At 40.0% G+C, this 72089-nt stretch overlaps 2 protein-coding genes across 2 annotated transcripts; one reads left to right on the top strand and one right to left on the bottom strand.

Annotated features, from left to right (window-relative positions):
- The first annotated feature begins 10398 nt into the window (after window positions 1-10398).
- Window positions 10399-10923, top strand: LOC125381587. The gene has a single exon (XM_048398650.1). It carries the CDS (start codon window positions 10399-10401, stop codon window positions 10921-10923), a length of 525 nt encoding a protein of 174 aa, XP_048254607.1.
- Window positions 10924-25980: 15057 nt separating this feature from the next.
- LOC124120413 (mucin-21-like) lies at window positions 25981-60121 on the bottom strand. Its single transcript, XM_048398649.1, has 7 exons — window positions 60016-60121; window positions 57463-57789; window positions 29919-30179; window positions 29175-29489; window positions 28202-28306; window positions 27926-27941; window positions 25981-27310 (listed from the first exon to the last, which is right to left on the bottom strand). Exons 1-7 carry the CDS (start codon window positions 60119-60121, stop codon window positions 25981-25983), a joined length of 2460 nt encoding a protein of 819 aa, XP_048254606.1.
- Window positions 60122-72089: the final 11968 nt, after the last annotated feature.

Below are 72089 nucleotides of genomic sequence, written 5' to 3'. Positions count from 1 at the left end.
ACCATGATATATTTATTGATGGCGTTGTTAAGCCAGACCCACTCACACTCATACACCCCTACATACTACCACATGCAATCCTTCTATACCTATACAACACCCCTGTACTATACCCCATGGTCTCCCACTATACTAAACCAATATACAATATCAAATGTAGTACCACTATACCTGACCTCTATACAATACCACACACCAATACAGCGCAACATATCGTCCAACTATACCACTACCCTGTACCATATCACATCACCCCACCATACCGCACCCCAATACAATATCACATGTCATCCCACTATAACCCCCCCCCCCCCCCCCCCCCGCATAATACTGCTTTTTAGCCCACTGTACCCCACCCCTATATAATACTCCATATCATTCCACGTTACTACACCACTATACAATACCACATGACATCCCACTATACAACACCCTCACACAATATAGTATATCATCCCACTATGCCACATCCCTGTACAATACCACATGCCATCCCGCTATACCATACCGTTATACAATATTACCAGTCATCCCACTATACCACACCCCTACCAAATATGGTCTATCTTCCCACTATACCACACCCTATACGATACTACATATCATCCCACTATACTACACCCCTATACAATAACACATGCCATCCCACAATACCACACCCCTATACAATGTCACATCTCATCCCACTATAACAACCCCTACACAATACTACATGTCATCCAACTAAACTACATCCCTATACAATACTAGATACCATCCCATCATACCGCACCCTGAACAATACCACATGTTACCCCACTATACCACACCACTACACAATATCACATGTCATCCCACTATACCACACCACTATACAATATCACATGTCATACTCCTATAACGCACCTTACAGCATACCACATGCCATCCACTATTCCACAATCATATACAATACCACAGGCCATCCCACAATACGACGCTCATATACATACCACATGCCATCCAACTATATCAGACTCATATACAATACCACATGCCATTCCACTATAACACACCTCTATACAATACCACATGCCGCCCAACTATACCACACTCATATCCAATACCACATGTCATCCAACTACACCACACCCCTATTGGTACTACATACCATCCCACTATACCACACCCCTATACAATATCACACGTCATCCCACATCACCGCTTCCTACACAATACAGTATATCATCCCACTATTCAAACACAATACCAGATATCATCCAACCATATCACATCTCTATACAATATCACATGACATCCCACTACATCGAACTCATATACAATACCACATGCCATCCCACTATACCACACCTCTATACAATACCGCATGCCATCCTACTATACCACACTCATATTCAATACCACATGGCATCCCACTATATCATACCTCTACAATACTACATGCATTCCTACTATACCACACCTCTATACAATACCACATGCCATTCCACTACATCATACTCATATACCATACCACATGCCATCCCACTATAACACATTCATATACAATACCACATGCCATTCCACTATACCACACCTCCATACAATACCGCATGTCATCCCACTATACCACACCTCTATAGAGTACCATCTGTTATCCAACTAAAACACACTGATATACAATACCCCACATGCCATCCCACTATACCACACTCATATACAATACCACATGTCATCCCACTATACCACGCCCCCCCCCCCCCACACACCCCCCGAGTACCAGCTGTCATCCTACTATAACACACTGATATACTATACAACATGCCATCCCACTATACCACACCCATATATCATACCACATGCCATCCCACTATACCACACCCCTATAGATTACCAGCTGCTATCCCATTATAACACACTGATATACAAATCCACATGCCATCAAACTATACCACACTCATATACAATACCACGTGTCATCCTACTATAACACACTGATATACAATACCACATGCCATCAAACTATACCACACTCATATACAATACCACGTGTCATCCTACTATAACACACTGATATACAATACCACATGCCATCCTACTGTACCACACTCGTATATAATACCACATGCCATCAAGCTATACCACAACCATATACAATACCAGATGTCACCCCACTATACCAAAGTCATATACAATACCACATGTCATCCCACCGTACCGCACCCGTATAGAGTACCAGCTGCCATCCCACTAAATCACACTGATATACAATACCACATGTCATCAAACTATACCACACCCATATACAATACCACATGTCACCCCACTATACCACAGTCATATACAATACCACATGTCATCCCACTGTACCGCACCCGTATAGAGTACCAGCTGTCATCCCACTACCACATTCATATACAGTAACATATGTCATCCCACCGTACCACACCCTAATAGAGTACCAGATGTCATCCCGCTCTACTACATGTACAGCCGTATACAATACTCCATACCTCCCATATGTACTACCCCGCTCTGCTTTACCGTATGTCAGCCCATCAAACCTTACCTCCACGCCTTTTAAAACTCACGGTATGTTAACTCCATGCCTCGCTCAATGCGTCACAACGATCGATTATTTGTATGTAGAACCATGTGACGTAAAAACGCAATGATATTTGCTAAACAACTTGGCCTTGAATAGCTGGTTCCATTCTTATTAGGGTGCCTTGCTGCACCAGTGGCTATTACGAGTTATGTCCCTTATGTATCCCTCCAAGTGACCAATCAGATTCCACCGCTCATATAACTTGCATTGTGACTGGCGGCGCCTGTCAAGACGATGAGATCGATGATCCAGATCTATATTGTAATAAAACGGGTCTCACTTCGCGAAATGCATGAAGTCACGTAAGTACTTTGATTAGAAATATGTACGATTTGGAAAATATCTGTTGACGCCGAGTTGGCGGGACACACGCTTTACAAATCCATCAGTCGACAGACATTTTCACAGCAGTTAACGAACCGGATGTTCATTTCATTACGCGACTTTGATGGGACTATGCATTGACACGTTAGTCCAACCAACATAATAACTCTATAAGGGTGGAAACTGCCCTTTTATAGCCATTTGACTTCCTTGCCTCGGGAAGATCTGCTGCTCACTCTTAACTAACACACAGCTGCAAATTTAAAGCAATGCGCGCACTGTCACACTCCATCCAATACTAGTAATGTATAATACAAGCTTCAATGACTTGATGTAATGTATCTCATTGAAATCTGTCTCGAAGTTGGTTGGCACCATCTTTTACGGGACATTCAGTGTCATGGTAGAATGGGGATAAACCTGGTATGTTTTCACACTATCGCGTTCGTTTTGGAATATTTTTTGACAGGATTTCGAATCTAAGTTTAAAACCTTTACATTGACAATACAACAGGGTTGTCTCTTAAATAATCACCAATCATAGCAGTGCAGTCATAACATAGCCTAAGCAGGGTTGGTTTTTGAGAGTTACACATATATATGATTCCCTGCTTCAAACCAAGCTAATGTCAACGTGACAACTCAAGCAATAGATTTATACGAGGAAATACTCAAGGGAAAACTCTAATATATGCAAAATATACAATTTTGTATATTTGGTATTTCCAAAAATATACAATTTTTGTATATTTGGTATATCCAAAAATATACAGTTTCGTATATGTGGTATATCCAAAGGATGTCCAAGGTTCGTATATATGGATAGATTTTACCTCTGCTGTATTCAGTGTCTTTTTACTTTAGAAAGGGGAGGGGGTACGGGAGACCAAGTTTCTAAGGCGCCGCGATTCGCTGTGCAGACTTGCGTCCCTTGGGCACGCCAGAAACCTTTGATTGTGGATTCGAATCCCGGTTCACCCCGATTATGTTTCTAGTTTTGTCAGCACCATACCCGTGTTCGTGGGTTTCACCGAAGTGGTAAATGTCTGAGACCTGCATCACTTCGGGCTTTCCTCAAACATTAAGCTGACACGCCGTGATATGACTGGAATACTGTTCAAAGCGGCGTGAGTCCCAACTCATTCACTCACTCTCTCACTTTAGTAAGGGATCCTTTTCTGTCACACAGTATGCGGTTGATATTGAAAATATCACTAATGATTATGTACCGGACAGTATTCTTGTGCATGTCACAATAATATTTAATACTTTTTTCATTATGATAACTATATTTGGAGGGTTATTAAATAATTGGTATTGTCAACGTGATAGCTGATGTATGCAAAATAATTAGGCGAGGAAATATGTTCTCAGATGTTGGATCACAGTATCCATACTGATGACCTACATAGTTAAAGTGCGTCAGGTTGTTTCAGGATGTGTATCGAGGGTCTACATGCCCAACGTCATCCGGCGTCTAATTTTGCATGAATTTTGTATTGAGGGTCTACAAAACTAACGTCAACGTGGGTTTAATATACACGAATACATATATCGAGGGTTTTGTGATCTAAAGGCAACCAGCGACTATTTGCATTTAAATAAGTAGCAAAGGTATACCGGTCTAACATATATATACTTACCGCCAAAAGAAACGCAAACCACAAATATATAGAGAAGTATGGACGTTAGGAAGAGATGTTTCCAATGTGAAACAACTAATGACAAAACTAGCAACCAGTCACGTGTTACCACAGAGTGTCTTTATTCTTATCACGATCTGCTGCACGTTATTTCCAAACTTCACACGTCAATCCTGCACGAGACAAATGGTGCATCTCCGGACATGGATCTTTGACGTCACAAGCGATCCGTACAAGAGTGTCAATTCACACAACATACCAGTATGTTCTATTGTGCATCAAACCAATCTAATATATCTTGAATATGAGTAATTCTTCATATATTAACCAGCATATATAGTATTCGCGTTCCTTTTGTTGAAGAGTATAACTAGCTGGTAAGAACAGGTCTTATGTCAACCTGCGTCTAAGTGTTCATGTACATGTATTTACTTGTATAACTAGCGAGTGTGAACAAGACTTTAGTGTTTATTTAAGAATTGGCTTTCATTTTGTGTGAGCTAATTGGAGTATGAACATGCATACAGTGAGGGCCTCCATTTATTCGTGCTAGGGAATTCCCAGGGATTTCCCCTGGAATGTGAAAGTAGTTCGTCAATGTTTACTGTCAGTGTGTACTGAAATGAAACCATATGAACGTCAAAATGTGTCGGTCGTACAAATATGAATTTCCGTTTCGCGGTCATGTTACCGACGTCTCGACGTATGGAAAAGCTGCATATCGTGTTAACTTCACATTAAAAATATATATACATGTATCTGTGACTAGCAAGTGTGAATAAAGCTGGGGACGTGAAACGGGGTTTAACGTCGCGTTCTCCACCTATATAGCGACGAGCATGCACGTGTGTGTTTGGCTGATTGTACTTGTCCGGACTTATGCCGGTTTTTCAGTCATTGCCCTCTGAGACAGTATGCCGCCGATTTACATGGATACTCCGCTTATTTACAGCATACAGACTCAGTCCATGGCCCACCAGCCCTTGTTTTTTAAGAAGGGCAAGTGAAAAATCAAGTTGTTTTTGTTATTGATCATCCAAGACTCCCTTTTATAGCAAACTATGTCATATACGTCACTCACTTGAAATACAACTTGCACCTACATGTAGTAAAGTTAAGGTTGGGAAGAAATCCAGATCTAGACCAAGCTGAAGCTGAAAATGGATTGATATCAACGTTTTGTGAACTTTGGGTGTGTGTTTGGGTCATACTGCGGCTGCAAATGACGGGGATTATCGCTTGAGGCGGCGCGGTTGGATTTCCCGAAGCAATACACAACATCGTGGAGCTCAGTGATTTCTTTAGGTAAGTCGAGCATTCTCTGTTACAGGTTCGAATGGACGCTTCATGTCGGTGATTCAACATTATACATGCTCTATCTGGCTTCAAAGCCTGCATCATTCATAGCCTGAATCGATGTCGCTCCCAGTTTTCCCAAATGATTTTTAATGTTATTTTTTAGACATTGAGGAAACCTCCTAAAGTAGTTCTGTATGTTTCCGCTCGATTGACAACGTAATCAGGTGACACACTGACGTTCATCGGGAAATGAACGAAAGTCATCTTGGCAGTGTTCACCTAGGCGATGTCACCAACTACAGTCAATATTACACAACCATTATGTGGGCACATACACAAATAACCTGTATTCCCGTCTTCATCAATGCACTGTAACCTTCAGGTATACCAACATACACCAAAAACCTGTACTCCCGTCTCAATGAATACACTGTAACCGTCATGTCGGCGCCCATGTTTACCCACATACACCAATAACCACTACTCCCTTCTCCATCAATACACCGTAACTTTCATGTCAGCACCCATGTATACCGACACACACCAATAACCTGGACTCCCATCTCGGTCAATACACTGTAGCCATTATGTTGGCACCCATGCATATCCACATACACACCTAACCTGTACTCCCGTCTCTATCAATACACTGCAACCATCATGTCTGCACCCATGTATACCCACATCCCGTCTTCATCAATACACCGTAACTATTACACCCATGTTTACCCACATACACCACAAACCTGCACTCCCGTCTTCATCAGTGCACTGTAACCGTCAGGTATACCAACATACACAAAAAAAACTGTACTCCTGTTTCAATCATTGCACTGTAACCGTCATGTCGGCTCCCATGTTCAACCACACACACAAATAACCTCAACTCCCGTCTCCATCAATGCACTGTAACCGTCATGTCGGCATCAATGTATACACACATACAGCAATAACCTGTACTCCCGTCTCAACCAATACACTGTCTCCATCATGTCGGCACCCATGTATACCCACATACAGCAATAACCTGTACTCCCGTCTCAACCAATACACTGTCCCCATCATGTCGGCACCCATGTATACCCACATACACACATAGAACAATAACCTGTACTCCCGTCTCAACCAATACACTGTCTCCATCAAGTCGGCACCCATGTATACACACATACAGCAATAACCTGTACTCCCGTCTCAACCAATACACTGTCCCCATCATGTCGGCACCCATGTATACACACATGGACAAATAAACTGTACTCCCGTCTCAATCAATAATATATAACTCTCATGTCGGCATACCATGTATACCCACACAAACCACTTACATCCACTCCCATCTCAATCAATACAATGTAACCATTATGTCGGCACCCATATATACCCACATACACCAATAACCTGTAGTCCTGTCTCCACCAATACTCTGTTACCATCTTGTTGGAATCAATGTATACCCATATACAGCAATAACTTCAACTCCCGTCCCAATCAATGCACATGAACCGTCATGTCGTCAGCCATGTATACCCACTAGACCGATAACCTGTACTCCCATCTCGATCAATGCACTGTAACCGTCATGTCAGCACCCATGTTCACCTACACACACCAATAACCTCAACTCCCGTCTCCATCAATGCACTGTGTATCCGTCATGACGACACCCATGTATGCCCACATACACCAATAACCTCAACTCCCATCCCCATCAATACACTGTAACCATCAAGTCGGCACCCGTGTATACCCACAGACACCAATAACCTGTTCTCCCATCCCAACCATATTTATTTGTACCATATGTTCTCATCTTTTCTTAGGTGAGCAATTGCCTCGCCTATGAATGTGTTTGTGATGGGTGCCACGGCTGGGGCAGGCTACGCGCACCTGTTCCAGAACGCCTGGTATCGTCACTGTTTGACAGTGATTCATAAAAACAATATGCTTATACTGGAGTCGCAATTGACTCTCTGCTTTCAGCAACATTTCTTATGATTAGGGGAAGGTTTTTTTGCCTTTCTTAGCCAAGACATGAAATGCCTCTACAGCGACTTCAGCGTGAGTACTAGCCAGAATCTTGGCTTTGGAAGCACCCAACTCGTCGTTGAATAAGAACAGTGCGGATCAAGGCGTTCAAGCTTCGCAGTGACGAATGATCCGGTTCAGAAAAGCGCATGAGAAGCATTCATAAGTCGTTGTCAATGGTCATGAGGTGTTCTCGTCAATCATGAGTTTGTCAGAAGTGGACTGCATTTGTGAGTGTCAAGTTCCAAGGTCGATGAAGGGTAGGCCAAGATGCGATCACTTGAAGCAGATATAGCTGGTTTGACTAAGGTACCCTTTCAAGAGAAAGACCGAATGTCATTGTGTAAGGAGTATCTAGTTGTTGTAGAACGGGAAGACATGTCGACTGGTGCAAAGCAGTTCAGGACGTCAATGTGCTTTGGGGCCTCTTGGCTCTCATAGGTACTGTAGCTTTGAAGTGGAGGAAAAGCTGGAGCTTGCGTCGTGTAGACATCGGTAGTAGTTATGATGATAATAAGTAATTATTATAATACTCCTTCAAGCAAGGATTACCAACATAACTGAGTCCGATTTTTAAGGAGATCTAAGATCGCAAAACGTCACAACGATAAGGAGGAAAGGGGTTGAATCAGGGACGGCAACTCTGGTCGGCGAGTGTCATAGGATCAAGATGAAGAAGAAAAATGCATGCTGTTGCATGGGGTTTAGAAATAATTGATAAAAGTTCATCATTTGCATACAAAGTTTCATGAAGATATGTTGAATTTTGTTAAATTGTGCACTGGAAATGAATTGTGCTAGATGGACATACCCCGGACATATCAAGGAATTCAACCGATATATTTTGTGTCACTCTGATTATGTATTCTCCTGAAAGGGTAATTTGAATTTTTAATGTAAAACCATGGTGACACGATGCAATGGTAATAGATTAACACAGCATTTGTGTACAATTATAATATAATATTAAATCACCAAAATATATTACAATATACGCATATATAATGAAACCATACAGATTATATTTTGATTAAACGATGTAACAATTTTTAAAAGAACATATATACATGTATAAAAAAAGCCTGAATCATTTTGAAAATGAAAACAAAATCAACCAAGCAGACAATGCCATACACATCCCCCGCTCTTTTAGATATGTTACTTTGTTTATTAGCGTTGCACTAATCAATATCCCAAATGTATTGTCGTGGCCGTTTTATTTTGAAAATAATCTAGTCCGTTGCTTGATATTATGAACAACATCCAACAGTGTCAGGGTATAACGTCAAACGATCCACGGAGTCTGACCACCGAATACATGTAGTCATCTCTTAAAATAAGCATAGGTTGCTGGAAGGTCACACAGGGTTTTACGATATAGGATATCTGATGTGTATACAAGATTTCACCAAGGGATATTGAATTAACGATTTATAAATGACCTTTGGAAATGGACTGTACGCACATGGTAACTTAATTACAACTTGTCTTGAAAATGAAAAGAAATAGATTTCATAAATTAAAAGGCAAACGTTCAGTGATTACTTGATGTGCATTTGTGAAGAAATATTGAACAGTTAATGTGTTATGCTCAAGAAACGAGGCATGATGGACGGACGAAGCCCGTTTCTATTTCCCCCGCGAAATATTTTGTTTGTTTGGACATGATAAAAACGAATTGATCCAATTCGAAAATGTGGTATTTGGATATAATCTCTCATTGAATATCATGATAATGTCAGCCTTTACATAATGTCCATGCCCACTACATGCTTTTACAGAGTCAATGTATGTTATGTCCTTGTGTGTACCATATGTCAGTGACAGAATGTTGAAACGGTTGTCGGATAGCGAGCAATATCATACACAATGACACAAGGAAATTAAATAAAACAGTGCCCTGGCACTGTAGCTCACCTACATACAACAGTTTAACATGTCCACAAAGACATTCACTAAACAAAAGTTGCTGTCATCGTTGCTGTGCAGTTATTTTTTGCCTAAATACCAAATAATTTCTGCCAACGAATATGAAAAGTAATTTCCACAATGTTTCTTAGTCTGAAAGAATGAAAGTATTATGGTTTAACAATGTTGCAATACACAACAGTTAAATCCATTTTACACAACGTTTCAACTTTGTGTCTTCTGTTGGGCATTTTTTTCTGAGGTTCTGAGGGAATTCCCAAGTAACGTGAGGGACTTCCCAAGTAACATGAGGGACTTCACTAGTAACATGAGGGACTTCCCTAGTAACATGAGGGACTTCCCAAGTAACATGAGGGACTTCCCAAGTAACATGAGGGACTTCACTAGTAACATGAGGGACTTCCCTAGTAACATGAGGGACTTCCCAAATAACATGAGGGACTTCCCAAGTAACATGAGCGACTTCCCAAGTAACATGAGGGACTTCACTAGTAACATGAAGGACTTCCCAAGTAACATGAAGGACCCCCCTAGTAACATGAGGGACTTCCCAAGTAACATGAGGGTCTTCCATAGTAACATGAAGGACCCCCCCTCCCCCCTAGTAACATGAGGGACTTCCCAAGTAACATGAGGGTCTTCCCTAGTAACATGAGCGACTTCCCAAGTACCACGAGGGACTTCCCTAGTAACATGAGGGACTTCCCTAGTAACATGAGGGACTTCCATAGTAACATAAGGGACTTCCCTAGTAACATAAGGGACTTCCCTGGTAACATGAGGGACTTCCCAAGTAACATGAGGGACTTCCCTAGTAACAGGAGGGACTTCCCAAGTAACATGAGGGACTTCCCAAATAACATGAGCGACTTCCCTAGTAACATGAGCGACTTCCCAAGTAACATGAGCGACTTCCCTAGTAACATAAGGGACTTCCCAATATACACGAGGGACTTCCCTTGTGAGTCAAGGGACTTCCCAAGTAACATGAGGGACTTTCCAAGTAACATGAGGGACTTCACCAGTAACATGAGAGACTTCCCCGGTAACGGGAGGGACTTCCATGAGGGACTTGCCAAGCACCCGCAGGGACACTACATGTGCCAGCAGGACATCAAGATTAACAATCCATAAAGTGCTAGAAACAACTTCATCCAATATAGAAGGATTACAGTAAGGTTCTTCTTATGCTTTGCTGTTTATCTAATGACAATTGCCACATTTCAATGATATTATATGATTGTGCATTGTAACAGTAACAGGAATGGAAATTGAAAATCTAAAAATACACGCACAAAAATACATGTTTGCCAATTTTATGGTTTTAAAGAAAGATTGCCAGTATTCTTTTTCCTTGACGCCGTTATGACTTGTGTAGTTTTATTTCAGAGTTGTATGAATAGAGGTAATTTGGAAGGGTCGCTTTTTGACTTATTGAAAGACTTTTTTGTCTGGCATTACTTATTTCAGTGCTCCACCAAGGAACTGTGTTATGTGTATGATTATTTTTGCTGGTGGGTATGCAATGTTATGGCTATGTCTTGTAGTTTGTCTGTAGGCTTGGTGTTAGATGTGTCTACATCTGTGTTATGTATTTGTAATTTATCAGCTTGGTTGAATAGCTTTGTGAATAGCTGCCAGTTTGCCCTTTTTTAACTGAAATGTATTTACTGGGTGGTCCCTGAAATTTGGTCTTTAGTTGGGGTAGATTTGGTACACATATTTCATGAAAACTTTATTGGGTGGTGGTCACTGCCCCAAATGTCATTATGAACTTGCCAGCTTGTTTTTCTAAACATATGTCCAATGATGTCCACTGCTGTTGGGTTTTGAAGATGGAGGGTTGGCCATGGTAACGGGTTGGTTGATTGTCGTAAAGTGTTATGAAATCGTTGCTATCAAGCCATTCTACCAGTAATCTGAAATATTTATCAGTATAGTTTTCTGTGCCCCATAATGGGTGGTGGACGTTGAGGTCTCCGGGGAATATGGGTTTTGGGTTGATATAATTTGGTAATATATCTAAATGTTCTTAATAAAGGGTTTGGTTTCAGAATTGTATAAGTTAATTATAGTAATTTTGGTTCTTTCAGTGCCAGGATTTCAAGGTTTGGGGTTGGGGCGTCAATGATGTTATAGTCCAGTGAGTTTTATTAATGAATATACCTAGCCGCAAGTGTTGACGTATTTGTAGTTTATATTGGATTTTTAGGCAAAGTGCTAATTTATTTGTAGACAAGGTTTCATTTAGTAGAGTGGTAGATGTAATTGAGAAGGCTAGCAGGATGAGTTTATGGTTTGCAGATTTATGGGGAGTTTCTTTGGAGCATGCCTTTTGGGTGTTTTGTTGTAGGTCAGGTGGTGATATGTAGGATGTTTTGCCGTTTCTGACCGGTCTGTTTTGTGTGTTTAGGGTGTTTGCTGGTGAGTGAGTGTGGTGTTGGTTTATGGGCTAGGATGGAGTTAAAAGTTTCAGGTCGAGGCCGAAATTAGGGGGGATGAGGTTTATGTTTTGTGTAGGGGGAGGGGGAGGTCACATGTACCAGTATGCACAAAGATAAGAAACCAGTGAAGCAAAACTGGGGAGGGAAAATAAAGCTTGAGATGAAAGGCCAATATGACGGAGAGGAGGGTGGGGGAGGGGGTTGGGGTGGGGGGGGGGGGGGGGGGGGAGGGGGTTGGGGGGGTCGTGTCTGTGAGCGAATAATGGCGACTGTCGTCAGGCTGTAGGCGAGGGATCGGGCTAAGCCGTGGTATAAGGGAAACATTAGAGTAGGTTGATTTGGCGTGGAGGTAGGCTGTTGTTGTTGATGATGATGATGAAGATGATGATGACTTTTGAGACGCTCACAGAAGTAGATGATATGGCGGATGTCGGGAACTCGAAAAAGTAACGGTGGCTGAATTATGTCAGATTTAGAACCTGATTGAAGAACAGAGTGAACTGTGTTATCATTGATAATTGATGGAGACAGTTCGTATTTATCATTGATATGATTGATAAACACAGTTAATAGTTATGGAAGCGATTGATATAATAGAGTGAAGGGTGAACTGAACTCACTGTCAGCCACCCCTAAAAGTGGAATCCTTCTATTGTTCTACGCCCGGTTGAACATGTTGTTTTAAAAAGAAATTCGGAAGTGAGGGTACATTGGCTAAACACGGCGACTGAAAAATCTATCAGCGTGAAAGAATTACCCACAGAGGAAGAACGGATTAAAAATCCTAAAACCTTCCCATCCATATAGTATTAAGGAGTCACTTCCAATTTCCTCTAATTATAAACTGTTACATTTGGCATCCGCAAGCACACATTATCTGTATGCTAATTGGGCAATCACAAAATCACAAACCCTAGAATGAGACCCTGTCTTCATGGTCACACCCGGTGATGAGTAAGAACACGAATCCTATATTCAGTCAGTTTATTTATTTACGGTTTGTGGTAAAGGCATCCTTAGTACCCCCAACAAAACGTCATCTGATTCATTGCCAGCCAAACAAAACGTGAGGGTGGTGAGAAATGTTCAACTTTGGGTGGGAACTTGTCCTGTAGGGAAATGTCCATGGGGAAATGTCTGTACCCCGCTTGTGAAATAGAATTTACTGATGGGAGATGTGACATAACGTCGTCGGTTTTCCGGTCACTTGAGACTGAAGATACAAATAGTTGCCATATGCTCTTTGTTCAAGAAGGAATATTCAGGAAAAATTAATGTAAAAATTCTATGTCTATTTAAGTGTCTGGTTGTTATCAGTCATCTTGATATGTACAACATATATGTGTACATGTAACATCCAGGTAAATATCGACGCATTTAGCCACTATTATCTGTACCGGGTATCTGTGATGTCATTGATTGGTGTCCTTCAATAGTAATCCTTTGATCGAGGTAAAAATCTAAAAAGCTATAACCTGTATGACTCTGCATAGATTATTTAATTATAACAGCCAATCCTTATAAAATGGTTGAGTAACAATCATACTTCAAGATATTAGAAATAGTTATCGAAATGCGCAGAAAATTCTTCTTATGACTTCATAATTTCTATCAATCAAGCTGTCAATAACCTGCCAATTAACTCTATCAGAAACAACGCATATAATTTAGAGTTAGCAAGTTTTACTCATTACTATATCTTTCTACAACTTGGAAGTATTTTAGAGATAGATTTTTCAGAGGAAAAGGCAACAAAACAAGCATTATATCACTTCAGTGTGTGTGATAGTACTGATGCTTGGTTCCTCAGTTCTCATAGTGCACAGACAAGATGTTTAGTGCAATCATTCCTTTTTAAGATATATTTAAATTTCTTCGACCAATTCCTCTATATCTTCATGTATGCATTATTATTTTACCTTATCTCATGACCACATTGCTCATGTAAGTGACCAACCGCAACCGAATGCTTTGGTGTAACCAGCTAGTGTCCCTGAATCTCGTTATGCAAAGCACTTTCTTTAACGTTTCGCCTTTCTAATTTAACATTACGACATGTCAGGGCATATGCTGCTGAGATTTATTTCGGCTCTATTGTTAGTACGGTCTTTGATTATGCGTAAAGAGAAAGTTATATGAATGGACCATTGAAAATCAGTCATGACAACAGGTGTTCGCGAAGAGGTTAAGCGTGTCCTGTCCTGCCGGTAGCACCCGACATTCAAACGATCAAAAGTAAACAGTAAGAAACTACTTCCGACAAGATTTTCGAAGGAACTTATCACAGAAAGTGTTAAGTTTATATTAAATAACAATATGTTTAATTGTGATGGGGAACATTACAGACAAATAAGGGTTCAGCAATGGGCCCTAAAAAGCATCAACTTACGCTACGTTAGTTTTGGGATACTTGGAACGAACTCTGGAAATCAAATTCAACTCATGTATGAAGTCTGCAGAATTCAGTGTTTCAAAATGTAAACGGGGAAATTGTGGAACTTGTGATTATGTAGTTGAAAATCATGAAGAATACATTGGACAAACGGAGTGCAGAAGGGACAGAATGCGCGTCCATAAACAAAGGCATCCACCTAAGTGCTCACATCGACACATGCGCAGCACTCATTCAGAGGGTCTGCTCATGTTCTTTTCGATTACCATATTTACCACAAGAATAAAGAAGGTCACCTGCACTGGACCTGCATTATGAGGGCGTAGAGGTCGACACACAACTATCGGTGGCTTTCTGAAGAATGTAAGACATGAGAACAATCAACCAGAAGCTCCTCATTGGTGGTGATTTGTCAGCGCAATTCATCACACATGTACGCTTCTTACGAATATGTTACAACTGTCGCATGAAAACATTATTGAAAAAAACGCTCCGCCATTTAATGTAACGTGTTGCATTTGCTCTGTGCATATTACACCAGATGTTCGCTATGATCGATCACAATCATCGATCATTACTAAATGAACAAAACGGTACCAAACATGACAGCTTACAGTTAGAGTCTTTATTAAGTATGGATGTAGGTTATAGGCCCAGGATTCAAATAACTGGCACAGCAGCCAGCAGCAACACAGTCATAGTATATATTTGTATCCATCGACAGTTATATTGTTGCTACTAAACAAACACTTTGTTGTCAATAACACGTTGTTGGATGTGCTGCCATTCATGCTGAAGTGCATCAAGAAGCACCGGAAGTGTTTGGGGCGGTGGATTCCTTCTGCGAACGCGTCGATCCAACTCGTCCCACAGATGCTCAATCGGGGACAAATCTGGTGACCGAGCTGGCCAAGGTAATGTCTGGATGTTGTTGTGCTGTAAGAAGTCCTGACAAACACGTGCAATATGCGGTCGAGCGTTGTCCTGCTGGAACTGTCCGCCATGAACGTTGACGTGAGGAAGAACGTAAAGCTGTAGGATCCAGTCTCTGTAACTCACACCTGTCAATGCACCTGCCACATGCACGAGAGGCGTCCTACCACCGTGATGAATTCCGGCCAATACCATGACACTCCCGCCGCCAAATGGGACAACCTGCTGCACACAGTTGGGGGCGTAACGTTCACCCCGACGTCTGTAGACACGTGCGCGCCCATCAGCACGTGTGAGTAGGAAACGGGACTCGTCGGTAAACAGTACATTTTTCCACCTTGCACGTGCCAATCTGACCCTCTGTTGGCACCAAAGCAGACGGTCCGCCAGATGACGTGGGATCAATACATGACGTCGAACAGGTCTTTGTGCAAAAAGCCCAGCCTCCCTCAATCTGTTGCGTACCGTTTGATCTGATATTCTGCGTACCCCAGGGATCTGTGTGGTTGTAGACGTGGCTCTGGTAGTGCGGTCTCGGAGGTGTCGTAGCCGGATGTATCGATCTACATGCAGATAGTCTAATGATTAGAGTACCGTGTTACTCAGAAGACTGAACTAGCCATAATGTGCATCATCTGATTGTTGGTGTTGTCTAAAGTTATATTGAAGCAAGGCTCTTTCAATGTCTAATTTAAATATCTTTAATAAACTCCTTTCTAATGAAACGAGCAAAAGGTGTTTGCGGTAATTGGAGTGGTGATAAGCTAGTCGATAGTCAAAAGTTATTATAATCTATATTGTCAGTGAGTTGGGCATCGTTTTATAATTATTAAGGTGAGATGGATGTAGCTAGTGTGTTCCAGTGAAACATACGTTGGAATTGATTGCAACCATATTCGTTCGAACTATATTTAAAGATATTTAACTATATCATGTTGAATAAATGTAGTTACAAATCAATTTCATATGATACTTGGTTCTCTGAAACTCTGAAAACTATACGAGTATGGTTACAATTCTCGCTTCGAAATCGTTAGGTGTTTCTTATTGTGGAACATTATATCTATCTATCTATCTATCTATCTATCTATCTATCTATCTATCTATATATATATATATATATATACATGTATATATATATATATTGCAACAACGTCCTGCATTGGTTGTTTTGTCGCCCAAAACAACCATTGGTTGTATTTTGGGTCACGCACATATTTACGTTGTAACAACGTTACATCACAGCGTTGTAGCAACGAAAGGTCAACGTTGTGACAAGAACTGTTTGCTGGGGAGGTATATTTTTAGGCTTTGATCCCATCTAGTAATTCAAAAAATGAATCAAGTCTACCCCCTCACAGGTTAAACATCGATTTAGTTCAACCTGGATCAGTTCTACAGAGCCACTGTGTAGGACATTCACAGGTTACACATTGATATAGTTCAACCTGGAACAGTTCTACAGAGCCACTGTGTAGGACATTCACAGGTTACACTTTGATATAGTTCAACCTGGAACAGTTCTACAGAGCCACTGTGTAGGACTTTCACAGGTTATACATCGATTTAGTTCAACCTGGAACAGTTCTACAGAGCCACTGTGTAGGACTTTCACAGGTTATACATCGATTTAGTTCAACCTGGAACAGTTCTACAGAGCCACTGTGTAGGGCATTCACAGGTTATACATTGATATAGTTCAACCTGGAACAGTTCTACATATCCATTGTGTAGGACATTCACAGGTTATACATTGATTTAGTTCAACCTGGAACATTTCTACAGAACCACTGTGAAGGGCTTTCAGAGGGGTTATACAATGATTTATTTCAACCTAGAACAGTTCTACAGAGCCACTGTGTAGGACTTTCACAGGTTATACATCGATTTATTTCAACCTAGAACAGTTCTACAGAGCCACTGTGTAGAACTTTCACAGGTTATACATCGATATAGTTCTAACTGGAACAGTTCTACATATCCACTGTGTAGGCCATTCACAGGTTATACAGTGCTTTAGTTCAACCTGGAACAGTTCTACAGAGCCACTGTGTAGGACTTTCACAGGTTATACATCGATTTGGTTCTACCTTGCACAGTTCTACAGAGCCACTGTGTAGGACTTTCACAGGTTATACATCGGAATAGTCAAACCTTGAACAGTTCTACAGAGCCACTGTGTAGGACTTTCACAGGTTATATATCGATTTAGTTCTACCTGACACAGTTCTACACAGCCAATGTGTTGGACTTTCACAGGTTAAACATCGATATAGTTCAATCTGGAACAGTTCTACATATCCACTGTGTAGGACTTTCACAGGTTATACACTGATTTAGTTCAACCTGGAACAGTTCTACAGAGCCACTGTTAGGACTTTCACAGGTTATACATTGATTTGGTTCTACCTGGCACAGTTCTACAGAGCCACTGTGTAGGACTTTCACAGGTTATATGTCGATTTAGTTCAACCTGGAACAGTTCTACAGAGCCACTGTGAGAGACTTTCAGAGGGGTTATACATTTATTTATTTCAACCTGGAACAGTTCTACAGAGCCACTGTTAGGACTTGCACAGGTTATACATTGATTTGGTTCTACCTGGCACAGTTCTACAGAGCCACTGTGTAGGACTTTCACAGGTTATATGTCGATTTAGTTCAACCTGGAACAGTTCTACAGAGCCACTGTGAGATACTTTCAGAGGGGTTATACATTTATTTATTTCAACCTGGCACAGTTCTACAGAGCCACTGTGTAGGACTTTCACAGGTTATATGTCGATTTAGTTCAACCTGGAACAGTTCTACAGAGCCACTATGAGAGACTTTCAGGGGGGTTATACATTTATTTATTTCAACCTGGAACAGTTCTACAGAGCCACTGTGTAGGACTTTCACAGGTTATACATTGTTTTAGTTCAACCTGGAACAGTTCTACAGAGCCACTGTTTAGGACATTCACAGGTTATACATCGATTTAGTTCAACCTGGAACAGTTCTACAGAGCCACTGTATAGGACATTCACAGGTTTCACATCGATTTAGTTCAACCTGGAACAGTTCTACAGAGCCACTGTGTAGGACTTTAAGAGATCATACATTGAAATAGTTCAACCTTGAACAGTTCTACAGAGCCATTGTGTAGGGCTTTCACGGGTTATACATTGAAATAGTTCAACCTGGAACAGTTCTACAGATCCACTGTGTTACAGTTACATTTGCCTTTGAGAATATTGATTATATAAGGTAGGCTAGGTCTGAGTCAGTCCTTGAATGAATGAGTATAAAGTATATCAATCTTTCTATGAATGAACGCCCGTCAGACTCTATCACTGGGTTGCCTGGTCAAGACTCCATTGTTTACCGGCCGCCGTTGCATGGCACGGTTACTACTGCGTCTGGCCAACTTTCTTTTTCATGCAGATTGTGTGAGTGGCGGGCACTTCCGGTAGAGCAGGAATCCTTTTTGTGAAAACTTTGTGTCGGCTTTGATGTTCAGCGATCCATTTAGATACATGTCATCACTATTTTGCCGTTTACGACCAATGGGATTCTCTGGCGTTGACGTTTAATATTTACATTGAGACAACTGCAGGGTTTTGGTTGTGACTGGAACTGAGCTCCAGTGTGTGGAGCAATGTCTGCAAATCAGCAAGTGGCAAGAATCAGCCCTTTTACTACACTTCTTTCACCAAATAAGAGCACACAAAACATATTTAGTTACCTTATGTGAGGCTCTTCTGGATCTGTAACTAACATATATGATGTCGAGTGAGTGACTGAGTGAGATAGTGGCTTGGCAGGTTGGTGAGTTGGTGGGCCTAGGATCTAAGTGGGTGCCTGTGCGAGTGAGTGAAGACTAAACACCTTTAGTCTATGTCAGTTGTGTTTCAGCTTTATATGGGAATCATGTCTAAATGACTGATATCCCAGCCGTAACCACTGTTTTGAAACCGTACATACTGACGTAGACCGTAAGAAATGTTATATTTGGGATAACGCGTTCTTAGTAAAGTACAGATTCTTGTACTTTTTGGGGTTGAGTCCCGTCCCGTCCGTCTGACGTAGACCAACTACAAAACAAATATTTTCTCGTTGGAATCCTGGTCTTGACATTAAGAGAACGTAATCCACCCTGGTCCACGCTATCGATCCGTGTCTTAGAACGATAAACAATACGACGATCTTCAGGGCGTTTCAATTGAGTCTTGTATTATATGGATTTTTCAACACCAACCTGGCCGACCTAATATGTGTGTTTAAAACACATGTGTCTGTAAACTGTAAACTGTCTAGTTTTTATACATCTATAATATGGTATGAAATATTGACAATTGGTAACATGGAATTAATGGTAATATCGGACCAATGTCGGCCTGTGTATATCCCGTTGTCTTCTGCTACATTGCAACCTTCATGTCGGCCATATGTATCCACTTCATAAACCTCAAACAGATCCCCATGTACACCATATACACCCGTTACCTGTACACCCGCGTCTATCTGGACACTGTAACCTTCACGATGGCACCCGTGTATTGCCCAAGAGACAAATAACCTGTACTCCCGTCTCCATGTTGGCAATGACGGCGGTATACATAACATCATATCCCTGAAATGTCCAAAATCAAAGTGCAGCTCTGGTGCTGAAACTCAGGCAAAAGTTTGAAGACTTCTCATTTACATGCAGCTGCGTAATGAAGCTGGAATGAATTTCCTGAAGTTAGGGTTTACATTTGTGTATTTGGCCATATTTCATTTTGATTGTTATTTGATACTTGCATTTGTAATATGTCCCTAAATTTTCCCACTTTGCTTTCAGGGCCCCATTAATATCCTCGTCTCTATACCTGCTTTCCTGATGAATTAGGCAGACATGTTTCGTGTAATGATACCATCGTATACATTGTTTTGAGTTTCGTGTTGCATTAAACGAGAAAAATTAAGTTTGCACACTACGTTTTGATATACACTATTTCCAATATTCGACCACTGAAGAGTTAGATACTCGATTTGACGAAAAACCAACAACATTTTATACCATACACATTTTATTCAATTATAAAAGCAAATGCAAGCAATATATTTTAGGACGTACACATGTAGAGGCAATTTTACATTTTCTTGCTCATGAATATCGTCTTATATTTGCCTAAGTTTATGTCTAGATTAAACATGAATACAATTATTTATCTGCATATAGACTTCTTTTGACTTTGACTCACTGAATGACACAATTGAAAATAACATCATTCCGCATGTCAAGTGAATATTAAGTACAAGGACACCAAAGTTGCCGATATCATCCAACCCTTTTAAATACTTAATGTAAATCAATCCAATCTATGTGTGCATGGTTAGTCTAATGCTTGGGTTTGTTGTTAAAAGCCGCATTCAACAATATTCCAGCTATATGATGGCAGTCTGAAAATAATCGAGACCAGACAATACAGTGATTGACATCATGAGAATCGATCCACGCAATTGGGATACGGTGACATGCATCAACCAAGTCAGCTAGCCTGACATGATCCCGTTAATCGCCTCATTTGAAGGTTGCTGAAGAACTATTCTAACCCAGATCTTTATGGGTCGTGAAGCTTGTGAGTACAGCTGACATCATACGAACCATGGCAGAAGCTATTCTTCATGCTCAAGCACATGATTGTATACAATGTATGATGCTTGGAGGACTGGAACAAAATAAGATACTATTAATAATCCCCCAGAACATATTGTTATGACACCAAGTGTTGCAAGTGAAATGTGTTTCAAAACACATGTTCATATCGCAATGACGGAATAGTCAGCTCCTGTGCGAGGACCAGTACTGATCCGAATTTGTGAATTCCTTGAATCTTCCATTGACTTGTTCTTAGATAGTAATTTGCTAAGTACTACTATCTGCTCTCCAGGAACATCACGCCACTTGACCACGGCACTCGCGGAACAGTTGCAATGTTGTGCCCTGGTGGAAACCAGTTTTGGGATCTCAAGTGTATACACTCAGGCATGCCTGTAGGCCTGCAGGATTGTTGCTCTCAATCATAACGACATGGTGTTCTTGCAGACCCCTGTCTAGCTGTTATGCGCCAATGGAAGAAACAATCGTTGCCTTGTGACTTTAAGGTAGCATATAAAGCCTGGATTGGAATGTTACAAGCCAATTGTGTCCTCATGTCAAAGGTAAGGTGATGAGATAAATTTCCAATGGTGGATGCTCTATGAAGAGATCTCCTGAGTGTCGTTTTAGTTGATGAAACCAAAGCTATCTTGGCCAGGATGGGGCGACCAACAGAGATTGATTGCTTGTGTCTCCCTAATCTCTTACCTGGGTAACAGTCCTGGATATGAGAGGACTTAAGCAAGAAGGCCTAACCACGAGATTGCCAGTATGTTGTGCTCCCACGCCAGTTGCGCAGGGATTTGCGACACAAATACTGGACGCTGGTGATTGAATATAGTGGAAAAGAGATCGTAGTTGCGTCTGTCCAGATTTTGCCACTTCAGTTGGAACAGACAGGTATAAGTTTCCATTCTATTGGCGTTGAATGTCACGTTGGTGGCATTTGGGAGATGACTTCTGGCCTCCAGTGGCATCTTGACTCGAGTGTGTTGATGCTATCTTGTTAAGGTAGTGATCCCATGTGGAGTTGTTCATGGAGACAGGAACCTTGGTGTTGACCTGGTCGATCTTCCATGATGTGAATGCAAGTATGACTGCCGGAAATTCCAGGATTTTGATTGAAGTTATTTAAGTTGTGCTTCATGTGCATCTTGTTGGAAGTGAGGTGAGGTGAGGTGAGGGGAGGTGAGGTAAGATGAGGTGAGGTTTAACGTGGTTTGAGTATTGCACTTACATAGATACATGCACGCATGTGTGTGCGTGTGTGTGCTTATATGTGTGCTTCTGTATGGGGACTTGTACTAGCCCTGACTAATACCTGTTTTATAGTGCAAGCCCACAGAGATACCATGCTGCAGTTTAACTGGGGTACCCCACTCAGACAGTTCATGCCGAGCGTTAGCCTGGGTAACACGTTTCACATTTTTGCATCTTTCTTGGTTTGATACAGCCGGGCGATCGAACCACCAACCTCACACTCTCCAGGCAGATTCCCTAACCACTAGACCATGGAGGCGGCCTGCATATTGTTGGATGACCTTTTGGCAACGTATTCTTTTTGTGAGAACAACTTGTCTTGAAAATGGCAAAAAAATATAAATTTCATAAATTCATCAATTGCAAAATCCAACAGTTCAATAATTGCGCATTTTGTGAAGAAATATTAAACCGTTTATGTGTTATGCTCCAGAAATGAAACGTGATGGCCAGACGAAACCCGTTTCTATATCCCCGCTAAATATTTTGTTTGTTTAGACAGGGCATCCTAAAAACGAATCGATTCAATTCGAAAATGTGGAAGTTGGACATTGTATGTACTTACATATCAGGATAATTTCCACCTCTATGTACTGTCCATGACAACCATAGGCCTTTACAGAGACCTTTTCCTTTATGTCCTTCAGTTTACCATATGTCAGAAAACAGAATGTTGAAATGGTTGTCGCAGTGCGAGCAATAGCATATACAGTCAAGGAAACAAACAAGTAGTATTATATGGTATGGTATCCAAATATACAGAAGAAGACTGACTTTTTCGAAAGATTTGAAGCTAAAACATCATCCAATGCAGAAAAACAAAAATGTAAATAACACAAGAAAAAAATATAAACAGCGCCACGGCACTGTAGCTCACCTAGGGGCCTTTCGAAGTACCATGAGGGACTTCCCAAGCAACATGAGATACTTCCCAAGCAACATGAGGGACTTCCCAAGTAACATGTGTCTTCCTTAGTAACATGAGGGACTACCCAAGTAACATGAGGGACTTACCAAGTAGCATGTGTCTTCCCTAGATAATGAGAGACTACCCTAGTAACATCAGGGACTTCCCTAGTAACATGAGTGACTTCCCAAGTAACATCAGGGACATCCCTAGTAACATCAGGGACTTCCCTAGTAACATGAGTGACTTCCCAAGTAACATCAGGGATATCCCTAGTAACATGAGGGACTTCCCTGGTACTATGAGGGGATGCTGTGGGTCTTCCCTAGTAACACGAGGGACTTCCCTTGTACTATGAGGGGACTTCCGATGTAACATCAGGGACGTCCCAAGCAACATGAGGGACTTCCCAAGCAACACGAGGGACTTCCCAAGCAACATGAGGGACTTTCCAAGTAACACGAGGGACTTCCCTAGTAACTTGAGGGACTTCCCTTGTACTATGAGGGGACTTCCAAAGTAACATCAGGGACTCCCCTAGTCATATCAGGGACTTACCAAGTAAAATGAGGGGCTTCCAAGGTAACATGAGGGACTTACCAAGTTGCCTGTGGGTCTTTCATAGTTACATGAGGGACTTTCCTATTACCACGAGGGTCTTCCTTATTAACACGAGGGACTTCCCTGGTAACCTGAGGGACTTTCCCAGTAACAAGTTAGGTGAGCTAACAAACTGATTAGTTTGAGTACCAATATGTCATATACATAAAATCAAATATATACATCTAAGCAAATTAAAAAAAAAAAAATACAAACAAATATACAATCAATTATACATGGGCTTCAATGCATCTGCAAGGGGCAATCTGTATGATTTAGGATGCTGCAGTGAGCTTTACAGTACTAGTTATATCCTTGACAGTCTGTATCATGTTATATGTAGGGTAATGGCCAGACATCGGTTGTTTAAAACACCATCGCAATACTATACATTTTAAAAAAAACGAGATAAAAAACTATACATCAGAGTGGTCCTGTCAATGTCTGTTTTAAGCTGTGTGTTTACTAATTGTCAACTGGTACGTCTGTCATTTTTTTGTGAATACCATCCTGGAAATTACTGTCAGATGTTGAGTTTCATTGTGGAATGAATGAGGAATGACAGCGGGTGCTAAATCCTATTGGTTTACAAATGTTGCTAATGGGATTGAATACTGGAATATTTAGGGACTTTTCACAGTATATGAATACGTTTCTCGATAAATACATTTTTCTTTGAAATACAAATAAAACAAAAATCAGTAAACGATAACAATAACCTCAGGTTGAAATATACCATTTAAACTGAAGCTTACATAATGCTCTCTAGAATGTTCAAAATATGTTTGGCAGTTCATTTTGGACAAAATGAAACACATGATCGTATTACAAAGTTTAGGGACACCAAACAGCCCACTTTACTACACCTCTTGTCTTCACTAACACCAAAGATGTTACATCATGTTGTCATGCTAGAATATATCTAATATTCTGTTTTGAAATGCCTATATGAATACATAGCTCTGCATTGAAAGCACAGTATATTTACCACCAAAATATTGTTTCAAGCAACAAACTGACTCACTCTAGAGGTGTCTTATATTTTCTTGTTTTGTATCAAAGTCTGTATTCAGAAAGCCTGCAGTGTACAACACAGTGGAAACATATACAGCAATGAGATGAACATAACATGAAACCAGGTGTTGACATCACTTGATCCCAGTTGTATTGAACCCAATATTAGAATCAAACCCCCCATAAGATGTATTAAAATGTACATAAGAAAGAAAGCATGACATGAAATGTACATAAAAAATACTAGCTTCAACTCCAAGAATGAGTGAGTATGGTTTGGCACCATTTCAGCAATATTACAGTACTATCACGACAGGGGACACCAGGAATTAGTTTCCCATATTGTACCCATGTGGGGAATTGAACCTGGTCCCTGGCGTGACAATCTGTTACAACCACTAGCCTGCCCCACTAACCTTAAGGGTGAAAGTCCATATTTACATTTAAAATAGAACCAACTACGTGTAGTCAAAATATATTTCTTTTGATGGAGTCTAAACTTAAATGTACTCAAATATAGGCATCTGTGGTTTCTGACCAATATAGTTCTGACCATTTTTTTCTAAATAGTCTTAACGTCTAATACAATAAACTTAAAACAAACATATTAAAATTATACAAATTGTTTTAAAATAACTGATATTTCTGGAATTGTCGTCTTAAAGATTTCATGTTATTTCAATCATTTGAATGGAACTTATCATTCAATTGAGTCAGGCTTGTCAGAAGATGCGGGTTGAGGACAGGATTCATCTACTGCATCAGCCAGATGGCGTGCTGTTGTTGACGTTGCACTTGCAGTTTCTGGCTTCTCAGTAGACGATGGTTTGGGACTGGATTCGTCTTTTGCCTCATTAAGGTGGCGTGATGTTTCTGACGTTTCATTCGAAGTATCTGGCTTCTGAGTAAACGATGTTTGACGACTGGATTTGTCTTCTGTAGCAGTCAAGTAGTATGGTGTTGCTGACGTTCCACTCGCAGTATCTGACTTTTCAGTAGATGAGGGTCGATGACTCTATTCGTCTTCTGTATCAGTCAGGTAGTATGGTCCTGCTGACGTTCCCGTCGGAGTATCTGGCTTCTCATAAGAGGATGGATGGGGACTGGATTCGTCTCCTGCATCAGCCAGGTAGTGTGGCGTTGACGATGCCGTCGGAGTATCTGGCTCCTCGGCAAGTGATGGTTGGGGACTGCATTCATCTCCTGTATCAGTAAGGTGATGTCGTGTTGTTGAAGTTGCACTCGCAGTATATGGCTTCTCACTAGATGATGTAGCAGTCAAATAGTATGGTGTTGCTGACGCTGCACTCGCACTATCTGGGGTCTTGCTAGATGAGTTTTGAGGACTTGTTTTGTCTTCTGTAGTTGTCAGGTAGTATGGTGTTGCTGATGTTGCACTCGCAGTATCTGGCGTCATGCTAGATGAGAGTTGAGGACTGGTTTTGTCTTCTGTAGCAGTCAGGTAGTATGGTGTTGCTGATGTTGCACCCGGAGTATCTGGCTTCTTGCTAGATGAGGGTTGAGGACTGGTTTTGGCTTCTGTAGCGGTCAGGTAGTATGGTGTTGCTGATGTTGCACTCGCACTATCTGGGGTCTGGCTAGATGAGTTTTGAGGACTTGTTTTGTCTCCTGTAGCGGTCAGGTAGTATGGTGTTGCTGATGTTGCACCCGGAGTATCTGGCTTCTTGCTAGATGAGGGTTGAGGACTGGTTTCGGCTTCTGTAGCAGTCAGGTAGTATGGTGTCGCTGATGTTGCACCCGGAGTATCTGGCGTCTTGCTAGATGAGGGTTGAAGACTGGTTTTGGCTTCTGTAGCAGTCAGGTAGTATGGTGTTGCTGATGTTGCACCCGGAGTATCTGGCGTCATGCTAGATGAGAGTTGAGAACTTGTTTTGTCTTCTGTAGCAGTCAGGTAGTATGGTGTTGCTGATGTTGCACCCGGAGTATCTGGCTTCTTGCTAGATGAGGGTTGAGGACTGGTTTTGTCTTCTGTAGCAGTCAGGTAGTATGGTGTTGTTGATGTTGCACCCGGAGTATCTGGCTTCTTGCTAGATGAGGGTTGAGGACTGGTTTTGTCCTCTGTAGCAGTCAGGTAGTGTGGTGTTGCCGATGTCACACTTGCTGGTTGTTGGTTCCCTGGTTGGGGATGAAGGGCAATGATGGCTTGGCCCACCTCTTCATAATCATCATCAGAACTACTGGAATTGGAAGCTCGTCTTGGACCAGGAAGGTTGCCTTGTACCTCAGAGTCATCTATATCCGCGTAGACATGGTAACCGTCATACCATACTTTTCCTGCTGACGCTAATGCATCTCGTATAGGGGAGAGGTAGGAGGAGACAGCCCTGATGACAAAGAGGCATTTTGATGTTCATGCTACACGTATGTTAATAACAAAATAGAAGTAGTTATCGTTTGCATAAATGTGACCTGAGGAATGTTGATGCATTGGATATGAAACAAAAAAGTCAAATGCTACAACTTTTGATGTTGCATGTTAGCCATCTTCAACGTGTATAGCTCAGTTGCAGTAGTAAGGAGACTCACTGTGTTATTTGACAAAGTTACATCTTGATAACATTCAGTAATTTCTTTTCATCACAAAAAGGTGAACAACAATGATTACAACATTCGAACACCAAATGTATCTCAGATATGCAATGTTGTAAGCGCATTAATTATTGGGGGCGGTCGGGTAGCCGTGATATTGCTGGAATATTGCTAAAAGCGGCGTAAAACCATACTCACTCACTCACGCATTAATTATTGACACATGTGACACACCTATTTGAACACATGCATCGAAATATGAAGTTGATTTTGTTCCTTGAATCACATTTTACGCAGTGATAGGTATTCGTAAACACAGCAGGTCTACAACCATGGTGGTTCGTGTGCAGCAAGGATGACACTATGTTTGTCAATGATTAATATATATGTATACGTCTGAAAGTGCTCACCTTCTTTCATGGGATTCTGTAAAATAATGAAAGATAGGTTGTCATTAGCAGTGCCAGTAAAAAAAAACACTCACTACAAGTCACATCAGTTGCTTATCTTAACATGTTAGATAGGTTTGCCCTGCATGCAAAATGAGCATCGTAAACTATCACTTTCATTTCATAAATATATCATACAAGGAATGAATATCAAGTATTTGGTCTACAAGAGTGTTCCGACATAGGAACCATCAGAGTGTTGGATTCAATACATGCATGATGTCCGGAAACACTCACTTTTCAGTCGTCCGAATGCCACAATAGCCACAGTGATGAAGACTGCAGCAATAAAAATTGTAACGGAGCTCGTGATGGCGATGATTGTGTTGGTCATAGTTGTACCTGCATGTACAGAAAACGGAAGTGGATAACATTGTCATTAGCAGGATGTCTTTCATAAACATATTTGAAACTCAGCGGTCATACAGGTGGTCGTTCATAATCACAGTTAACATTGGGATTGCAGTTGAGTGTTGTGACAAATTGTCGTAAGTTGGTCATGGCTGCGACAAGCAATCAATACACATTGAGAATTGATGCAAATAATTTACAATGTTAGTCGTGTGGTACAGATATAATGACTGTTTGAATAATAAAATGTATCAAAGTTGTAGATTGCATGTCACATATGTGTATAACTGACATTTCTGTTCTAATGAGCGATACACACAAAGCCTTTCGAGCATGTGTAACGATAGGTGTGACATCATTAAACTTATTGGACATCAAATGCCACTTGACGCCAGAACAGGACCCCCATGTTCAGGCTTTGGAGACCCAAAATGTATTATGTGGAGTTCCCAGGACACGAGTATAGACAGACAAAGGTGAATCCATGAGTGAGGAAATGTATATCTGTGTATAATAATGACAAAGGTGGAATACTATATATGAATAAAGTGTGTTACAATTTGTAATTATTAAACTAGGTTATATTTGATAATTCCTTAAATCCTTAAACATACATATTGCATACTTGCAGTAGACAGGGTTAATACCGGCCCTCACTATTGGTATGCTGTTGAACAGGCATCAGGGTCAAAAGTCATTCCACAGTAAGTCCATGGTAGTCTCAAATCTTAGTATTAGTCATTGATAGATGCCAGTGTTGCAAACATGTACGTAATTGAGTTGCATCGTTAAACAAGCATAACGTACTGAAGTCATATTGGGGAAGTTCTCATATTAGGATTTCAATTTGTGCACTGACCTTGGTCAAAAAGTTGAACAAAAAGCTCCAGTGTTCCTTTCTCATTGACGACAGAGAGTTTATAGGTTCCAAGGTCCCTCGTTTGCATTCTTGAGATGGAAAACTTGAACGTATAGAAAGGTTCACCCTCGTCCCTGGATAGTTTGTGTCGGGGGCTGTCCGACATATCTATGACATTGACGCCTTTGTCCAAGTATTCCATTATATGATTCTCTGGTTTCGGGTAACTGCAGACAAGAAATGTCCCCAAAACACTTTGACTGTCGTAGCTCATTGCAACATATTTGTCGGAGGAATCACACCTTCTTGGTTGTGCTGAAATTCACAAAGTACATGTATATTATCAAGGTAGCAAGCATCAGTTTACTGTGCAAGGTTCTCATACATACAGGTCAACCAGAAACGATCAGTGAATCTATATTACCACAATAGTTTAATTCTCTAACTACATCGTGGTTTTGATAGTTTTGAATACACATTTTTCAATATTTTCATATTGACAGTAACGGGGCAAACAATTTTCTTTTATATGATCTTGTATTTTCTCTAATCAAAATATGCCAAACAAGGGTAATAAATAAATTGTTGAACTTTAATAAAAGTTCTTATTAAACCTTCATAAATTTAACAACATATCAGCCATCTGAGATATTCATCAAAACGTAATCATTAAGGGCATTATGATTATCTCCCATTCTAATCTAACATCTATATCTCAAGCAGAAACTATATGCTTTTTCTTACATATAACATTGTTGATGGTGACAGTTTCCTTCCCTATGGTTCCACCGAGTGCATTTCTGGCTACACACACATACGTCCCAGTGTGAGTACAGTTGATGTCCTTGATGACCACGTCATGTATGCTGTTGGTTTCCTTCTGCTGAACATGTATGGATGGTGGTGGTGTGCCGTGTACGTCACACTGGAAACTCACAGTCTCATGTTCATGCACAGTAACATTTCTTTTTCCATTCACCGTTATGCCGATAAGGATTGGTCGGTCTGCAATAATAACATAGGCCTTGAGATATTGATAATTTACTTGTTCGTATATATACTGAACAACAAAAGTTCCTGTGACATTGAATATGATTTAATGCAACATGTTTATTTACTAAATCTAAAACAATTACGGTTTGAAACAGATAAAATACTCCTGTAAGTGTTCAAATGGTTTAATTTGCCATAATGACTTCAGAATATGCGTGATTTCATAAATAAACATGAACATGCCAAAATGTCAATTTACAAATCGATAGCGTATGTGTCCACCTCTGGTTGCGATGCAAGCAACACATATTCGTCTCATGGAAGGGACCAGTCGTCGCAGTCCTGTGGGATATCTGTCCATATCTGCTGGAGCATATTTCGAAGTTCCTGGAGTGTCTGTGGAACACGCGGTTGACATCGAAGGCGCCGATCTCCATCTCATCCCACATGTGCGCGATTGGTGAGAGATCAGGGGAGCCAGCTGGCCAGGGGATGACATTCACGTTGTTTTGTTGAAGAGAATCCAGCAATATGAGGCTGGGCGTTGTCATGTTGAAATGTAATGCCTGGGCCATGACGACGCAAAAACGGTCGGACAACAGGGCCGATGATCTCGTCGCGGTAGCGCTGTCCACTGAGATTTCCCACAACCACTATCAAACGGGTTCTCTGTCTTGCTGTAATCCCACCCCATACCATAACGCTGCCGTCCCCGAACCGATCTTCTTCCATGATACAATGATTGACGTAACGTTCACCTAGACGTCGGTACACTCGAATCCGTCCATCGCTGTGGCTGAGGTGAAAACGAGACGAATAGAAATTGTCCCCACTGCATGGCCGTCCAGCGTAGACGCTGTCTTCACCACTGTAGACGTGCTTGGCGGTGGTTTCCTGTCAAAATGGGACGTCTGGCGGCTCTTCTGGTGACAATCCCTGCACATCTAAGATGACGACGTACGGTTTATGAAGATATTCGTTGAAGGCCAGGGATGCTTCTTGCAGTCACTGTTGCTGGCTGAAATCGATTTGGTAGGTGTGTTGTTCGAATCCAGTTGTCTTGTCGATTATTGGTTACGCGTGGCCTGCCACTCCGAGGATGGTCTCTGACTGCATTCGTCTGTTGCCAAGGTTGCCATAAACACCAAATGGTGTTTCTGTGGACGTTAAATTGTCTTGCAACATCACGTTGACTCGATCCTTCTTCAAGCATGCCAATGGCTCGCAGACTCTCATTTTCGGACAGGCGTGGCATTTCGTAATGTTGAATAATTGCGTATTTTTGTTGTTTTTCAGATTAGTTGTCAGCACGATCCTAAACAATGCATATGGAATCCCGTTAACGCACATTTTTTTATACCCTTTCTTGGGTAGTGAAATGCATGGGGCTTGCATAAAAGTCAACTTTTGCATGTAATGCATGCGGTTTCTGTAGCAGTTGCGTTTTTGTGACTTGATTCCATACATGTACTACAATATGGGAAACCAAACTTTACTTGTTTGAAAAATACACTAAAATATTGGTGTCACAGAAACTTTTGTTGAGTATATATTTTAATGCCGCAGTCAGCAATATTTTACCTATTTATATATGACACTGGCCTGTGAATAATCGAGTTTGTGCCGCGCTAGGCAAGCCAGATATTATCTGTGAGGTTACACGACGACAAAATCAACTAAGTCACAGAAACTGACCACCTTATGCATTTTAATCAAGCAATACAGTAATGAGGATCCATTTTTACACAGGTCATCAAGAGGTAAATTTACATGTATTATTTAGAACATCAGATATTCATTATATTAGTATACACAATTTTGCAATGTCCCTTTTCACTTCGATTCTAGCACAGAACCCAAAACGTGCCTCTTCCACATCCGGGCCCATTCTTAAGTTCTCTTTCTAGTGGTAGTAGTAGTAGTAGTAGTAATAGTAGTAGTCGTCATTGTCACAATCACAGTCGTAGTGAGGTGAGATGAAATGGGGTTTTACGTCGCTTCCAAGATTATTTAACTTATATAGCGTCATGCATATACATGGTGAATCGTGGTTGCAGACGTGGAACAAACGTTAATATAGCGACGTGTATGTACGTGTGTGTGCGTATAAGTAGTAGTAGTAGTAGTAGTAGTAGTAGTAGTAGTAGTAAAGGACGAGCTACGACCACAGAAAGTTTTATTCCCGCCAATTTCTAAACAAAAGTATAATTCAATCTTTGGTTTTGCAGACGATTTCCCCATTATAATATAAGTAGAAAAAACAACAGAAACCAGTACTTGACCAGATATATTTATACAAACATCAGCATAAGAGTATCATATTGGAACGCCAATCCCATTGTTTGATGCGGGGTCTGCAGCTTACGTTTTCGGTAACCATCGATGACATTCCTCTGGATTAGAGACCTTTTATCAAGTATCACCTGTTCCATCCTCTATCTATTATGCACATGTGACGCCCGTAGGATAGGAAGTTCAAGTAGTAGTGAACAGCAACAATAGCGCAAGAATCCATCAGAATATTATTTGGGACTTATCTGTAAATCTTGAATGTTTAGCGAGCAGTAAAGTACTGCAAAATGTGTGAGTTAAACATAATCACAATAGTTTCATGACGCAGTTATTTTTTAAGACCAACAAGAATAACAAAAATGTATGAATGCATACTTCGTTTATTCACTTTCACACATTGTCAAACCAGCCACTAAATGATAAAATACATAATTCTTCACATACTATTTCCTTAATTACACATTGCCACTCAGTACCAATAGTCTAATCAGGAAACTTCACTGCTACATTTCATCAAGTTGCTTACATAAAACGGAGTAACACCAGTCAGTCTCCACTGTAAGATAAACAATCTACCCTTGTCATCTACAACAACACATCTATAGAAAAAAAATACACACCACTTCCTTCTTCCTAAAAATAACACATGCTAAAGTAGCTTTGATTTTTAGTAATCTCATCAACAAGATGTCGCAAAACTTCCCAGGTGCAGTTAAGGCTATTTTGAGACACTCACAATCATTTCATTGAGCAAAACTTTTCAGTTTCAGATATAACGTATGTGACACAACTGAAATATCTGTCAAACATTGACCAGTAGCATGTTATGCTGCATAGATGATCGGATTGAAGTCAAAGTCTAAGATTGAGTACCTCTGCAGCTCTTGATACATGACATGGAACATCTGCTGTGCCAACCCAAACTGGTACATCCTCCACAGAGATATGACTCGGATGGTAGTTAGCGAGAATGATGTTCATTTGCCAAAAAACATCTCTTGATGACATCTCCACTGAACAGTTGCAATCATCTATGCCAGGGCCCTGATTCCATGTGAACGTTGTGCCTGAGAAGGATCCAGTCATCCATGTTCGAATGCTAGCAGAATTGTCACCCTGAGCCAGAATGAAATGTTGTTCTAAATATCCTTGACGTTGCTCCCAGACGCCAGGATCAACCTCTTCATCTAAACTAATGTCCAAAAGAAACGATACCACGTGTTTGAAAGGACATTACAAAAAAACTAAAACGATACAGACATTTCAAATTGGTATATGACTTGTGAGTAATGTTTTCACAGTATGTGTACAAAACTTCATTGTAATCAATCCTTTACAATCATGAGGACAGACATGTAAAGACGCGGGGGGTCCAAAACGAGAATTTCATATGAACACAGTTGATGAGTCAAGTGTGGAAAATGTCACAACACACGTCTCAAAGTCACGTTAGTACCGGGTATGTCCACCATGAGCGTCAATACACGCTAGTACAAGTCTACGGGCTGATGACGTCAGACGTCTGATGACGTTAGGGGGGGGGGGGGGGAGGGGGGGATGCGTTGCCATTCATGAAGGAGGCATTGTTCCAATTCCTAGAGGTTAACTGGAGGCACAGGGCGATTCCTGACTTTGCGGCCGAGAATGTCCCACATGTGTTCGATTGGGTTCATTTCCGGTGAACATGCCGGCCATGGTAAAACGTTAATGTTGGCGTTTGCTAGAAAGTTCTGGGTCAGCCTTGCCGTGTGAGGCCCCGCAGTATTGTGCTGGAAAATGATACTATTAGGCTGTTGTTGGATGAATGACACCACAACTGGTTGTAAGATGTCATCACGATAAGGCTGCGCATTCAGGTTTCCTCGAATAACGACGAGTCTCGTTTTGCATCACCGCAGATTCCACCCCAAACCATTAAACCTCCGTCTCCATATGGCCTGACTTGATGGATGCAGTTCGGTGCCAAACGTTCACCTACTCTTCGGTACACACGCTGCGGGCCCTCGTTCCTGAAGATGCAAAATCTGCTTTCGTCAGAAAACATGACACGTGCCCAGTTCCAACGTTGCCAATAGCTGTCAAACGTGGCATTTCTTTTGTGTGCTTTTTGTTGCTGTGATCCCAACGTGTCGGGTCAGCAGTTTTCTACAGAAGATATGCACGTGCATTTCGTGTTACGGGACGGAACGTCATTTGGGCAAATTGCATGCTTTTTTTCTCAATTGATCAAATGTTCCCGGTTTTATCGACCGAATACTTTTGGTTTGGAACGTAGGATATGCAAAAGTACCTTTTCAGACGAAAATTAACTCTTCATCAAAAAATATTTAGAAAAATGTGTAGTATCGTTTCTTTTGGGCATTAGTTTACTTCCTGATAGATCTTGCCACGTCGGTCTCAGTGTATGAACTGGACATAATGACAAATCAACAATGTCGTCATGCACCAGTAATAATCACAGCATGGATATCATGAATCTTGGATCTGCCTCCCCTTTTTTGAGACAAAGTCCCACAGTGCAGTCACAAGGTATATCTGGTGATGTGACTCACGCTGTACCTGTTCCATTCCATTACTTTTGTGATTCTGCAGACACAAGGAAACTACTTCAACACTTGTCTCAAGTGATAGTGATAGTCACAGTCTTGAGATAAGGTGTCACAGTCAGTTTCTAATTCATAGTTTGAAAGCTACCTCTATTCCAAGATTGCGAAGAAATCCTGCACGAGTTGGTCATCCTCGTCAGAAATTAGATTTGCAGGATCTTACCACAGACTCTAAATTCCTTGTTCAATTGTAGAATTCAGTAATCTCATCCTTGTCGCTAACCTTATTGTTTTTAGTTCTTTTGCTTTGTAATAGGTATATTTATACATAAACTAATAGCTGGTCTGCACGGGTGTTGTGTATTACATGTTAGAGTTTTGAAATGCTCCCCTTGCTTGCTACTTAGATTTGCGAGAAACAATATATTGCGGCAAGAAAAGAATTAATTATACATATTTCAACCATACACCCGATACCACCACCATCTTATCCATATACATGTATTAAAGTATGTTTTGACAACTTTAAAACTTGTTTTGATGTTGTTCACACACCTGACTGTGTGTGGTGACGTGGAGTCAAATCCTGGGCCGAAGACGACCATGCAATAACACTATCACAAGGGATATAGGTCATGTGGGTATCAAAAGTACAAAAAAACTCAATGATCCATACAAAGGTCGACAAAATAGCGACGCATGTCAACGGGCACCGAAAAGAGGTCACCCGACTCCGTTCTCATAATAAGGTATGGGCGAACAACTAAGCACACTGAGGGATCGCCTCCATGACTATGAATCCCGCTCAAGATGAAACCATCTTGTATTCTATGTTAATGAAGATGACAAGGGGAAACCTGGGATAAATCAGAAAATAAAGTCCGAGAAATCATGTGTTTTTCGTGTTCATGAAGGAGATGAGTGTAACCATTTTTCTCTCAACTGTACTCTTGAGAAAAAATATTTCTGAGTCATCTGACCCTTACTCTACTGCCACCTTAAGTTCATGCATAAACAACCAATCTCAACCATGTCAAATGGTTCAAGAATCATGGATTAAATACAACTTGCCTCCAGATTTAAGAAATTTATTTATGGTTAATTTTCAAGAAACGTTTTTATCTTGTTGTGATGCTATAAACAATCAGATAAGGAGGTGAGGTGAAATGGGGTTAAACGTCGCATCCAAGTTTATGGTGAAAAGTAGTTGCAGACGTGGAACAAACGTTAATACCAAACATCATAATAAAAATAACCAATCATCTTTAACCTCAGTTCAGCCATCTTGGTGGGACCATGACTTTGAAGTGAGTGAGTGAGTATGTTTTTTTTGCTGCTTTTAGCAATATTCAAGCAATATCGCGGCAGGGGACACCAGAAATGGGCTTCAGACATTGTACCAATGTCGGGAATCGAACGCGGGTCTTCGGCGTGATGAGCGAACGCTTTAACCACTAGGCTGCCCGACCGGCCCCATGATTTAAAGAAATTAAACACAAAAAAATATACATCTCTGGGAGCTCACATGAATTTTGGAAAGAACCTTAGTTCACATTTATGCTATAAAAAGAATGATTTTTATATATACGGGTGAGGTGAGGTGAAATGGGGTTTAACGTCACGTCCAAGATTATTGCACTTATATAGCGACGTGCATGCACGTGTATGTGTGTGTGGCTGCTTGTACTAGTCCGGACTGATGCCGATTTATAGTGCTAGCACACTGAGATACCATGCCGCAGTTTAACATGAATACCCTACTAAGACACAGTATACTGACTCCGAGCCGACCAGTCCTTGTTTTAGCCCCTTAATGCCGAGCGCCAGACAGGGTAACAACAAGTACCATCTTTTAACGTATTTTGGTATGACGCGGCTGGGGATCGTACCCCGGACCTTCCGCTCTCCGGGCGGGCGCTCTACCATTAGACCACGGAGGCGGTCTTTTATATATCGAAAAATACCAGTTAAAAAAAAGATGAATATTTCCAAACACAAAGGATAAAAATAAATTGGTCAAGGCATGATCCAAAATCATTTTTGAAAGTAATAAAAACATAAAGTGTAAATTCTACAGTCACTTAGAATATCAGAGGGGAAATGGTATGAACATTTCGAATAGTGATTCTATATGAAGAGATATTGGTTGATACAGATATTGATGCAGCCAATAATGACTATATGGGTGAATTAAACAAACCTTTTACACAGTAAGAAGTGTCTTCCAGATTGGGAAATATGGGGCACATCAAATGGTCCAGATGGATAAGCAAGTGATATTTTAAAATAAACAAAGAACTATATCGCCCCTGCAATAACCAAGTTATTTAATAAACTGTATGATAGTGGTATATTCCCTGAGAGTTTGGGAAAAAGCATTATTTGCCTTTTACTTAAATCTGGCAGTGAACATGACCCAAACAACTTTAGAGGAATCTCATTGATCAACTTCATGTGCAGCATTCTGACGAGAGTTATAAATAATAGACTGTGACATTGGTGTAACTATAACACTATAAAAACAGAATCACAAGCTGCATTTAGACACAATTATTCGTACTAATTGCTAGTCTCATCTAATTCCGAAAAGGTTCTGGAAACTCCTGTGCTCTGTTCCCAAGAACAGAGAAAAACATCTCAACCGAGCAGACTCCTCAGCCATGAAGTGGCACCGGACGCATGTGACCAAATGGTCAAATCAGATATTCTGGAAGCCGGGGGTTGCTGGGTGGGCGCCATAGCGTATGAATCAAGAAAAATACATATTTGTCCTTATCCTGATTCAAACTAACTACTTGAATCCCCCAGTTGGTGGTGAGACCCACCATATGAATGATTCAGATCGTGATCTGTTCAATTAAACCCATGGGAACGTCTTCTTAATTCTTCTTAAGACATCCATCTTTAGTGGGGCACAGGCCCTGTATTTGTGAGAAAATCAATAGATTTTGTGGATTTTGTAAGCACGCATTAAATCATATTCCAGCTTGCCAGGGGAGCATGGCCTCTCAGTCGGTGGTTATGAATCAGTAACGTGACTTCTACGAACCTGCGTGATTTTGGATGAGTTTTATTCTAGCTATCTTCGATTAGGTGCTGTCAATTGTTGAGCGACCAGTTAGGGTTTGAATTGATGAATCACCAAAATATCTTATATGTCCAAGACTCGAAGATAATGATTGCTAAAACTGTGTCCGTTTTCAAAAAACATCTTTCATTATCGTCGGAATGGAGCAGTTGCCATGGAGCGCTGACGTAGAAGCTAGAGCTCTGACCTCATGAGGATTGGAAGCTGAGTGGTTTCTGGACCTGCGTGTCTGTAAGGCTTAAGGTATGACTGCTCTCGTTGAGAAGGAGATAGTCGTTCTAGAAACTTCGTCTGTAGTGTTTCTAGCTAATTGGATGAAAAGTCGTCTTGAAGACTGGAATGTGTCCTTCGCAAATAAATATGTAAGGCTCTAACTGGACACCATGATAGCTACTCATTATAACCAGAACTGAGGAAAGATAAAAGAGGTAAATGGGAAACTATCTGGCTGGCTAACCGGGGCAGTTGATTCTTGAAATCTCAATGGAGACCCAGATCGGCTAAAGTATTGTCGCCATTGTCGACTCTTGAGCAGCTGAAATCTATTGCATGGATTTCTGACATTCTGGCAGCTGTAGCTTAAGCCAGTAAAAAGTTTTCTTCATCAGATGTTTGAATCAGTTTCTTCCAGAAGTTTAAGATGCGTGAGGACTACATTAAAATCCATGCTGGGGCTTTGAATTTCTTCTACTGAACTTTTAGTCTGGAATAACGAAGCAGAGCGATCGGTTCAAGAACTTAAGTCAGTTTGATACTGTTGTACATGGTGAGAACGGAGCTGCTAATGTTTAATGCTGATTGCATGTGATGCTGATGTGTCGAAGGCGTTATAGTTTGTTGGTCATCTGGCAGTATAAATATGATAGGAGTTGGGTTGGTGGTTTATGTTATTTCATCAGTATTGATGGATGTGCAGTCCGTGGTTTTTGAGAAGCTGTAATGTTTGTGTGTATTTCATTTCTGTCTTTGAGCAATGATCTTTGCTTCTGGATATCTTCACTTGTCACTTATAGTAAGTTTATTTCTGTTTTGTAGGCCATCGGCCCATGTACGAAATTGTTACAATGATATCATATATATAGGTCAGGTAGTAGCAACACAATATACTTAGTATCAAGTGCAGATTTACATATCAGAGCTTCTGTAACGAACTTTGCACTTTGTTAAAGATTGACGCATCATTAGAAATCAATAATTTATGAAATTAACAAATGTCAAATTAGTATGTCCTTATATCTCAATGATACATATGCCTCACACTCAAATATGAAATGGAGTCCCCTTCAATATTATTTCTGTTTCCACATCCTACAAATTCCATTAACCGTTATAGCTGATTTACATCTGATATTACAATGCAGCAGCAGTTTATGCAATCTCAACAAACATATATATCTTCCTAATTCCCTAACATTGATATTTGTAACATAATATTCAACAGTCAGCAATGACTTATTATTCTTATAATGTGCAAGTTTTTTTTAATCATTGCTATTTTAAGAAGAGTGTGTTTATTACGGTAATACGCTATTACTAAACATATTGTTTTTTCCAGTCTTCTCATCTTCGTCTTAACATCGAGGTGTTGCTTGGTGGTTAACGCGTTCACTTTTCACGCCAAAGACCCAGGTTCAATTCCCCACATGGGTACAATGTGTGATGCCCATTTCTTGCATTCCCTGCCGTGATATTGCTGGAATATTGCCAAAAGCAGCGAAAAATCATACTCACTCACTAACTCACATACCTGGCCAAATGTGGCTTCAACAGGCCAGGACAAGTTTTTTGCAGGTGACCACCGTCAATAATGAAGCATGAACCACCAGGAAGTAGATTGTGGACATTGACTTGACCAAACTTTCCAAGACAATTTTTTTTTTCTTGTGATGCTGGTGTGGCTGTTTGACAAACTCGTGAAGAAGATATGATTACATACAGAGCTACCATTTAGCTCACATTTGAGCACAACAGTGTGCAGCCCTTGTGAATTGTTTTTTTATAATCTTGGTAAAATATCTTTAAATCGAATTCAGTTTAGAATGAATGACCAGTAGTTTATAGAAACAAGAGGGAAAACAATTTCCTATTCATCATATGTAAAGAAAAATCCAAAATTGAAGTGAAACTAATCAAGAAATTGAAGATTTTGATAAGACAATAAGATTTGGATTTTAAGAGGAAAGAGTTGGAAAACCTGCGGAAAAAAAATTCGAAGGAATCTACATGAGATTTGAAGCTAAATGGATAGATGAAAGAGAGAGAGTTAGTAGTTATTTTTGTGGTTTGGAAAACAGAAACTTTGTAAGTAAAACAATGAATGAAGTAGAAAGATCTGATGGCTCTATTATTTATGGCACTGATGAAATCTTGACAGAAGCTATATCCTTCTATGGAAGATTTTATTCTGCTAATGAAGCTTATCTGCCAGATTTAGAAACTAGTGATGAACTTTCTGAGGATTTACTTATCCTTGCTAAAGGACATTTTACACATGAGTGAGTGAGTGAGTGAGTATGGTTTTACGCCGCTTTTAGCAATATTCCAGCAATATCACGGCGGGGGACACAAGAAATGGACTTCATACATTGTACCCATGTCGGGAATCGAACCCGGGTCTTCTGCGTGAAAGCGAACGCTTTAACCACTAGGCTACCCGACCGCCCCTTTTACACATGAAGAGCTATTGAAATCGCTGAAGTGTATGAAAAACAATAAAAGTCCTGGTACAGATGAGTTCACTGCAGAATTTTTCAAGATGTTCTGGATTGATCTAGGACACTTTGTTCTGGGATCTTCGAATCATGCTGTTGCCTTTGGTGACCTGTCAATCACCCAGAAACTATGTATAATCAATTGTCCGCCAAACGGAGATAAACCTAAACGTTATCTCACTAACTGGAAGCCCAATTTCACTACATCATGTTGTAAACACGATGGCTTTTTCGTGTATTGCTGAAAGGCTTAATAAAGTGCTCCCTGTTATTATTAATAACAATCAAACTGGTTTTATGTCTAACAGATACATTGGGGATAATATTAGAATTATATATGACACTTTGCTTTTTACAGAATCCCACAGTGTGCCAGGGATGCAATTAAGGGTAAATTTTGCCAAGGCTTTTGATTCTGCTTCTTGGAATTTCATACAACAATCTCTATCACTTTTGGCTTTAATCTTAAGATAAGAAGATGGATTTAAGTTTTTTATAATGACACAAAATCCTGCATCATAAAAAATGGAAAAAAGTTCATCTTCATTAGATGTTTCAAGAGGCTGTAGGCAAGTAGACCCCTTGTCTCCCTTCATATTTCTGTTTCTTGTGGAAATATTAGCGGGTAGGGTGCGTAATAATAACAACGTAAAGGATATATGTGTTAATAATACTGGATATCTTATTTCCGAATATTCTGTGACACCGATTTTATTCTTCATGCTTGCAGCTGTTGTTGAAACCAATTATGACAAATTTCAAGTGATATTGATTGGTTCCATGAAAAAAAACAGTAATGTTGTCCTGTAGAAATTGACGTTATAATTAATTAACCTGAACACTTGTGATAACAACCCAATTATTGCACAAAATCAGTCTCCAGTGTGTCCTGGTTGTGTATTGAAAACCCAAGAAAAATTAAGCTTGGGAAAATCAGTTTTTTAAGGGTCTCATTAAAAGGGTCCCGAGCTTTGTTTTTAGCAAACTATACAAAAGCAGTTATGGGAAGTAAAGTACCGTTGCCAAGTAAACAGAGAGCTGTCAACTGTCAAGCTTCAGTCAGAATGGACCAAAATTAGGTATGCATGAATAAACTGGAACACAGTCAGTTTCATAATACAGTTAAATATACATTAGACACCATGTCCACACATTAAGTGCTATACATATATTAATAAACAAGCAGAACATGACTTTGCTATCACTAAGCAGAACAGATGACAGCATTAAACTCCCAGTGTTCTTTTTCTCCAAATGAGATTTTCAATGACAGTTACGGAGTTGCATGCAAATATAAATGATAGATATATACTGTCAAGTCAAAACTCATTATGGCAACACCAAAGAAATCTAGATCTTTTTGCATGATGTTACTATAAATAGACTCCAGTCATCTATGTGTATATTTCATAATCACTTGTTTGTTTGGGTTTATAACCTAAACCCAAGATGTATAGCACTAATCTAATTTATGATACCAATAATGTTTTTCAATTTTGACAACATAAGCACTCAAATAAAGATAATTTAAAAAGTAAAAAAAGGCTTGCATTAGTGCCATATTATGAATATGTGTATGTCAAAAACCTTTTGATGAAAATATATTGTTATAGGTAAAATATTAACTGCAATGTGACTGACTTGAATACTATTCGTAATAGAACTTTCTAATTAATGAATGCAATAATTATAAGGGGGTATTTCTCTACTTTAGGGGTTTATATTTATCTTTGAAGTGTAAGAATTGGGAATTGTCCATGAACCAGGTATATCAATGTAGATACTTTGAGATAGAAGTGACACATGTACAACAAGCATACACATTATAAACACACTTTTTAAAAATCTTATATTAAAATTTTAAATTAAACATGATAATGTCAATGTGACTGTAATTAAATTAAAGTGAATATTAAAAAATGTCTTCAATTCATAGATAATCAATGCATTGTATATGCATTCAAAAAAAATTGGCTTTTATGTTGCCATGTCAAAATATGCTTAATATGACATATTTTTGTTTTTATTTAACTCTTATTTTCTTATAGAATACGATATATTTGAAAAAATATTACATGTTCTATTTGTCACAGTAGTGCAACAGATGTGAAAATAAGAATGGTGTTGTCTATTTGCCGGATAAATTGATGTAGATGTTTCTATCTATCTTACACACTTGATTAATACAAGACATAACAAACGGCATTAAAAATTTAGAATTTCTAATCTAATATTAACACTTTTAACTAAACATGATCATGTCAATTTTACTGTAATCAAAAATATTTTTTTTTCTCTAAATATTCACTTATATCAAAATTAATATCTTGCCATGACAAAATATGCTTATTGTAAATCACAAATATCATTTATCCCTCATTTTCTTACAGATATGTTTAGTGAGTGAGTGAGTGAGTGAGTGAGTTGGGTTTAACGTCGCTTTTAACAGTATTCCAGTCATATCATGGCGTGTCAGCTTAATGTGGGAGGAAAGCCCGAAGTGATGCAGGTCTCAGACGTTTACCACTTTCGTGAAACCCACGAGCACGGGTATGGTGCTGACAAACCTAGAAACATAATCGGGGCAAACCGGGATTCAAACCCACAATCATAGGTTTCTGGCGTGCCCAAGGGACGCAACTCTGCACAGCGACTGGGCCACCCGTGCCCCCCCCAGATATGTTTGGATCACCAACATGACATGTGTTATTTGTCATTATGAGAAGTCAAACTAAGTTAAAACGGGTGTGAACACTTTACTCAATGTTTCAATTCATGGCAAAGATTCACTGCATTAAAATCAAACGAAATTAACTTCATGTTCATGAAAAATGCAGAAAGTCCTACACAGCATCATCAAATAACCTGAAAGCTCAGAAAACAGAAAACCACGAATATATCAAGCTCTGTGTTTTAAGATCGGGGCGTAATTCTAAAGGACTATAGGACTCACTGTCTCATATGTGCAAATGAGATTGACTTGAATATCTTCAGAAACATCTAAATAGGAATTCAGCAACCAGCAATGTCGAAATTGTCAGCAGTGGAAAAAGAAGTTGTCGAAACCCTCCTTGGCCTCTGTGAGAGAAGATCTGATGATAAGGCAGCCAATGTTAAAGCTCGCATAATTGTTGCTGGTGACATTCGTGCAGCTGAGGCAATACACCACATACACTGTATGCAGTGGGTTTTTGTATGAGCATGACAGGACAACGACTTAAAACTCACTGAAATATTCAGAACACAGCTTTCACTACCTTGTGTGACACACTGCCTGAGAGAATGTCACAGCAGAATGGAAAGTTGTACACTGTACAACATCTGTTGCATCCGTATGCAGGTGTTTTGCCTTCTGAGATTCCACCCCAAGCCTGAAGCATTTTAAACGCTGCATCCTTCATTATTTTGAATAAAGGATCACTATTGTAGACGTAGATGGAAGACCAAATGTTGTGAGTTTCACAGGCATGCTATATACTTCGTTGGACATATAATGAATCACAAGTTGATAACACAGCAAATGAAGACCTCAAAGCAGCAAAATCCACTGGATGGACAGTCAAAAATCACTTGAAGGACATGACACATGAAACCGATGTGTATCCACATCTAGGTGAAATTGAAATTGATCTTCTTGAAAAACAGGTTCCACCACTACTTCTCATGTTGATGCAGAATATGTTTGATAAACCACGAAATCAATCCGCCTGCCTCAGACAAAGGATCGTTATAGTTTCTGTATGCCACATACTCATGCAAGCTTCTCACCAGTCATTTGTATCTCATTGAATGGGCATTAAGCAACACATGCTATTGGAATTGTTACATGTCAAACTTTAGTGCATCAATGTCCAGTACAGATACAAAGAAGAAAGGTGTCTTCATCTGATTTACTTTTGGCTGGAAACTATGGAAATATGGTGCATCCATACAAGCAACCGACAAAGGATCGTATGTTTGATGTGAATGTTTTGGAATTACCTGAGATTAACACTTCAGTTAGTAAATTCCTTCAACTGGATTCATTGTGGCTCTTGTCAAGTCTTTACAGCCGTTCATCACCTAACTGGCAAGGCTTTATGTCCGAGATTGCAAGTGGTTACTGTATATGCACATCAGTCACCTACAACCCTATGACACAGTTGAATCCTCAAACAAATGAGGCAGTGTACAGCACCATGAGGTTTGTTGCTTCTCACAGAGAATAAAGCTTGGACAGCGTTATGCTCACTGACATTTGATCAGCCTATTTATGCCCAAGGGTACAAAATATACACCAACAACCCAAATGATATTTCTCACGTTCAGTTTAGGCTTGGAGGATTTCATCAACTTATGTCCTACCTGGGTGCTGGTTGCATACGTATGGAAGACAGTGGCCTGTATTAATTATAGGCAACTGTGTATGCAAGGAAGAGTCTCCCAAAAAATATTTGATGGCACGTCCTATTCAAAGGCCCTGGAGCATGTCTTTTGACTGATGCAGCACTCCATGTCACACTACTGGAATCTGACAAACTGACAAGTGCTAATGAGTTGGATGACGATGATGAAGCGTCCGTGCCTGAAGAAGAGTCTATCACTTCCAAGGACACAGCAGATCAACTGAATAGGCTTTAGCAGGAAATGTCAGGGAGATCATGACACCTTTGACACAGATGAAACACCGAATAAGCTTCATGTACAACTGGTTGAACTGATAGAACAGAAATGATCACTATCAAGGACAAGTTAGCTGTGGCTGATGTTCATGGACTCTGTTTTCATTGTAAGGATGTTCGTTAGGGCAGAGAGCACAGGTATATCTGAAGGTAACTGAAGGCATGTTACTCCTGCTTTCAGCATCTGGTCACTACAACTATGCCAAATTTTTTTCTGATTTTATCTTCAGGATTGTTTTTGTCTATGCTCTTGTCTGAAAGTACCAATGTAAGCTGATCTGTTTACAGTCCGAAGAAACTCCAAACAATTTTGGAGTGGCACTTGGAGTGACATGATCATCGAGCAATGTCTAATGAGAGCAGGACAAACACTAGGAGGTTTGATCAACATCACTCAAAAGGATTCAGCAAGAACAAAATGGCTGCTCTCTGCCCATATTGTGGCTCAGTACACAGATAATCTACGAATGATGACCAACACTTCCTCAGAGATTGTTGATCACCACAGAGATAGGAATCCAGGCCGGAAAAAAACGAGATTATGCTGATTGTAAGACGTGACTTTCATTTCTTAGAAGTCATTACCCTTTCATGGCAGCTCCAGACCATCAACTAAGAAATATTGCCAGTAAAGTTGTTGCGGTATGATTGAAGACGTCTACAAGAGCTATGTGGCCAGTGTAATCCATCAGACAACACAACATCGGCCATCTTGTGTAGCGTTTGACACATATGAAGCCACGACAACCAAGGAGCTTGAACAGAAAAGGTATCTGTATCTTCTTAATTGTGAAGAACTCAACGCCAGTCCCTCATGATAAAGCGAGCTTTATGTCAAACAAGCAGAAGAAAGGGCTTTAATCTACCTGCTTGCAAAACATGTGACAGCAGAAGGAATCCATTTTGTACATGCAGCCGAATAGGGCGATGCTGATGTTATTGTAAGTCAAGCTATCACGATGGAAGAGAGCACAGATGAACTCATTTCTATCAATCAGTGTAAACAAGGTCTTGGGGTAGATATGTGTGAATTTCCGCCTTTTTCACACTTCCAGCTGCTGCAGTCAACAGACACACTTCATGATTCAGCATCGGTTCATGATCACCTCAGCAGGTGAAAGATTCGTGAGTGCTCTGTACAACACTTTTGATGAAAGACGTTGCCTTGATGAACTGGTGTATTTGTTTGCTGTGTCGCTGTAGAGATAATGCCACCGACAAGCAGAGCGAGTTACTTCCATTTCCTCGTGTTCATCACCAGGTGTTCACATGGATTCACCTCAAAACTGTGTTGGACATTCACGAATATGGATTCCAAACTGTGAATGGGACCATCATTGCAACAATCACAGACAAAAGTCTGATAATCTTATCAACGAAATTAATTGTACTTGCTCAACAATTTCAAGACTACATTGTATGTTCCATACGCAGTTGCTCTAAGACGGGAATCCTATGTGGCATTCATTGCAACCCAACCACTGTGTTTTGTGAAGAGGTTGTTGATGAAGATTAATGTTGACTAAGGAACGCTTTACTCCTTGTTTCAATCTCTTTCTTCGTCTCTGAATATCTTCAGAGTAATATGTAATAACAATCTATTTGGTGTTGAATGAGTAATAACTTTTGCGGTTTGCAACTCCAAAACATCATTCGTTGAGTTACATGAGACTGCCAGTAGCATAGTTCAGGGATGATAACATTTAACTTAATCTGTTATTCAGACAGAATGTCATGCTGAAGTCAAACAGATGTCAAAAAAGTTAAACAGCTTTTGTCTCTCCCACTATGTCCTCGAAATAAAGTATAAAACAAGAAACTGATGATTATGTATTTAAAACTATTATTTATTTAACTTAAGCAATTTTAAGTTAAGTTAATGAAACGTATAAGATAATAACTGAAATCATAAACTTTGAGTTTTGTAACATCATTATATATAGTAGAGTCAATTGAAGGCAACCATCTTGAATTCAAGATATCGGCCATCTTGAATTCAAGATGGCCGACATTGACTATACGATAAAAATATATATATATATATATATATATTGTATCTAATCTAGGAAGGATTTCTAAGAAATGACAATACAGACTAGAATGAAGACCGAAAACATTTTTTTAACATGATATATGTAGCCATGACAACTGCATTCCTCCTGTAATTTGTGTGAAAAAACAACAGACCCCATGCCGAGAACCATGCAAATAAAACATATTTCCCAAACCTTGATTTTTTTAATTTTTTTTTTATGGTGACCAATAACACCCTTCTGGTGAGTTTGAACACAAATTTGGCCTGTTATCTGAGGTGAGGTGAGGTGAAATTGGTTTCAGCGTTGCGTCCAAGATTATTGCACTTATATAGCGACGTGCATGCACGTGTGTGTGTTGTGCTTGTAATAGTCAGGACTGATGCCGATATATAGTGCTAGCACACTGAGATACCATGCCACAGGTTAACATAAATACCCCACTCAGACACAGTATACTGACTCCGAGCCGACCAGTCCTTTTTTAAGTCCCTTAATGCCGAGCGCCAGACAGGGTAACAACAAGTACCATCTTTTAACGTCTTTAGGTATGACAGGGCTGGGGATCAACCCATGACCTTCTGCTCTCCGGGCGGACGCTCTACCACTAGACCACAGAGGCGGTCCCTGTTATCAGAAATGTCTGGGTCCAATGCAATTTCTACGGGTTAGATATTTACCACATATTGATCTTATGTGGAACCGCTCAACTTTTAAAGTTCTTGGTATTTATTTTAGCACATGATAAAATTTGATGATAAAACAACCCAAAGCAAATGACAATAAAACTGATCGCCCAAACGCATTACGGCAACCGATGCACGTGAGTTCCGTGCAAATTGAAATGCACATACGTTCCCCCATTTCTTGCCCAATAAAAGTCCAGCCAGATCGGATAACATTCATTCGTTATTGAATTGCTACCAAATGTCAAGATTGACAAGAAATCAGCGACACCAAGCCTTTGAACGATTGCAAGCTGGACAAATCGCCCGGCAAGTAGCCAATGCATTTCAAGTCCACGTAAGGACCATATACAGGCTCCAGCAACGGTACCAGACCACCACCACTACAGATGACCGACCACGTAATGGAAGACCAGAGTCACCATCCGATGTCAGGATCGTCAGTTTGTGCGACAGCATCTTCAAGATGGCTATGTAACTGCTGCGGAAACTGATCGACATACCATGGGGACACACCAGGGACACATTAGTACGGACACCGTGCGTCGACGATTGACGAGCATACACCTCAACTGTCACAGGCCACACCGAGGACCCATTCTGACACCATGTCATCGCCGGGACCGTCTTCAGTGGGCAACACAGCACCAGCATTGGCGCCACCAGCAGTGGAAAAGAGTCCTCTTGATCAGACGAGAGCCGTTACTACATCTCAACAGCAGATGGCAGAGAGAGAGTCTTGCGACGCCGTGTGGGACGTTATTCGGATGCTTGTGTTCTTGAGAGAGAGGGGTGGTCCGAACATCATGGTGTAGGGTGGAATTGGTCTTACACAGAGGGTCGGCCCTGTGGTCTTTCAGAACATCTGTCGAGGGAGAGGCAATGGTGTCACAGCAGCTCGGTACATTGATCAAGTCTTCAGACCACACGCCATACCTCATTTGGCACGTCGCCGCTACCACGAATTTCAGCATGATAACGCCCGTGCCCACACCGCGATAGCAACAAGAGGCTTACTCCATCAGAATGGCATCAGAACCATGCAGTGGCCTCTTCGATTTAAATCCCATTGAGCACCTGTGGGACGAGATTCAAAGACGGCTGAATGACGTACGACCAAGGCCGACAACTGCAGCTGAACTGCGTCAGGCATTCCTCGGAATGTGGGCTCAAGTGCCCATGGCCTTCATCAGCTACCTCATCCATTCCATGTATCGACGTTGCATCGCAGTCATCAATGCACATGGCGGACACACGGGATACTGACTTGTGATGCAATTTTCTGAGATGTTATGTTTCACTTTGAACTGTGATGATCAGATTTGCCGAGTTTCATCTTTTTAATATGTCTCAAAGTATGTCTACAATGTGTCGACACATAAGGTTTCTCATATATCAATACATGGTAAAGTTTCTTTGGCGGTTCGGTATATTTGAATTTGTGAAAGCTTTGAAGGTAACATGGATGAGAACACTTGCTCGTTATGATCCTAAGTAGAAAAGTATTCTAACTGCCAGTTGCACTAAATGTAAGGGATTCAATCAACATTGATGTGCGTTTCTCAAGAGAATACTTAAGGACCTGTATAAGGACCTGTATCTGGAGGGATTGCTTCAATGCCTTCTATGCCTTTTCAATAAAAATGAAAACAGAAAATGTCCAAGATTTCCTGTATGCGAATATTGTTTTTATTATATAAAAAACAAAAAAACAGTATAAATCATGGTTCCAGATATGTGATGTTGGCAATGATAATTGAGATTACTTATCTCCAGATGATTTAAACAGTGTTTACCACCTGAAAACATCGTTCTTACAGTATTATGGTGAAATAAATTCTATTAGATCAATATTTTGAAAAAAAGTCGCAATTCAAAAAACAAAACAACTGGGCAATATCCAGATAACTCTCCAGTGAACCAATTGCTTTGTTCTGTATAGAAAGGTTCAAACGCATATTATTATACTCTTTGCTCATCTTAAGGTAATTGTATAACTAAGTCTAAGTGACAAGCTGAGTACATATCTGATCTTGATTGGCATTATATTTTCTCAAAACCTTAAAATCAACTCAAGAAACAGAACTGAGGTGATTTCATCACAGAAAACTACCGTTTTTTTCTCAGAACCACATACTAATGAACATTCTATTAGAGAAGTTGTTATATCATTTACATTATAATGTTATGATATGAATGTGTCCTGATCTTATATGTGTGACTGGTAAGTAAAAGCTGTCTTTATGATGTCTTGGAATCCCACCACCCACCTTCGAAATCGGTTCCAGCCTGCAACATTCACCAAGAGAACCATCCCTGGCCTTTGACGAATATCGGCACAGGCTAACGTAGGATTGTTGCGAAGAGACAAGCCTGACCCCCAATTCTGACCACCAATCACAGCCGATTGCGTCTGCAGTTGTGTAGACATTAAGTGCATTGGACGGCAATTCAGTGGAGACACGACGATGGCCGAATACGAGTATACTGACGTCATGGTGAACGTTACACTAAGAAATGTGTTGTGGAGGAAGCAGTGTTATGGTGTGGGGAGGAATCACCGAGAGACAGATAACTCGTTTGCAAGTGATCGATGGCAATTTGAACGGGCAGTATTACAGTGACGAGGTCATCCAACCTATAGTTGTGCCGTTTTGGAATCAACATTGACTTGGCATGATTTTTCAGCATGAGAGCGCCCGACCCCCTTGTAGCCTGGATAGTTCATCAAGCACTTGGGCAGAAAAACGTGAATGTGATCCGATGACCTCGTTGCTGCCAGATCGTTCTCCATGTGGGATGAGATGGACTGCCCTCTCCTATGTTTACCACGTACTCCGACTGCAATACAGGAACTGAGAGACAGGCCACACTACTGTTAGACGTTTGATCCGTTCAATGCAAAGGAGAAGCATTGCATGCATCCAAGCGAGAGGTGGACACCGACACTACTGACGTGTGAAGGGACAATTGTGTTCTTGCATCTTTCTTTCTTTCTTGCATCATGTGTCATTAAATGTGTAAACTTGTTTTACTGGGCCATTCCATGAATTCCTTCAGCTGTGTGTATCTACTTTGATCAGGTTCTTGTTTTAAATCTTGTCACAAGAACTTGTGTTGCTGAATTTATTTCAAATGACAGAAAATAACAGTTTGGATGAGTTTACATTACTATTGGTATATAGGTAAGTACCGTTAATTTTCTTGGTACATATATATGCCTTAGCAAACAAACATGGCAGCGTAAATAAGGTATCTTAACATCCAAACTATTTCCAAGTCTCAAGATCCTACAAGTAAAGGTACAATTGTAAGCGGCAATAAATAATGCAACCATGTTTGACAATAACCCCAAAGAAGACCTTTACATTGATAGGATGTCCATGTCTGCAGAGGTAAATTTGCCTGAAATATGTCCAAAATAGGATATCCTCTAACACCGATAATAGTCAAGAGAAAAAATGACAATGCTTGTCGAAAGTGGCGACCAACGGGATTGTGTGGTCAGGCTCGCTGACTTAGTTGATGAATGCCATCATATTCCAATTGCGAAGAACGATGTCCATATTGTCAGTCTTTGGATTCTATGGTACGGACTCAATTGTTTACAGACTGCTGCCATACAGTAGGAATATTGTTGAGTGCGTCGTTAAACAACAAACAAAATATTATACAACTGCATTTCACAATTACCTCAAACATCAACGTAATTGTCAGGTGATGCGGTATGATATGTTAAGATACTACGCAAAACTGACAAGGATATAACCATGTTTTACAAAAAAAACTGAATACTGACCTTGACATTGACCTTTGGTTTATCTTAACCGAAACCTTTTAAGAACAAAGACACCATCCTAGAAAAGACATAGTCTGTCATTCGTAAGCTTGTCGTCCACTTCTTCTGATCCAATTTCGGGGACGGGGCAGGTCAGATTATAATGAATGATTAAATTAAATCATAAAATTCCTGACCTTAAAAACTGAAACTGAAAGGTATACCTAAGAAATTGCTTAAAAAAGACGTTGGACGTTGTATTGTTAATTTGGTTCAGTAACATGGATACCTAGCCTAGTTTAAGGATGTGTCTGGATCAGGTGGAGGTTTGACTTGTATTTATTTGTGTGGTAATGGTGCATGTGGTACATTTTTCTAGTTTATGTCTATGGATTAGCAGGTGTGTGGTGTTGCTGTTTAGATTTTTGAGTGTTGATTCTCAGTCTTGTGGCATTATGTTGTGATAGTTTGATATACAGGGTTATGTTGTGCCCCAGTCCAACCATTGTTGAGGCTTTATATTGTTATCATTAGATATGAAATTTAGTACCAGGGCGGCATAATCCAGTTTAGATTGGATAAATGTTTTGTATGTAAAGGTGTTTGTGTCTTGGCACCCCAGTCAGTACCGCTGATGACTCTCAAGAGATAAACATCCTCTTGACAAGAATTAACCAAATTTCTAACACTGGGTGTCCATGTTAGAACATGCTCAAATTTAGTTCTTCGGTGCTAAAAAAAACTGGAGAGTAAACACTATTGCTGTCTCCAAATGGCGTAATTTTCTAGTAGTGTTCTCATGGCTAGATTGGCTGCCTCCAATGTAGGTCCTTCCAGATGGAGTCTTGGTCTGCAGGCCGGGACACAAGGAGAGGATTATTCTGGAAGAGTAACTTCTATCCGTGAGTAACGACGTCGATAATCCAGTGATCGGACGTTTTTTGCTTCCAATTTTCGATGCATGACAAAAGACGCCCTCCTACTGGACCCAGGGTCAGTGTAACGTTGAAAGATGATAGACGTAGATTGTAGAGTTCTTAGATAAGGAACCGCCTCAGTGGTCTAATGGTAGAGCGTCCGCCTGGAGAGCGGAAGGTCCGGGGTTCGATCCCCAGCCGCGTCCTACCAAAAGACGTTAAAAGATGGTACTTGTTGTTACCACGTCTGGCGCTCGGCATAAAGGGGCTAAAACAAGGACTGGTCGGCTCGGAGTCAGTATACTGTGTCTGAGTGGGGTATTCATGTTAAACTGCGGCATGGTATCTCAGTGTGCTAGCAATATAAATCGGCACCAGTCCGGACTAGTACAAGCAGCCACACACACACACACACACACACACATACACGTGCATGCACGTCGCTATATAAGTGCAATAATTTTGGACGCGACGTTAAACCCCATTTCATCTCACCTCTTAGAAAAAGCCAGGTCCATACGATCGGAAACAATCAGAGAGGTGTGTAGTTTCTCGTCGTTTAAAATCTGGCTGTTGTGAAGTCTCCGATGGTCGTTGAGAGTGTCGCCCAAGACACGAAACTCACGGATGGTACAGGCAAACATTTGGCATATATTCCTCTTTAAGATAGGTAAGAGAAGCCGATCATCGTGCCTCAACTTCTGAAGATCATGGGATGTGTGATAAATAACCTGGCATGCGTAACTCAGCCACGAAAAAGGATAGTGAACATGCTGGTATGGTGTGACAACCCGCATACTAAGGCATCTGAGGTACCATCTTAGGATGGATAACTGGCATCATATAGTGCAAAAACACTTCTTCCATTTTATCGTTTAGGCCTCAGTTGACATAATATATTTGAGAACACATTATCCATTTGGACAGGGGTGGCTTGGAAACAGAATCATGATTAGTAGATTCAAGACTTATGATATTAAAGCATACAAGCTGGCAAGCATTCAACACATGTTCATACACAAACATAGAGGATAACTTTCAAAAGAACTCTCACACAAACCCTCAAACAAGCAAGCAAACTGACATGTTAACTGACACAGAAGCTCGAAAAACAAAACATAGATGACTTCAGTCATCAGGCTCGAGGCCATGCATCCTTGAAAACAACAAAGCTGAATTTAAATCTGATAGCTTATAAAGATAACATGCTAAAATATTCTTAAGCTGAATCGATGCCCCAAAAATCAACTAAATCAATTACAATTCAGATGATACAGACTCTGACTTAGGAGACCAAATGTAGTTAAGAGCTGTTTACTTAACAGTTGTGTCAAGCAAGCCAAATGAAGGCAACTACTGCACTTGGATTCTGACTATTTCATAACTAAATGCAATTATATCTAGGACGTGTGATGGGTCCTTTTGGAAGTCCAAACACTAGAATAATTAAACGTCTACCACTTACATCTGGTATCTGTATCCATCTAGAAAGGCTGAATACAACATTACAATGACTTATTGATAACAGAACCGACACTGAAGACTTGATGTAAGTGAAGTAAATTACACATTCCCAATAATATAGGTACTGATAATAAAAATATAGTTTTCTGTTTCGACATTTCCGTTGAAGTTCAATCTGTGGTCTTACACAACTGTACCTGTTTCACGAACTACTTTGCTGTTGGTGTCAATGTCCAATGCGTTGTGTTCAACACTTTGGCTAATGTCACCAACCTTACTCTCAAGATTAGAGTGAGTGAGTGAGTTAAAGTTTTACGTCACATCGGCAATATTTCAGCCATATCGTGACGACTCAAGATAAGAAAGGTCCTGCTTGATAGTGCTATTTTGCTTCTGGATTGCATCTGTAAAGAATCGCTAGAGGGTGGCAAAGTTTTCCGTAGAAATTGCCACCATATTTGTAGGCTTGAAGTGTCACTATAATCATTGGTATTGATGTTTTTTTTCTTGTCGAGGCCATATTATGAGTAGACTAGGATGGATATGATAACGTCTAATTAAGAACATGTAAACTCCATGAACCCATAAATGGAACCTTCTTTCAATTGCAAGTGCATGTACGCCTGTATAAGATATTTAATGTATGTTTATATATGATGAATGTTGTTTTAGATATGTTATTAGGTTTGTAAATTAGATAAACACTTCCGTCGGTTTTTTATGAGATTAAAAACATCAGGACGTCATTATTATACTCTCCTACAATATTCTGCTGTGATCATATCGCCTTATTGAAATACATTGGCTAGTGACTCTGGCCATGGCATTGTCATGATATCAATTTCAAATGTCCAAGGCCACCTCATGGTGATAACGTACAGTGCAGAAGTAGCCGAACATTGAGTCCTGACAGTGAGGGATGGATAAATCACCGTATCGCTATCACTCAGCCAAGCTATTTATTTAGCGGTTTTAGTGTAAGTTCGAAAAACTTCAATATTAAGTGAGTTGTCTGATGGTACTTAAAAAGGCTTGACCTTTGACTTGGCGACATTTTTTACCACTTGGTTTACGGATGCACCGCTCTTTCAAAGTCCAAATGTTTATAAACAAATCAACAAATCACTCCTTTTTTTTTGCTGCCGCCAATCTTTACTTTAAAAAATACATAAAAAGTTTGAAAAAAAAGAGAAAAAGATTTCATTTGCTGCGCGAGTGTAAACCAAAGGGAGGTCACTCTGATATTTCTCGCTTGGATGCATCAAAGCTTGTCAACACAAAGCGCAGTGGTGACCAGTTTGACTCTTTCAACACTGTTGGCCGGTATACCGGCCAAAAAGCCACGACTAAGCAGACACCACGGGCAGGTAGACCGGCCAAGTCGTATCATTCATTTATGAAATCTATCACATTTCGCAATGTCTGAAATACGTATTCCATTTCAATTTATCATTTTTTATCAACACCGGTAGATTAAAAGATGATTCAAGTATGTTAATGAAAATAAAATTATCGGACACACTTTGACAACGGGTCCTCATCGAACATGTCAAACAGCAAAATAAAGACGTCTCAAGCAAATCTTTAAACCTATTATACAAAGTAATAAATAGAAACAACAAAAAATATATCTAAAAATTGCCAAACTGACATCTAAGTTATTATTTCCATCTTTTCGCGCAAATGTGTGTAATGTAAGTCTTATGACATCTCGGCTCTCGTCGCCTTTATTTCTCGGCTCGTTCACGATGTTTATGCCAAAATATATGCAGAAGAAGTCTTTATTCCAATTCGTAACCTAGCACTAAACATCCATGTAGTTCCATATTTCTAACATTGCCCTTGCTTTAATTTGTTTGGCTGCCTTAGGTCACATGCTTAAATTTGACAAATCACGAACCTTGTGGCAGATTTCGGCAAGAAAGCGTCACGAGAAACCAAGTTTTACATGTCACAGCTACGAAAAGACTCCAGTTGATGTAACTTCTGTATTATCATTATGTCGGGGAAACAATAAAGTTGTTTAATGTATACTGACATGGCAGCCTTCGACGTACATATCATTCATACGAAGCTTCGAAAACGGAGGTACTTCCTCATGCTAATGAGCGGAAAGCAACTATTATAGGGAAATGGGTGATGACAGATATTATTTGTATTTCTTTTTAAAAAATTCCGATTACGTAAACAATGAAACTTAAAGAGAAATAGTCAAGTGGATTTTATAAAATCTTATATTTGCCGAAAATCGTTTACTTTTCGCTTCCTTGGTCCATAAAATGGACGTTATGAATGTGTTAGCTTACCAATTCTTTATATTACAACGAACTTAAGTTGTAAATAAATTATTTTTAAATAATGTGATACACATAACATTCATATCTATAAACAATATGATTAATTAGATCTATTAAATGTTGTGTGGCCAAACATGTAGAAGCAAAGATGTTTTACAACCAGATAATTTGCTTGATAAATGTTCGTCTTATCTATCACTCAAGAGTCTCTGGGAACTCGGTGTCTCAGCAGTAATCTTCTGGTTGGCCGGTATTAAAAGAGTTAGTCGTCGCCCGTATTGTTATATTGCAATTTGTGCACAAGCTGGGTGCCAGGGATATAATAAAATGTTCTTGAAAAATTTAGTTATTTTATTTTTGTTACTTCAGAATAAATTTTTTCATACCTACCTAACTTTTTAGGACAAAACTCAAGTAAAAAAAATCTAAGAGGATTTTTTTGTTTTTAATTGGCCAACCTCACTTTTGAAATGAGTTTGAAATCCATAAACTAAGAAAGAAAAAAAGTGTCAATCTATCTGGAACAAAAGGTACTAAATAAAACAATTCATCAATAATGAACATAAAGATGATGATGCTTTCAGAATCCATTTCAGAAGGTAATGTACATTTCTCATCAATGCTCTCTTTCGAGAGTATGGAATACAATGACCATCTATTATCAACACTTTCAGATATGCATCACATAATTAGTGATGCTATTATGGACTGACTAAACCATATTTACTTCATTAGCTGGGGATTGGGGTGAACGGATACAGACATCATATTTTTCTGCAGACTGGGTCAGATGATAGATAGCATGAAATGTAGCGTACTTACATAAGACAACCAGGACGTGTTTGCAGTCAGAGATTGTACTCCCGTCACTGACCCTCGTACAGTAGAACTTGCCAGCATCAGCAGTTGTAACATTGTTTAGTGTAAACCTCACCACCACGCTAGCAGACGATCTGGTAACGCCTGGGATCTTCACTCTCGACCAGTTGCTACCCGAGTTGTAGACGTCAGTAGACTTGACAAGCAGAAGTTCTTCACCAGCAGGGGTTTTGACAGAGAACCAATCTTTACACAGAGGCATTTGCCAGGTGACAATGGCGTTGTTTCCTTCCCGCGCCGTGGTGTTGTCGGTGTAAGTCTTTGACCAGGCTGCAACATGTACATTGTACATCAGTCCTAATACAAGCTGCATAATACGTTTACAGAAACGTAGTTGATTAGTTTCGTTTATTGCTCTGACAAAATAAACACTAATCAAACACTGCGTCTTAAGACTTTCAAAATTTATTAAGCATCTAGTGCTTATTCAAGGACTAATGGTAGATATATTCCTGCTTGCTGACATATTACCATGCGAGATTACGAAATGCTATCGCAGACCATTTGTAACCTTGACGTTATTAAGATAAACAACACACATATCTTTTATATGTTTAAAGTACCAGGTGTATAAAAAACACAAAACTTCGGTTAATTTTACCCCTATCTCTGCCTCATGGGCTTTCAAGGTGTGACAGTCACCTGCGATCCAAACTATTAGGAGATGTAACTTATGAACAGTAACAGTTGCAACTATACTAAACAACAAAAGTTCCTGTGACATTGAATAAGATTTAATGCAAAGTTAAGTTTTTTACCAAATCCGAAACAATTTCGGTTTGCAACAGATGAAAGACTCCTGTAAGTGTTCAAATGGTTTAAGTTGCCATACTGACTTCAGAAAATGCATGATTTCATAAAAAAACATGAAACATGCCAAAATGTCAATTTACAAATCAATAGCGTGTGTGTCCACCTCTGGTTGCGATGCAAGCAACACTACTTCGTCTCATGGAATGGACCAGGCGTCGCACAAAGTCCTGTGGGATATCTGTCCATATCTGCTGGAGCATGATTCGAATATCTGTGGAACACGCGGTTGACATCGAAGGCGCCGTTCCATCTCATCCCACATGTGCTCGATTGGTGAGAGATCAGGGGAGCGAGCCAGTCAGGGGATGACATTCACGTTGTTTTGTTGAAAAGAATCCTGAACAAGTCGAGCAATATGAGACCGGGCGTTGTCATGTTGAAAGGTAATGCCGGGACCATGACGACGCAAAAACGGTAAACAACAGGGCCGATGATCTCCTCGCGGTAGCACTGTCCATTGATATTTCCCTCTACCACTATCAAACGGGTCCACTGTCTTGTGGTAATCCCACCCCATACCATAACACTGCCGTCCCCGAATCGATCTTCTTCCATGACACAATGATTGACGTCGGTCTATCGAATCCGTCCATCGCTGTGGCTGAGCCGAAAACGAGACTCGTCAGTGAATACAACTTGCCCCCACTGCATGGCCGTCCAGCGTAGACGCTGTCTGCACCACTGTAGGCGTGCTCGACGGTGGTTTCCTGTCAAAATGGGAGGTCTGGCGGGTCTTCTGGCGACAATCCCTGCACATCTGAGGCGACGACGTACGGTTTGTGAAGATATTCGTCGAAGGCCAGGGATGCTTCATGCAGTCACTGTTGCTGGCTGGAATCGATTTCGTATGTGTGTTGTTCGAATCCAGTTGTCTTGTCGATTATTGGTTACGCGTGGCCTGCTACTCCGAGGATGGTCTCTGACTGCATTCGTCTGTTGCCTACGTTGCCATAAACACCAAAAGGTGATTGAGAACCACTAAATAAAAAATCACTGTTACTTGTTGCGGTACACTCCCCGCTTGATATATTACAAAATTATCACACATACAACCATGCATGCATAACATAATAGACACACTTGAGTATGTCAAGCAACACAATATAATGTTCATAAAGTCATTTGTTTGTCTTCTCTGCAGATAGCAGCACCACCATCTCTGAGATGGGACATGTATATGTTGTTGCTGATTTCTCTCGGATAACACGGACAACAGCCTTTCGCACTTTGCCATCTGTGCTAAGAACAGCCTTCTCTATCACACCAATAGGCCATTCATTTCTTGCAGTATTCTTTTCCTTTAATTTTGAAGAAGAACATCGTCTTGTGAGACATTAGGTTCATCCGAAAACCATTTGTGTCTACGTTGCAAGGTATGAAGATATTAATTCTTCCACTTTCCCAAGAACAGATCAGCAAGGGACTGTACTTGCTGCCATTGTGACTTATATAAGTCTTTTATCTCAAAGTCTGACACCATTTCCTCTACACTCTACATGTTCAGTTTCCAGAGTCAACAGAGTAGAGGGTGTCAGTATGCCTGGCGATGAGATAGGTACGATTGGTCGTGCATTCACAATTGCACAAACCTCAGCTATTTATGTTGTCAACACTTCATGTGTAAAGTTTGTGAATGAGTGAATTGCTCTCACAACAAGGCATGTAAACAGTAATGTCCATTACTGTTTGCTTGACCTCCTCTTGTGCGCCGTGGGACAACATTCAAGGGGCCGAGGGTTTCAACTCCGACATGACTCTGTGTCAGGCGGACAACTGGCAGATTGGCCATCTTCTGCTGGGCTTCCCGACCATGTAGTTTCAGACATTTCACCCATTTGTAGATCAAAGAAATGATCAAACGTGTCCACTTGTAACCCATAGACCTGCAGCTCTTACAGCTCCTTCCGAAAAGTGTCGGCCCTGATGTTTTACTTGTTCATGATAATGGCGAATGAGGAGAGTTGCAATGTGATGATGACCAGGGATAATAATTAAGAGGATGTTTGTGACCAGTACTCAAATCTGCTTGACCGAGACATCCACCTACTCTCAGCATATCTTCCTCATCAACCACTGGATTCAATGTCCTTATTGAACTATCCTTTGGCAAAGGAGATTTGGATCGGATGCAGTCTATCTCTGTTGCATAGACTTCATGCTGAACTTGTTGAATGATAAAACGTTCAGATGCCATGTAAGCTTGGCTGCCAATAATACCTGTACACATGTGTTTATTCACGTTTCAATTTCAAGTTATGATTCCTCACCAATTGACGAAGACGTTCTATGGCTTCAACAAGTTTCTTCCATTTTGAGAATTTCTCATATCTGTGAGAATCTAGCTTTTCATGTTTGTGTACAACACTGGTAACACATGAGGTCACTTCTGTCAACAGTTCTGTGCTATTTTCCTCATCTTTGCTAAACTCAGTGTGTTGATCTTTCTGAGGGAGTTGAGATGGACCTTGAAGCCATGAACTGTTTCCAACTAAGTTGGCTTGAATTAATCTTGTTGCACTATCTGAGGGATTTTAATCTGTTGCAACATAATTCCACTGTTGTGAAGATGATAATTTTCTGATTTTGGCTACACTATTGGATACATAAACAGAAAATCTCCTGGTCTTGTTAGAAATATAACCAAGTGCAATTCTACTGTCTGTGAAATAACTGACAGATGTCAATGGAATGTTTAAGCACTCACACACCAAATTCCTAATTTCTACGGCTAGCACGGCTGTGTTCAGTTCCAAACGAGTATTGTGTGTCTGTCTGTCCGAGCGACCTTCAACTTGCTTAACAAAAATCCCATCTGTCTTTTTCCAGTCTACTCACTCGCAGATAACAGATAAGCTACAGCCGCAACAGCCTCTTCGGATGCATCACAGTATACACATATTTCTTTCTTCTCATATTTTTGAAGAGACATCGGCCAACATTTCTGAGTTATCTGTAACTGCTTGAGTTACTTCAAAGAATCTCTCCAGTTCTCCCATTCTTGTCAAAGTTCCTCGGGCAATATGTCATCCCATTCCAATTTCTGTGATATGAACTCCCTGAGGAAAGTTTTTCCTTTGATAATGACAGGGGCAACGAAATCCATTGGGTCAGACTATTGATGGTTGAGAGCACTCCACGTTTAGTGTAAGGTTTTGCTCATCTGACACTCTAAATGTAAATGTGTCAGATTTCACATCCGAGGACATCCCAAGGCTACGCTGTGTTTTCCTCAAAGTTCAAGTCTTTGAAGTCTTTAGCAACATCCTCGGATTAAAATGCATCCACAAATTGTGAGTTGTTGGATGTAATTTTGTGAAGTCTTAGGTTTCCAAACTCTTGCAAGGTTTGCTGTGTTCTCTTCACACGATCTACAGCCTGGTCCGCAGTTGTAGTAGACCTGAGTACGTTATCAACATAGAAATCTTTCTTGACAAACTGTTCAACTTCTTCTCCTAAAGTATTATTTCCAGTTTCCACTGTTTTTCGAAGCCCATAAGTGGCTATAACTGGAGATGGGCTGTTTCCAAACACATGCACCAGTATCGGTATTCGATCAGCTCTCTGTCGGGGTCATTGACTTTGTACCACAAAAATCTGAGGTTATTTCGATGTTCCTCTCGGACTTAAAAGCAGTACAACATCTGTTGGATGTATCCCATTACTGCCACAACATGTTTTCTGAAGCGGATAAGAATGTCCTGCAAACTATTTGTCATATCTGGTCCTTGCAATAGAACTTTGTTTAATGAACTTCTGTTGTACTGAGCCGAAAAAATCAAATTCGACTCGCACTTGATTCATTTTTTGGGGGTGATATACGCCAAATAATGGTAGATACCAACATTCTTCTCTGGCTTTTAGAGGAGGGGCTATTTCTGCATGCTTGTTTTCAAATATCCTTTCCATGAAATCCAGCACATGCTTCTTTTTCATTGCATCCCTTGTGATACTACAGTCCAACGTGTTGGCTTGTTTGATAGCCTGGGGTTCGTTGTTAGGAAGGAGTGGTCTTGGGGACTTGAATGGAAGTGGTGCGACCCAGTTTCCACTTGTGCCTCTATACATTTCCTGGTCCCTGATTTGAAGAAATGTGTGATGTTCGACAGATAATCCACGTTTGTCATCATTTTTGATGACCTCAAATACTGTCCTTCCTAATATCTCTTCAGGCGACAGAATATCCTGTGAAATCTTTACTTTCAGATCAAACAAGTTCGGACACGGCTTGAAAAGAGACGTGCGTCCATTTTTCAAGAGGTATGTCTTCTTAACATTCCCAATGTCAGGTTCGTGCACCTTGCCTATGCAACTTTCACCAATGATCACCCAACCTAAAGGTAGCGTTTGAGCATATCCTGGTCCAATGCGGTGGTCATAGACATGGTGTGCCTGAATCAAGTTTGTACCAATGAGCAATAGAATGTCAGCTTCAATGTCGAAGAGAGCCAGATAATGCAAAAGCTACATCAAGGGTTGGTATCTCATCCCTGAATAGAAACTGAATTATACTCTATGACAGTTGGAAGATCAAAACTAACCCCGCTGTCTACTGATTCAACTACAAAACCACTGCCTCTCCTTCCCGAAGTCTCCACTACACCTGCACATGAGGAAAGTGTATTACGCACTTCATCACTGTCAATGTTGAATATTTCAAAGAACTTTGATCATGCCAAGCTTGAGTGACTTTGGTCATCAAGTAACGAATATATCTTCACTGATAATTCTTTGGATACACATTCACCAGGATTGTTTTTGCACAAGATTTACCACACATATCTGTGTACATTTGGAGGGAACAGGATCTCTTATTCCACTTTTAACTTTAGTCTGATCCTTCTCCCCGCTATTGTCATCCAGCAATCTATCACTCTGGACAGGGGGAGGATAGTCTATGTGCAGGGCTGTTGCATGTCTAGGGTCATTGCACACAGAACATTTTCCTGGCTGTTTTAGCACATCCTGGCATCCTGTTGTCGCCATCCAACATCTGTAGCAAAGTCGATGTCTTTTGATAAACTCCTTTCTCTCTTCAATAGGTTTTTCTCAAAAAGCCTTGCATTCATTTAAAGAATGTTTCATCTTGTGCAACTGTTCTCTGTTCTATTTTCTTTCTGCGACTGTTGACATTCTGTCTTCCTTGACGAGATCGCAGGCTTTACTGGTTCCTGTGTCGGGTAGGGTTTTTCTTTCTGGACTGAAACACTCTTGCCTGACTCATACACAAAACGCGGATCATTTCTGACCTTGCTTGACTCCCGAACAAACTCAACAACATCAAGAAACTTGGAAAAGAGACACTGTGGTGTTCTTTATACCTGAACGCTTGAGTCGTCCATCTTTCTTGTAGAGAATACGGCAACTTGTGAACAATCGGATTCACCCCTGTGGATGAATCAAAGTAAGCTGGCATTGTGCTATACTTCTCAACGCCCCTGCTCTATCTCACAAAGTAAATCTGCAAGTTCATAAAGTCTCTTGTTATCTCTGCTCGTCAACTTCGGAAAGTTTGTCAACCTAGATTTAAGAGATGCTTCCACCATTTCAAGTGACCCATATTGCTCATCAAGTCTTTGCCACAATCCGTCAAGTCCCTTCTGAGGGTCCTGAGCATTACATGCTCTTTGACTAAGGGCATGTTTTGCTGATTCTGGACCCAACCATTTTACTAATAAGTCCAGTTTCGCCATGTGTGTAACTCTCAATTCGCCCATCACACTCTGAAATGCATACTTCCAATTACTGTATGATTCTGGCTGGTCATTGTAATATCGCAGTCTAGACTGCAGCAAATCTTTCTTTAAAAGAAAGAGTGATAATTCTTCAGCTTGACATTCTTGAGTACTTACAAATGATACACACACTCGTGTCCGTTCCTGTGAATTTTCAGCAGGTAACTGAATACTTGACTTCTGTCCATCACTCGAAACTGAAATGGCATATAAAGCATTAACTTCTGCTTTGGCTTGTGCAGCTTCCTTTTGTTGCTGTAAGAGTTTGCACTCTGCTTGGAGTTCAGCTTTCTTCCTTATGGCCTGAGCTGCGGTTACTTGCTGTCGTTGGTCAATCAATGCTTGCTGCCTAAGAATGTCTGCCTCTTTTACTGCAACCTCTATGGCTGCCTTTGCAGCTTCAGCCTTTGCAAGTGTTTTTTAGCAAGGAGTGAACTACCTGTTTACGAATGACAATCAGATCAATTTGACTTACTCTCCGATTTTCTTTTGCTAGTCCGATGTGAGAACTTCTCCAATGCTTCGTGAATACAGCTGTCAATGTGTTTAGCAGCACTGTCTACTGATATTCTCAAACTGTACACTTTCAGATTATGAGAATCTAAATCTTGCTTACTTTCTTCTGTACATGTTCTGGACAAATAAGCAGCAAGTTCAAGTTAATAATATGAGGTCACCATAACATGCATTGCTATTGTCAATTTGAAGTTGAACACCCTTCCATAATGTTTCCAGTTTAATACTGAGCTCTTGTCTGGTGGATTCATAAAGAATTTGTCCCTTTTGCAGTCAATGTCCTCTTGCGCTTCTCATCACTTTGTTCATCGGCTTTGCCTTTAAGGATGTCTACACTCTATTCCATAACTGTAGTCTCCATCTGACTTCAGCAGTTGTCGAAGTCCTTTCACTGTACTGTCTTCCCCAAACGTGATTTAGGTTCTAGCAGTCATCAGTTTACCGATCCAACACTAAGGCACAGTCTTGTAAAATATTGGACAAAATTTAGATCCAAGATTTATAAGATAACTATTTCTGCGCACGCCAGTGTGCATGGATGTATTTGGTAAAAGGCTACAACAAAACAAAACAAAGCAATTACCGCTTATGCAATAAGGAAAACACACATGTACGTGGGTACTCATACTACCGTGTGGTGGACTTCATATAAATCCGAATCATCCTAGCATAGCATTAGTAGTTGAAAGAAGCGTCAGAGCAAACATTAAGCTTATCCCTATACAGCAAACATCTATAAAAACACTATGTGGAGATTTTAAGTGTGCATCATAAAATTTACACGTGGTTTCTGATGCTACATTACACTAGAATTTTCACATACGGAATAAACATAAAATATAAGTTATAATCCAAAACATATATGAAAGGTTCTTAACGATATAATTAATAAACTCACTCTATGGATGGCTGAAGTTCGACTTGATATAGCATGCAATGCTAAAAACCAATGTGGGGACCAAAGTTGCTGTTGCGACCAACGAACGTTCTAAAACTAGCACTTCTGGTCCTAAGCGAAGCGCATGATTGAGAACCACTAAATAAAAAATCACTGTTACTTGTAACGGCACAGATGGGCTTCAAAAAGGGTTACATCTTAAGCAACAAACCACAATGGGTGTCAAATGCAAACACGACAAAGGGATAGTTTCCAGTCAATCATCAGATGTATTGTGTCAACCACATTAAAGTAATTCAATGTATTCTATAGAGGATACTATTGTATTGGTACTAGATAGCTTGGCCTTCTAGCAGTATTAAGTTATATTTGCATAGTACTAACACTTAACTTGATCAGTCACCGTTACTGTCAAAGTGTGATGAACATTGTCACAAGCTTCATTCCAGGAGCATGCATATATTTCAGTTCTGTCCTTGTGACAGACACTCTCTGGTTGAACATTGCGTAGCAGAGCATCCTCGCTTCATAAGAAGGATAATGGCTTCAAGAGGAATTCTTGTCATATCTTGTCTTTTATATGAATAAAAACAGAGGTTCCGGTGTGATCGAGGTCATGATTACCAAGTCAAAACAAATATAACGAGGTCAACATCTCGCTGAACTAAAATATTGCCTCAGTGATATCAATGTACATGGAGGTGTCTAACAAATAGCAGAAAGGTTGTTACGAGATCATCACAGAGTATCGACATGTGTACAGTCCTGTACTGCACATTTTAATCCCCCGCTACGTGTTTTTTCGGGGATATCAAAATGGGCACCGTCCGTCCGTCCTTGCAAGAAACCCGTACTATATTTCTGCAGAGAACGTCATCCATTGATAGGTCTTGACGTGAACTAGTGCCATTTGAGTTTAGGATCTAAACAAATACATAGTTTTATGAGATTCCATGGCAAGAACTTTAGACTTAGGCTTTGAAAGGCGGGTTTGCTTTCCTGAGCAGACCTTGAAAACTGTACTATATTTCTTCGCCAAACTTGGCACAGAAATAGGTCTAGTGGTGCCTTTTGATAGTTGCGGGGAATATTGATAACTTTGTCCTAGTGTTGGTCTTGTTCGATCATTTGACACTCTTATTATCGGTTTGTCTCAAACTGTGCCAAAGGATTATACTTATTCAATCTTATCCATCAGAGAGAAACGAGAAATATGTTAAGCCCAGATTAAAAACAGATAAAAAGAAATTAGCGTAAGTTCAAGTCTTAACAAACCGTGTTACCCAGCCAAAGCTAAAAAGCTTGAAAAAATACCTACCACTGCTCAAGACAGGACCTCAATATATATAACCCCTTCAAGCGCCACACTTGTCAAGGGAACCGTATGGCGTGACAAGAGCCGAGTGGTTATACTCGCTTAATCGTATCCCTCAAAGAGAAATTAAAAATGAGTATAAGACCACTAAACAAACAGTAAGCTAAATTCGAAAAAATTGAGTTTCTGAGCCAAAGCCGACACTGGATACCACTGTGTCATAGACTGCTGCCACATTGGTATAGACGTCGACGTGGAAGGCGTAGATGGTATCATTGGCATCTGTAACGCCAGGCGCTGACGTAATCGTTGGCGCTAGGGTTGTCTCCGGCACTGGTGGCTAAGGTCGGTACATCGGCGCAGGAACTCGGTTTATCTATGTCACATGGGAAAACCAATCAACATGGCATGGCACAGGCGCCTGGACTGTATGAAGTTCTGCATGGTGAAACCCACGTATGGGCAGATGCGCTGGCGCTAGCTGACGGCGTGATGGTCGACGTGGAGCGCTCAGCTGGAGTCGTTGGCGTCTGGTGTGTGTCAGGCGTTGACATGAGCCTACATGGGTAAGCAGGCGGTGCATCGGCGTACTAACCCAGCGTCGAAAACATCGCAGGTGTGACTGGAAGCTCTGAAGGTGTATGTATAGTTGATGCGCCCAAGTTTAGAGACAGGTGCAGTTCTCGCAATCCAGTGCCGTAGTACGAAGAGGCAAATGAATGTCGACAGTCACGAGAACCGTTGAAAACGCGCCACCCGACGATGAAGATTGAGTGGTGATAACCAGGGAAGGCTTGAACCAATTGACGGCACTGCTGTAGGAATACGTATGTGCGAGAACTACATACGTATATACGAGAACTACATCTTAAATTTGGAGGGCATACCTGAGTGCAGTCCAAACAATGTGGATGAGGATCTTTAAAATATGTTTTTGCCACGACTGCGATATAACAGCAAAAGTGTTGCAAACTTGACACACAACGATTAGAGATACTATAGTCTGGCTCTTCCCCCTATATCAGATGCGAGGGTACAGATATAGTTTCTCTTGTTTGTCTTTCTCATAGTATATTTTAGAAACGTTAGCTCGTTACATCAATAGCCACAATTGATAGAACCTGTCAACACATTTTTATACCAATCAATCAGGAATTATTCATGAAAAAAATGTATATTTGCTGACAAGTGTGACACACGAATCCATTTTCCCTTTGAATCATTTGTATGAGTATCCTGTTACATGTATGACATGGCAGTGGTGCCTCAATACATTACCTTTGTTGATTTCTAGTTTCGCCCTGATTATGGTCCCCAGTTCATTCTGATTCAAACCCAATTAGGACCAAATTTCTGTCACGTGTACCATGAATGATGGTAATGCTGAGTCAGCGGTTGTCAACACTACCCACTCATATATTTATATTGCTTTTGGTGCAAGTAACATTGTGTTCAATAGTGCATCTCATGTAAACCACGAGTCTTGGTCACTGCCTTAAGTCCTTGTCTGTTGTTTAACACATGGCAGAGAGCAATAAACAGACAACGAAGGAGAATTATATGCATTGTTGAATAATACGGCATATAATATCAACATCTTGTTATGGGTCATGTCATTCTTATTCGCTATGCAACAGCAGTGGCACAATATGAACAGCTACTGCCGTCCTGGAATTTTACAGCTAACCTAAATTATTAATTATATTACTGCCAGAAGTGCGAGGTGAAATAAAACATTATTTCGAAGTGGAATGAGTAATAGCCTATACATATTATTCTCCTCAATGCATTACTACCTTACTAATAAAGGCATGTACATTACAACAGTGCAAATGTAAACAAAACTTGCATCTCCATGGTAGGGAGAACGATTATGCTGAAATACCGAATAAATGAGTAATTTTGTATGCTAATAACATGTCTGGGTCTGAAAGGAACTTCATATGCCTGTCACAAAACAGTCTAAACGAAAGACAAATATTCAAGAAGCTGTTCAAATGATTCACATTGGATTCGTTTAATTCATTTTCTAAGCTAAACAAACCACTTGGTCATATATGATATCTGAATTCCAAGTGAGATGAATTTTAATTCAGCATTTTTTTCAATATTGGCGACATGGCTGTACACGCATTATGATCATTTTTCACTTTCATTGGATAGATTAAAAAGTCCTTTGACTGGTTACTCCTACAGTGAATGCATACGGTGTGGATGTTTCTTTTTTGTAATATTTGAGTAATCATACGAAACTAAAACTAAACAAATAACACATGTCATGCATGATTAGATTGCAGACTAAGATATGATGATAAGCAATGTGTATTCAGTTGCTTAAGTGAATAATAGTTGAATGTTGAAAAAAAGTTATTGCTGGCAGTTACTGAATAATTCGTGTACAAGTTAAGATGTATTTAGTCAATTCATAACATGTACATGTAAAAGTATAATGTGAAATTACCAATGCTTGATAAATGTACTGTCACCTTTACGAAAATATCGCAATGGAATAGTATAGAAGATGTTAATATGTCAAGAAAAATGATTGTCATGAAATATCAAGAATGTGTTGATTCACCGATAGCCAGGTTGGGCTTTACTAATTGTTACTGATGAGTAAGTCTCCATTTTCTGTTTATTGCTCTGTTTTATCAACCTTTTCATTTTACATTTTACAATTGCATTTTTGGGCTTACACGCAATGTATTAATGAAACCAATACTTCTATTTGAACGAGTGGATACTCTTGAGATCATGTGATGAATTGATTTGGAGTCTATCATAAACTGATTGAATAACGTCCCCTAAAATGACATAGAAATCAATGGATACACGGATCATACATATACAACTTTAAACTGATAGGTCATGTAGCTGAAGTCGTTTTTTGCTTCAGTTATCACTGTCTCCCTTATACTAAACACTTGATTTCCATCCATGATTCGTTGTGTTGGAGGGAATTGTACACTTATGGTTTAGTCTCCCTGCAGGGCTTAATTGTTTAATTGTTCCATAAACAACGACCACGAGTTTTTTTTTGTTATGTGAAAAAGCAACATTATGAACAACGTCTTTAAGTATGTAAATAACATTAACAAGCTACATAAAATATTTACCCGTATTTAATAAATACTCAGGGGCTCAGCAATGACCGACAGGTCCATTTTATGTAAAGGTGGCTCGGTATTTCCTGAATATTCCTGAACAAACATAAAAAACAATGAAAAACTAGTATATATCTTTTATTCTCAAACATGCTCCTAAAAAAAAAGTGTCGTCCAATTTACGTAATCAATTTGCGAGCATATGTTCTCATTTCCAGAAAAGATGTCAAGATAAAAAAAGACGTTTTGTCGTTACAAAGTAAACCTCATTTCTCATTGTACTATCTTATATTGATATTCAAACCATGGCTCCTTTACCAATGACCATGCATGTTTGTTTGTTGTTAAACGCCGCACTCAGCAATATTCCAGCTATATTACGGCGGTACCATGCATTTACTAAATGGATTGGTACTTAACACAACTTGGTAATGACATACCTATTCCTTTTAAATTACCTTGATGACACAACAATGTCACGAAAAAAAGTCTTTACCGAAGACTATCAAGTATAGTCCTCTCCCAGGGCGACATGGAAGAAATCATATAGAATTGACAATGACATACTTACTACTAATGTCTTTTATTTGCGATTTATTCAGTATGTTACAATTTTCTTGAACAGAGATATGTTGCCTCATACCGGTATATGAATTGACAACTTGCCCCGCGACGTGCATTTCATTCTCTGTTACAGGGACCATATATTTCACGTACATCATGCAGAAGCGACTCACATAATGTTCTCACAGATAAGCTACAGCGTTCTTGAACACCTATTCTTAGAAATTGTTGTCAAAAAGATGTTGTATGAAGATTTTTGGTGCTGGGGTTCTTTTATGTCGGCCATGGTCTAAGGAGGTTTATGTGCTCTAAGCTATCCATGAGCAAGTTGACGAAATCAATGTTACAGACACAGGCTTCAACAAATTCAAAACTAAAATGTGGTTTTGAGGAGTTTTCTTATGTGGAACCACATGCATAATGTTATGTTCACTCGCCACATTTGGGTCCGGGGGTTTGGCTCCAAATCCCATAGCTAATGAGTGATATGTTACTCCGCCGATAAATGAAATTTGAGTGAATATTGTGACACGAATGTAATGTTTTAATGCATTGCCCCTTTTATTTTGAAATCGAGAACCAACGAAAACAAACTTTGTCCTGAGATTATAAATACTTCGCATATTCTCTCGATGTTGTATAATGTAAAACAACTGTATGCCCAGTTGCTATTATGAAATATAGAAATCTGCTTATTAAGAAGATTTTAAGAGTCAATATTTTACGTATTTTTTAAAATGTTGCTTTAACGAAACTATACTTTTGTAATAAATATATGTACATGATGTTAATAATTGCAATATATGGAGTGACTAATATCATTAGTAAAATCACTTCTTATTTGGTCAGTTGAATATACACTCGTCTAAGAACAAGCTGTGTCTAATTACACCTGTTTTACAGGGATGTCTATGATCCCTGATGACACTATTATAACATTTCAATCTGGCACACCAAGCGTGAATAAACGCAATGCAGGTGTTAATAAACCGTACTGACGGAATTAATTAAATAATGTCGATGTGACGTTAAATTTTAACCATCTCACTCACTCAAAGAAAGTATAGCAACGTTCTTCAAAGCCAGTGCAGTTCAAATGATACGGTGATGCACGTAACTTGTCCGCAACGACCGTTGATCTGTATGCTACTACTACTACCATCCGATCCTTCATGTCATAACTGTCTTGTGCCCAAAAATATTTGAAAACAAATGTCAAGGGACGGATGTACATGTATATCGCATACTTTCCTTAAACTGATAAAAACCGGATTTTACCGACAGTAGAAAGCTTACTAGCTGTTAAATTATTAACATCGGCTAAACGGTCCTGGCCTTCTCTGAGGTCGTACATGTGACTTTAAAGTGAAGACATGTATCTACTCCATCTGTATATTTAAATAATGGTGTCTGATTTATCTTGATCGATACTTTTTCAAAGCGAGGTCCAAACCTGGAGAAGGTATAGTACAAATGTTATGATAAAAGCACTTGATCCATACATTTTTTTATAAATACTATCAATAAGTATAAATGTATAACTGCAACAAAACAAAGTGTGTGAGATCTCGTGACCTGATTTTTGTTCATACTCCGTCGGTCCATGTGGAATTAGTTTATAGTTAGGA

This window comes from Haliotis rufescens, unplaced genomic scaffold (assembly GCF_023055435.1).
Source record: "Haliotis rufescens isolate VD_foot unplaced genomic scaffold, xgHalRufe1.0.p SCAF_18, whole genome shotgun sequence".
Classification (NCBI taxonomy): domain Eukaryota; kingdom Metazoa; phylum Mollusca; class Gastropoda; order Lepetellida; family Haliotidae; genus Haliotis; species Haliotis rufescens.
This window is presented reverse-complemented; position numbering and strand designations above follow the sequence as displayed.

Coding starts and splice junctions, on each gene's coding strand:
- LOC125381587 (XM_048398650.1), top strand. CDS start 10,399: ATGAGGGACTTCCCAAGTAACATGAGGGTCTTCCCTAGTAACATGAGC.
- LOC124120413 (XM_048398649.1), bottom strand. CDS start 60,121: ATGGCCAATCTGCCAGTTGTCCGCCTGACACAGAGTCATGTCGGAGTT. Junction 30,180..57,462: donor ACACGTCCTGGTTGTCTTAT/GTAAGTACGCTA, acceptor TTATTATTGCAG/ACCGACCAATCCTTATCGGC. Junction 28,307..29,174: donor TGTTCAACTTTTTGACCAAG/GTCAGTGCACAA, acceptor CTGTACATGCAG/GTACAACTATGACCAACACA.